Source organism: Mytilus galloprovincialis, chromosome 9 (genome assembly GCF_965363235.1).
Source record: "Mytilus galloprovincialis chromosome 9, xbMytGall1.hap1.1, whole genome shotgun sequence".
Taxonomy (NCBI): domain Eukaryota; kingdom Metazoa; phylum Mollusca; class Bivalvia; order Mytilida; family Mytilidae; genus Mytilus; species Mytilus galloprovincialis.
This window is the reverse complement of record NC_134846.1, coordinates 76709802-76781890: the sequence shown is the minus strand read 5'-3', so window position 1 is coordinate 76781890 and position 72089 is coordinate 76709802. Positions and strand designations below refer to the sequence as shown.

The following is a 72089-nucleotide window of genomic DNA, read 5'->3' as shown; positions in this document are numbered from 1 at the left end:
ATTGTCTTTAATAATCAAAATGTACTTCAATCAAACAACGCTATATGTATTTTTGCCTTAGTGTCTTTCTTCTCTTTTTTTTAATCAGAGTAAACTCAATGTACGCAAATAAATGATTGGAAAGTTAAGTATACACTCAACCGTTGACCAATCATAATGTGCTGGGTTTTTTTTACAGATTTTCATATAATCTTTCTTAAAAGTGTGCTTTTTTCAAATATCATTTATTTGTGTATTTATGAAGAGTATATAATATTAAGAAGTTATTGTATTTTATTACAGGTATAGCAGGTGGTGGGGCTTGGAAAGAAACAGGAGGTGGAACAAATTACTTATGTCTACCCCATGATCCAGATTTTGCTCCGTCAGATTTTCCAAATGCATTACAAATTCATGGTTATAAAGCACACGTTTGGGGTGCAGAATATCAATTTGCCTATGGAAATGTCAAAGTGGATGACGACGTTCCTTGTGCGGCTTGTTTGGATACAAATGCAGTCACCTCCGTGATGATTCCCGGAAAGAATTCGTGTCCTGCTACCTGGACAAAACAATATGGAGGTTTTCTTTGTGCAAATCATTATGGACATGCAGGTGCTTCCGAGTATTCATGTGTGGATGAAAATCCTCAATATTTTGAAGGAAGTCGGCAAAATTTAGACGGAAAATTGTTTTTTCCAGTCATTACCGTCTGTGGCTCATTGCCGTGTCCCCCTTATGAAAATTCGAAATATCTAAAATGCGTTGTTTGTTCAAGATGATGTTTGATTAAAATAAGATCATAGAAGATCTTAGAAACTAATATATCTTAGTTACAAGTATTTTTTTTTAACAAATATTTATTGTTAAATGGCAGCAGTTCATAAATGTGAATATAAAAGTAAATATTTTCCAAAAAAATAGTTGATGTGTTTTCGTCGGTTTTTGGTTTGGTACCCGGATTTGTTTTCCCTCAATCGATTTATGACTTTTTAAAACCAGCGCATCTATAAAATTTCAATCCTGGTATCTATGATTAGTTTATTTAACACCACTAGGTCGATGCCACTGCTGGTGGAGTTTTAATTCCCCAAGGGTATCACCAGCCCAGTAGTCAGCACTTCTGTGTTGACTTGAGTTATTATTGATATGTTCATTACTATAAATAACCTGTTCAAAAATAAAGGCAACAGTAGTATACCGCTGTTCGAAACTCATAAATCGATTGAGAAAAAAACAAATCCGGGTTACAAACTAAAACTGAGGGAAACGCTCACCTGGTTTTGTGGTATGACAACCCATCCGCTTTTATGGCAATGTTAAATATAACATTAAAAAAATGACAACATTTAATTTACATGACAGGACTACAATACAAATAAATGGGAGAACATATAGAACAGAGAAAACACACGAATATTAGCTAACAAAGGGTACCAGGTTGAAAATTTAATACGTCAGACGTGCGTTTTGTCCAAACAAGACCAACCAGTGACGCTCAGATGAAAAGTTCGAAAGCCAAAACAAGTAAAAAGTTGAAGAGCACTGAGGACCAAAAGTTCAAAAAAGTTGTGTCCAATATGGCTAGGGTTTTCTGCCTGGGATAAGAACATCCTTATTATTAAGAATAATTCATACTTTTGCTAACAGTAAATTTTATGAAATGACTATATAATAGATATACATGATAAACCCGAAGTGTTGACTAACTACAGAATAAAAACGGATACATTACATAAAACAACCTAATCCAGCACATCAAAATGCAAAGCCGAGTTAGCCAAAGCCTCAACGCAAAACTGACTTTGATTTTTGTTAAATACTATCGCTTTTCTACATCAGGAATAGATTACCTTAGCTGTATTTGGCAAAACGTTTAGAAATTTTTGGGCCTCAATGCACTTCAACTTCGTCTTTTTTTCTTTTTTTCTTTATTGCCTTTTTAATATTCTTTATTCGATCGTCACTGATGAGTCTTTTGTAGACAAAACGCGCGTCTGTTGCAAATATGAAATTTCAATCCTGGTATCTTTGATGAGTTTATTATTAACCTGTATTTATTCTTTCTGAAAAAAATCCGATCCAAATTGATGTATTTATGTAGAATTTAGATTTTTTTAAAGTTGGAAGTTTTGCTTTTTGCATCATAAATACTTTCACAAACATACGTAGAACTAAATAAAACAAAAATATTGATATCTATATTATGATCATAACTCAATATCCAAAGCTGACGTCGACTCGTGAGAGGTTTATTTCAGGGAAAGAAAAATACTGATAAAAAAACCTTCAAAGTCTACAACGATTGTTCTTTAATTGGGTTATTATATATACAGTAATCTTGGCTTCTATTGAACAAGTGACTAATATTTCTGAGACGTGTTCAAACAGATAGCATCGAATTTCTACTCTATAAATACACTTGGGGATTTTTTCATTAGAATTCACGCAACTTTCTCACCAAAAACAACCGTTTATCTACATTCATTAATTCTGCTGTCAGGATAAATAAAAGAAAGTGGTTATTTACATACTGTGGACTGTCATTTAAAAATCTATTTCACGAAAAATAAGATATCGAGGATGCTTTCTGTCTCAAACACGTCGCCTTTGCACGCAAAATATCCATTATTGACGGACATTTGACCACATGAAATGGTCAAATAAAACCAACTGTCTCGTGTGACCAATTACAAAGGGAAACTTTGTATGTTCCATTCGATGCTCTAATTTCAAAGCGGCTGTTATTGTATTCTTCTTTTCCGCAGATTCAATCACATTTCAATTACAAACTGAGAAATACGTAATGTGATAGCTTTATTCCCATGAAGGCATTCAAACTACTAATAACAGAGCATGTTGATTTGTTGAATAATGTTCGTTTATCAACCCAGGCTATGTCTTTTATTGTATATTGCATTTGCTTTCGGAAACTGAAAATCAGGCTAGATTTATGTAAATGTATAATAGAAATTGTAAGTAAATCTTAACAAATACGAAACACTGTCATTGGTAACAAAGCTGTAATTGTTACAAGGAGTCAGTAGATTTTGATATATTTATGAGTAATATGTATAAGACTGACCGATTTAAAATATTGGGAAAAACGGGCATAAAAACAATATATAGCACATAAAGTACTGAGGAAAGTAGATAGTCCAGAATTTCTCATTATACTGTAATAGACAAAAACAAAAACAGTAAGGTTTAAATCAAAACTAAAATTTTAGCCGCACTAAGTCTTGAAACTGCAACTGATTAAAACTTAAGTTTTCACAGTGTCATTTGTCAGCGACTTAATAGTAATTGGAAGCGTGGTATTCGTACTATATTATTGTAATAGAAAGAAATATAAATTAAGGCAACAGTAGTATAATGGTGTGTAAAAATCGATCGAGAGAACACAAATTCGGATCACAAACTAAAACCGAGGGAAACACATCAACTATAAGAGGAAAACAAAGGAACAAGAGGAACACTGAAGTGCAACAAAAGCGAACGCCAACACACATACAAACAAACTTGTAGATATCTACTGCCATATTCCTGACTTGGTATAGGACATATTGAGAAAAATTGAAGGTTGAACCCTGTTTAATGGCTAGCCAAACGTCCCGCTTTATGTATGACCATGTTAAAAGATATCACTAAAACACTACGTGACAAAAATACACCACAAACACACGCAAGAACATTTATAACAGAGAAACGAATAACAAATAATATAATATTCGACCAAAAATGCAAACCACAGAACATCAACAAACATATTCCATCAACGACAAACACAGGATATCAGAAAAAAAAATAAAACTATTTGGACTACAAACAATAAGACCTAACAGATTAGCCAAACGAAACATAACAGAAACATAAAAAAAATAAATACATGAATGTTAAATATTCAAAACACCGAGACACGCCGTACAGCAATGCAAATTGATACTTAGTTTAACAGTCATATTCAGAAATAGGACAATGATGGTTTTGAAAGACAATTTTATAATTATTTGGACAACAAATAATGACTAAGACCTACACTACACATAGTTAACTCCATACCTAAAGGTTGAATTGATTAAGACCAAGTACAGTATTCAGACTAACAACTGACATTCATTATCAATATCAACATCCGTCTTTAGGTTACACTTAATATTCACATCAACATTTTTTACTGAATAATACTTTTTTCACTGTCAATCTAGTGCACCTTAGAAACTAAAATGTTGATATGAATCATTCTCCTAAACTCGTGTTTTGATATGTAATATAATATTATGCATTATATAGGTTGTCATAAGGTACCATTTGATTGTGGTTAGAGGTCACTTGACAACATCTATATGTTCACAGTTAACCAGTTAATCAGTATAATTATAATGTCTCGTTTCAGACTCCAAAGATTAAATTCTTTATTTTATATCATCATGATAGAATTACAACGTCCTTAGATGGTAATCATTTGTTTAGTTTAAGCTATCACAACTGTTAATGTACTTTTAGAAATATTACAAAGACTAATTTAGATTCTGAGATGGTTTATTGGTCATTTCACAATCAGTATTATCATTATTTTGTAAAATTTTATGTTTAATTTTTCAAACGGTTACAATTGTTTGTTGCAGATACATTTGTGAATAATAATTGCTCTGCGCCATGCCAGTTACTAATTTGTATCTAATCAGTATATAGTAATGGCTCATGACATTATATTCACAAGTGTTTTTTTCTCGTTATGTTTTAGTATTAGATACTAAATAAAAACGACTTTGCAACATTATCTCTAAGGAAAGCAAGCTAAATTAGATAATCAACAAATTATTGGTATTTACGCTGGTTATGACCACAGGGATTTTCACCTCCGTCTTTTGCTGTTGTTGATGTAATACCTTGTAGAGTATTATAATACCGAGCTATTTTAAAAGACTATTCAATCAACTCATGGTATAGAACATTCTTATTCAATACAGATTAATGTTGTCGACTCAAACATAGTCTATATGCAAGAAATAACTGAATATGAAAAAAAGAAGATTTTGTGTAAATGTCAATCAGACAGCAACCCATCAATTAAAAAAACACACATTATTTAATCCAGTAGTTTTGATATGTTACCAGAAAAAAAATCAAAAAAGCTAAACTCTTTTTTTTTTTAGTTTCATATAATGATGGTGTACATATACGTTAATTCGTTCGTTACATTATACTGCGGTGGAGAAAACAGAACTTCGACATTTCAATGAATCATGCATTATTTGAGTTGGCAAAAATAATGCTTAAAAACTGAAGTGGTGTCATTAAAATTTACAGAATAGGGTATCCAAGGTTAATATTTGTGCATTTTTTTGTTGTATTTATTTTAAGGAAACAGACGATGAAATGAATGCTTTTCATTCTTTTATACCGAGGGATAAAAACAGAAATAGGAGTTATGTAGATGAGAAAGCTCTGGTGTTCTGTAGTATTATGTAGATGAGAAAGCTCTGGTGTTCTGTAGTATTATGTAGATGAGAAAGCTCTGGTGTTCTGTAGTATTATGTAGATGAGAAAGCTCTGGTGTTCTGTAGTATTATGTAGATGAGAAAGCTCTGGTGTTCTGTAGTATTATGTAGATGAGAAAGCTCTGGTGTTCTATAGTATTATGTAGATGAGAAAGCTCTGGTATTCTGTAGTATTATGCATGATATCAAGCTTGAGAATTTCAAATGAATACAAGTTGAGTGAACTTCTTATTATTCTCATATTAATGCAAGTAAGATGGCGGCTAAATTGTTATAAGTATTCTAAACTCGTAACCATTATCTTCCTAAAGACACACCAGGGAAATGGTCAATTCTCATTTTATTTCACAACGGACACACATTTGAATATCAGACGTGGCATTGCTGACTATTCGATGATCTTTAATGTGGATAGAAAACCAAATTATTGTATTGTCTCCATTACTTACCACAACAGCAGCCATGATATAGGCTATCAAATGTAACGTAAATTAGCCATTACCACAAGAAAACTGTTAAAGCCCTAGATAGTGATTTGATTAAAGTAGTAAAAGCTGACCAATATAAGACGTCTACTGCAGTACTGGACTCATTATGGTCTATAAACTATTGTAATACCTTTTATAATCAAATGTCCTTCGTTAGCCATTTTGTATATAACTCTTGATGCGAAAATAGATAAAGCAGATATGAAACCTAAAACCAACAAAACTTCTGTCTCGTCATTCGATGATTTACACAAGTTATGTATATTTTGTTGATTTTTCTTTTAATGTGTGAATATTGTTGAAAAATATTCCAAAATATTTATTTTCTCAGTTTTCATTATTAGTCGGCTGTCTAAGTTATCAACTGCTAAAACTAAACTAATTTGATGTAATTCTCTTGTGATATACGGTTGTGCTGTCTAATTCTTCTGTGGTTTAAGGTCGTGTTGTCTAATTATATTATGGTTAAATAATCTTTTACCATAAGGTGTGTTCAGCTCTGAAGACCATTTCAAATTTTATTTACAAATAGTCACGGTAGAATTCGATTATATCTTATGACTTATTTTGGTTTCTCATGCAATAGATATTACTGTAAAAGTAATAATTCAGGTTTGTCAATTAAGAAAAACAAATAGGTTATTAGGATTATATTCTAACTACTTTTTCGCATCTTTGTGGTTTAATTTCATTCTATGCTGCTTTGTCATGTATATATTTTTTTCCTTCCTGATTTGTAACGGTCTGACATTCCTTAGTAACATGATACCTGATTTAATCATTATCTTTAGATTTGTGATTATTTGGGGCTTTTTTTTTTTTTTTTTGCTTATTATATCGTTATTAATTCTAGTTAACGGAACATGACCTGGATATTAATAACGCCATCTAACATTTAAAATAGCTGCTTCTTAACTCTACTTTCCGCTATATAGATGATGTTCTTTCACTAAATAATTCAAAATTTGGTGACTATGTGGAACACAACTATCCCATCGAGCTAGAGATATAGGATTCTACAGATACAGTTAAGTCGGCCTCATATCTGTACTTACATCTAGAAATTGACAATGAGGGTCGGTTGAAAACAAAACTTTACGACAAAAGAGATGATTTCCGCTTTCCAATTGTGAACTTTCCATTTCTAAGTAGCAACATTCCAGGAGCACCTGCATACGGGGTATATATCTCCCAATTGATACGATATTCCCATGCTTGCATTTCCTATCATGATTTTCTTGATAGAGGGTTGTTGCTCACAAGGAAGCTATTAAACCAAGAGTTCTAAATGGTGAAGTTAAAATCATCCCTTCGTAAATTCTACTGACGCCATCACGAGTTGGTTGACCGTTACGAATAACCGTTTCACAAATGATATCGGATATGTTCCTTACGTCGTAACTACAATCCCCTTCCCTTTCATGAATGTGACCTACCGAATCGGACTATTTCCCGGATTTGTTATCACTTAAGCAACACGACGGGTGCCACATGTGGAGCAGGATCGGCTTACCCTTCCGGAGCACCTGAGATCACCCCAAGTTTTTTGGTGGGGTTCGTGTTGTTTATTCTTTAGTTTTCTATGTTGTGTGATGTGTGCTGTTGTTTGTTTGTCTTTTTCATTTTTAGCCATGGCGTTGTCAGTTTGTTTTAGATTTATGAGTTTGACTGTCCCTTTGGTATCTTTCGTCCCTCTTTTATTTACATTGTAAACAGTTTTCTTCTTGTTATCATTATTGCTGTTGATCTCAAATTATCTTTTTATTTATTTTGTCACAGTAATACGTATTGATATATATTTTTCAAAGGGCAAGTTTGGCCCTTCTGTGATAACACTGATCAATATTTAAGCCGATATCTGTCCTGTTTGGATATCTGGAAATTTCAAATATCTTCCAAGTACCCAAAGGTCATTATTGTATGTCTCTGGTCGTTTAGTAAGATGTAAATTATATATGTAATAAGGTTGTCAGGCAGGAGTGACCGGTGCAAATACAATTTGGATCAATACAGTTTTCATCCACGTCATGTATAGTGGCTCCACACTTTTTTCACCTTTGGTGACCAAATGTCATGCAGATTCATTTAAACTGTTGCTATCAAACAAAAAAATGTATATACTAAATATCCAAACAAGAAACATTTTACAATCAATTAAATAGTTTCTATTACATAAATCTAATGAAGGAAGGTTGTCTTTTCATTTTAGATTCTAACTATCTGCTACAGTTATCGATAATGCCAATGTTAGTGTCCCCTGGTACATCCGATTAAGTTATCGATGTGAAAATAAAAATATTGTATGATTGTAAATGAGACAACTATCAACCCGAGACCAAATGACGTAGAAAGATAAAACGGAGAAGACATATGTAAAACGAAATTATTGAAAATGAGATGGAGTTTAATTTTAAGTACAAACCCTTTGACTTTAAATGTCACATCACTCTTAGATTAGAAAGTTTCACGGTCACTCTAAAGCAAGGTTTTGTTTGCAACTGGTTTTTTTTATTCAGATATATTGTTTTCATTAATACTTATGTGTTAACTTTTTTACCAGATATCGGTTACAAAATATTTATGTAGCCACATAGCTTCGTTTAAATTAAATAAAACTTTAAAATACAATTTCTTTTAACATTAGTCTTTCATCGTAATAAAGAATACTGAATCACATTAAAACCATCATGGAAAGAAATCAAATCTCTATGGAAATAAATCCAGCTCATCTTTTACTGGTTTAATTTGATTGCAAAATACTTGATTGAGTGAACTTGGCCCTCATCAGCACTTTTGAGACTCACTCTAATTTAGATAAAACGTTTAAGTGAGAAACATTGCATAGAAACATATCTCTGTATGAATCGAACTTTCCGGGTTTGATTTCGATGATTTGAACGAAGTGTTTTTGATTGGACAGTTCTCCTCAAATTGGTTACAGATAATGTCTCTACTCTTGTATTTTGAAATTAGTAGCCAGTTTAATAGGTGTAAAACTTTAACTTGTATTTGTATTCTATATAGAGAAGAAAAGACTTCATCGAGTTATGCAAATTTGTTTCTCAAACAAGAGTCGCATGCATAAAAATTCCCAAGTAATAACCTTAATTCGTTAATAGAGTATGATTCACTTATTACTACTTAACCTTCATCGAACATTAATACATGCATAATCATTGAACAAGTTTACTAACAAAGAAACAGTAAGTAGGAAACATGTCAACGTACCCGGAAACTGTGTCTTGGTTTCGATTTCTTAATGACACAAACAGCAAATGCCAATTAAAATCTTTTCGGCTCGACTCGGTCGGGGATCGCCTATAGTTCTTTTAAAGTTCAGTCATGATCTGATGTGTAATTGCAGACAACACATTCTATAACAATGATATTGCGTTCGCTTTTTAACACAGATTAGTAGCTGCACTCTTGAAGGTGTCAATTGTGTTGCACACTTCGATAATGCTAGGAGGCTGTTCTATAGTCGTGCGTTGTGTCTCAATAGAACGAGTGCTGGTACATGTTAGTCTGCGTTATTGTAGTAACACGTTTATAAAGCTGTGTTCTCTAAAAGGTTGCTGTCGGATGAAAACGACAAGTTGGTGGTACCACAACCTTGGTTGAAGATGCAGTATCGTATCTCAAAGTTCATGTGGTGTTGACCACTGCAGCTGTTGTAGTAGGCTTGTGGCATAGATCATAAAGCGGCGTTTAGAAAATATACCGGTATCACTTTTATAACAAATCTTTGAATTGAAATGCAAATTATTCACAATTCTTTTCTTTTAATCAGCAAAGAAAGAATATATCAGATTGCGTTATGTTTAGTCAGGAAGGCATTAGGGCGCTCAACAAAATAAAAAAATAATTCATGTGTAAACGGTTCTGGTCAAATATCACCTTCACTTCTATTTACGTTTCCTGCAACTGACTATGGTGCACGTCAAAAGGAAGCCATTAAATGAGATTTTAACATGTCTATGTTTTCTTATCTTAAAAATAAATCTCAAATAGTGGGAGAAAAAACATCCGTCGGGCGTTATATCAAAAATGCTCGTAAATATGTTAAATGCAAAAAGGCTATTTTTTTAACCTTCATCTCAGTGGCACGTCAAAAATGGCTACCTAGTCTGTTGTTCACTCCTTTACACATATATCATAAAGCACAATAAAACAATGTATTATATAGCATTTTAGTGAGTATAGTCTCTTTTGATTGTCTAATGTTGTTTCTTTCCATCTTGTCACTGGCATTTGCCAGTGTATCTTTTAATTGATGCTTCATCACTACTGTTGACCCCAATTGTTCTTAGCTGTCATATACGTGTTAATATCAAGTTATTGACTATGGTAACAGCCGTTTTAATCAGCTAACTAGAAGTCACTTTGAGAGGGGTTAATCAGAAACAGCTGTTGTCTAGAACACAACTGGTCCAATTTTTCGTTTGTTATAGGTAAAAAATGGGTATGCTGCTTAAAGCCATTCAAATGCAACCATTTCATATGATTTCAAAAACGTTTTTTTTTAAATGTAAAGTATAATTTAAGAAATTTTAAAGGCAAGAACAATCCATGTATCATCCTTGTCACCTTTAACTATCTAAATTTCGATAATGTGCATTTTAGTACTACACTATTACCAATGATGATCAATGATACAGATTTGCAAATACTGTAAATTGAGAAATAATTGCAATATTTTTATTCTTGCAAAAAATGTAAGTGTTATAATCGCAATAATTTGAACAAACATTTTGAAATTTTTTATATGAACTGCAAAACGCAATATTGCAAAAATTTAAATCTCATTTTTGGCCAAAATGACAAATCTGCAATAAAAAATGCCGCAATAATTTCTGAATTTACAGTATACAAATTATTTGCACTATTTATACCTTATTTCCCTCCACATTAGTAAATATGTATCTTGATGTGCCTTGTGGTTGTTTAAATGTTTGTTTTGTTTCAATATCATACTGTGAAATTAGATTTCTTTGTTCATTGCAATCTGTAATTTGTTGATATTACTCTACATAAACATCTTGTAAAGAATTCCATCTACCTGAAGATAGTGACTTATGAAACTTAAAGGGATGTGTAAACTTTTGCCTCATGTTGAGGGCTTCACTCTAACCTTTAGGTGATTGATTGTTGGTTGCATTAAGTCCAATGGCAATTATTTCTTTGACTTTCAGATGAAGAACAGCAATAAAAGTGTTGTTCCTTTGCATTGAGTTTCATAAAACATGTATGGGTAGCTGAGTTGATTAATTATGCTATGTCTCTTTTTTCTATTGCATATGTCAAGCAAAATAAATGGGGAATGTGTCCATGTGACAAAGATGTTTCCCCTACTTGCATCAAACAGTATAAAGGGACATAACTCAAGAAAGTGACAGTACCAAAATTCATAAATGATCTGAGTTTTGTGCTTATATGCATTGTGTAAAAGTTTCATAATATTTGGCAGAGGCAAACTTAATTAAGGTAACACGATACCGAATGACGTTACGCCACGAGTTATCGTTCCTGACGTTATCGAATAACGTTCACACATATAAGCCAATGCAGCGGGTTTTGTGTGACATTTTTAACGGTAACTTTCCCTAGATGCAGAGTGCCGAGAGTTGTGATGCAATACGGTTATTTGACATAGATTGTTTTATCGTTTTCCGGCAATCATTCTGCTCATTGTTAATCTTTAAAAAGTATTACTTTACTTTTTAAATATTCTGTTTCTTTGATATTTAAGCATCTGCACGCTTTATCTATATATTTTCTTATGCATAACAGACACAGTTTCATCACTTTATTTTTATTCTTGGTATAGATATATGAAGATGTTGTGTGAGTGCCAATGAGACAACTCTCCATCCAAATAACAATTTATAAAAGTAAACCTTGGTTTATTTTTGCAATAAGCACTTAGAATGAAATTCAAAACAGTGTGGCTGTGGCCATTGATTGACACATTAAATTCATCCATTGACTGGGACAATTTACATGAACGTTTGTCTGTAACGACCACTGTTCAACACGTACCTACGATAGACATTTAAACTGTGGGGTCACCAAAGATTTCTTAACGCCTTTAATTATAAAATAATTCGAAAAAATAATCAGGAATAACCTTTATGTTTCGATTTATATAATTGATATAAATCAAAACATCGTGTTATTTCTGATTAATTTTTCGAATTACTTTATTAAGGTGTTGAGAACCTTTGGTGACCCCGTAGTTTAAGTGTCTTTAAAAAGTACATAGTGAGCAGTGGTCGTTACATACAAACGTTCACCTAAATTGTCCCAGTCAATGGATGGATTTAATGTGTCAATCAATGGCCAGAGCCACACTGTTTTGAATTTCATTCTATTCATGATTCACGCCGTATCCCTTGTTCTCGTTCTGAACATGCATGAAATATTTCCCACTGGACGTTAACCAACCAATAATCAAAGCAATTAATCCTAAAATTTACACCCGTCACTTGTAACTTTAGTTGTTAAAATTTAAATCATTGCCTCTAATTTTTTCAAAAAATTCAACAAAGTTTAAACGCAGACCGCGAGGAAGACCAAAATTGAACAGTTATGCAAAACTTAATATCTCCGTTACCGCTTGCTCATTATGGAAGTGGGGTAACATGAGACTTTATTTGTAAAAGTACAAGTACAAATAAAAAAAAATTGTGTACATGTACATGTTATTTGTACACGTTGGCTGATAGAATGATAAATGGAGATATATGATATGCAATTTATAAGATAGCTGGGCATTAATCAAACGACATCAACACCTTGAAGACATCAAGAAAATCGTGACTATAATGCTAATTGGAATAGTATCTTTACACTTCTTATTTGTAGTTTTAGTAAACGTTGGAAATTTTTTAGTATGTGTAGTATAATTGTCACAGTAACATTTCAGTCTCTTGGTAAATATTAGTTTAAGTCTTAAAACTTTTGCTCTTCTCTAGAAAATTCAAACTATAATGAAATATAAGGAGATGCGGTAAAATTTCCAATTAATCAACTTTCCACCAAAGACGAAATGAGGGAAATGCTAGCCTCCTTACATTGCTACTACATTTCAGATCTCCAAATTACCATTCCATTATATGAACTGCATATTCAAAAATATGCATTGTCACCAAATTACTTATAGAGCACGTATCATCATATTGTTTAACATTTGTCCGTTCGACCGTTAATCCCGCACTTCTTATATATAGAGTTAATTTGGCTAATTATTAAGAACTGCAATCGTTTTGCTTCAGCTTTAAAACTATGTACCTGGTGTTACTACTCATATTATGGTGCGCATATCGTCTGGATTTTCTTTTTTGTTTCATGACAGGTTGCTGGATTAGGCATTTTGATAAAATACAAAGGCACACAGAGTACAGACTCCGGCTTACATCTAATACAGGTTGAATTTCAAGCTGGAACTTTTAAATTTCGCAATTGTTTTACTTATATAGAATGCATATATGATCTCAAGATTTGTTATGTAAATATTTTTTCACAAATGACAGAATGTTGAAATTTGTGAAATTTTGCATACAGTTTGCTAACCCGAATAATTCAGTCCCTCCCCGTAATCGATCTCTTCTACTTACTTAGTAGTAAGCGATATATAACGACTGAAATATTCGGGTTAACAGTTTGCAAGGTTTGTCCGACTTGCTGAGCAAACAAGTAACACATTTGATACACCACGCAGAGTACACTATACTACATGTATTGCATGTACCAAGTCAATAATATGGCAGCTGTTTATCAATCTTTTGATGTTTTTCAGCTTTTGATTTCGTCATTTGATAAGGGATTTTTTCGTTTTGAATTTTTCTTGGAGTTTTGTTATTTTATTTTTTTGGAATGTGTATTTTATCAGGATCATTATTTTTCCTCATAATTTTCACAAATAACAGAATGTTTAATCTTTTTTGACTGATGCATCAAATGTTTCTTTTATAAACAACTGCTTTCAAAATTGTATTGTATCGTCCCGAACATGCATGAACTATTTGCCACTGAACGTTAAACAACCATCAAACCGAGCAATTTAAAAACTGTTAAATGAATCAATTTTTTTAAAATACTATATTTCTGCATCACGGGATGCAGTGATGATACCACCATTGTCTAATATGACGGAGTTAAAAATCTAAGTAAAAAAAAAAAGTAATTCGGATGAATCTCACGTGAAATGTTTCATTTAATTTTCACGTAAACTTAACAAATCTGATGGTATTTTTATGGTTTTAATCAAATTTTAGAACAAAGATATTATTTAAATAATATTATTTCAAATATTTACGCGAATTTAACGTGTACAAAATTCCGGTGATTTATGCATGAACTATTATCATAAGATTCACACGGAACCTGTTCACGCAAGTTTCAAGTATATGCTCGTTTGATGTGAAAATCAGACGATATTAATATTAATTCATTTTAGTGAAATTCCAGGACGAAATAAAATTATATCTGATTCAGTAGAATTGTATATTGCATTACTAGGAACTTTACGACCGTCGACAGGGGAAATGAAAATAAAATATACTCATTCAGATCCCGACACATATTTTTTTCTCCATTTCTCTGAGAAGGAATAACGTTATATTCCGTACACCATAACGTCACACGTTTTTGGTCAAATTCCAGGCCTATCGATCAACTTTGAAGCCATTTATTTCAAAAACAAGGATGGTGACATGTGAGTTTCTATACGTGTATGGATTCACTATGCAATCCTGGATATTATGTTAGTTTTTTGTTTTTCTCCGTATATAAGAAAAAGCCATCCATTCGAAAATTTAAAAAAGTAAGCCGAAAAAAAGGCATTTCCCCTATATACCTAAGTAAATTTGTCGCCAAAATTGACGTTTTCCTATGAAAATTACAAAAAAACAAAAATGGTGACCCCCATTTTTTATTACATATTCCGATGTAACTCGATTCAAAGTACACGTATGCCAAAAATTTTGGAAATCAGGAGATATGCCATTCGGTATCGTGTTACCTTAAGAGAACAGAAAAGAAAATTGATCAATTTTCCTCTTTTTGTGCAGGGTCATAACTCTAGAAAGCTAAAAATGAAGCTAGCCAAATTCAATTTGGATCTGTGTTTTGTGGTATAAAGCATTGTATATAAATTTCATAACACTAGGATGAAGGAAACTAAAGTTAGAGAATAAAACCAATGGATGGAAGTACAAATGGACAAGGGTAACACTTAAGTCCCATCTGCTATTGCAGGGCCATGAAATCATAAAGAACTAGTAGGAAAAACAGTTTTTTAATGACTTGGTTTTAATTTCAAATATCACAATAAAGAAAATAAATTTATTTGACTTTGGATTGATGAACATTATAATAGTGCATATTAAAGATATAAATAATGGAACTAATACATACAATAAAGACAACTGATGACATGATAAATAACATTAAATCTGCTTATTGTATTACCAAAAATAACACTAGCAGGAACTTAAATATATACCAGGGAACAAATAATTTAAAGAACATTTTCTTGTATTCATTTTTATAAGAAGAATGTGAACATAGTGATGGTTGTAAAAGAAAAAAAAACTTGTTTATTTTACTCTAACCTTAAAGCAAAACATTACCCAAGTTATTTAAAGTCATGAGGATTAACATGATCCTGAACTCTAGACCTAATACCTTAGCATAAAAAAATATGCAAAATTGCAAAATCTGACAGTAAATAAATGCAAGTGATTGTAACCAAACAGTAACACAAGCTTTCTGTACTTTAATGTTGAAGTATTCTTTATATGAATCAACATATTTCTTCAGAAAGGAACCCATCTTTTTATGTTCAAGTCAACCAATCATTGAATGTAGGTCAAATACACTGAAATGAGAACCCTCTGCAAATTATAATATGTTTGACCATTTTTGATGAAATAAAAAAGTCTTGCCATGAAACTGTCCATCCTCCTTCCATAATATCTTCTGCCATGTATTTTTAAAAGCAAAATGTTCAAGAAATAACATCTTTTTATCATCTTATCCTCCACAAAATTTAAGTTACATTTTATGTACAAAAATAAATACTGTTTGCTTCAAATACTGCATAACTGAGAAATGTTTCCACTTAAGTGATGTTATCATCTGCACTTTTATCTAATCATTAACCAGATAATGGCAGATATATACATTTCTAAAGAACATTTACTGTCAATGATAGCATGCTTAAAGCAAATATAAAGTTTCATGCTGAATAAGACACATTTAGTAAAATTGTATCTCAATGATACAATATAAAGAAAGAGAATAATGCCCCTTAATGCATACATACAATTACAGACATTCAATAGATTTATCAATTGACACCAAATTACTACAAAATCTGTGGCTAAATAGATAAATAATTGTAAACAACAAAAGATAACATCAAGTGCTATGTTTATTCTGTATGGATTCTGCTTATTTAATGTTAGGATAAGTTTGTTTTTGCTCATTTGTTGAAGGTCATTTGGTGACTTTTAGATGTTTACATGCATGTCATTTGGACAGTGTATAGTTGTCTCATTGGCAATTTAACATCATATGTTCTCTTTTATTTTATTTTGTCATGTTCACAACAAAATATAAATCAAGCCCATGCTGATACTTATAAACTTTTAAGAGCTATGAAAATAATGTAAATCTGAATGTTTGTGACACATGACCAAGACGCAGACAGAATCAGCTGTATATCTATTTTCCACTGTTAATAGTCACTCTCAAGACAAAGAAAGTGTTAAGTTTTCAGTTGAGTTGTAGAACATTATCATTTAGACAGTTACCATTAGACAGGAAATTGGATTCCAGTTTGAAAATTGAGAAATCAAAACACCACAATGATACTACCAATAATGTGAATTCACTGTCTGCCAAAAACATATTTAAATCTAGGACAGATTAAATTAGCATGAAGTAATAAAAATCAGATTAATACAAGTTGTTAATGGAGAATAGCTTTACTTCACTACTGAATTAATCCTTAAAGCAAAAAATAATACTTTTTTTGTATATATGATCTTAAAAACACCATTAACTCAATAAGTAAGTAATGTTTCATATCCCATACATAGTTAGAGTTAAAAATATCATTTGAGACATGTTTTAGGTGCATGTAAACTTTCAAAAATTATTGATTTAAAGATGCAAACATGATATGCATCTTTCATCAGTACAATTTTATATAATGAGAGAGAGTTTGAATCAAAATAAATAGATTAAATAATAACACTGAATAGACTATAAACACACAAAGCAGACAAAGCAGACAAGTGAAGATATATAGGATATATGCCAATCAGACAGCAACTCAACAACACAGTAATAACAAAGATATATATAGGTCAACATACAGTCTTCCATAAAAAATAAATGAAGAAGTTACTTAATAAAATATCTACTAGTGTTGACAGCTTGCTGGTACACTCGTATATTTATTGATTGTGGGTTGCTATTTATCTAATATATTTTATGAAAAAAAATCAGCATGGTCCATGTTACCTAACAAAAGAGATCATTGGAATGTTTTTTAAAGGACTGGAGGGGTTTAAAGTGAACAATATATTTGGAGAAATTTTATTGTAATTTTCCCTGAAAGCAATGGAATAAAAATGTTAAAGATTTTTGTGGTGCAGATCAAGAAATATCTAATTATTTTGGCAACTTAAATTGAAAGGTAAAATTTTATTTATTTCAGTCTGTTGCTGTATTGATTTCCTAGTTTTTTAAAGATAGGATTTATCTTAGTTCGCTTGCAGCCGGGGTAGATGGATTCTTAAAATTGGCAATAGTTCTGTCTAATCCAACAAGCACTGGAGTCAACGTGATGATCGTTACTGCAATTACAATCATCCCAATATGGCGGACACAAATTGAGGGAAATTTTAGAAGGTCGACTTCTCCAATTTAACAGCTTATTTACAGATTTGTTTTATATCAAGTAAAATCTTAATAAGCATTGTCATTGAATGTGTTTTTCCTAAATGATAGAAAAACAACTTGAAGAATGGAAATTGGGATTAAAAAAATCACGATGATGATCGTAACTGCTTCTATGGTTGATCGTAACTTGGACTTGTTTTAATAAAAAGATGATCATAACTCAAAATTTACGATGTGTTTTTTCCTTAAATTGAACATCCTATTTAGCAGTCACGAATTGCTGCAAGTTTTGGTTATTTGATTATTTGACATCGACTGTACATAAATCCATATTGATCAATCAATTTTTCCCAAATTAAGTTAAGAAGGAGGGGAGGGGGTTCAGCGACAAAATCAATGTGAATTAACTTTTTTTTCTTACATTGAACTTTTGATGTCGTCCCTTACGGTATATGATATGAACTATTGAAGTTAGTCAAAGAAGTTGTTTAAGCCAAAAACATCAATAAGGGGAGCTACCAATTGTTTTTATATTGAAAAAAGGGGGCGGGGATTTGGAAAAAAAAAAGCAGGACAGGAGTTTAGAGTAAACAAGAGGCTCTCAAGAGCCTGAATCGCTCACCTGGTAAACAATGCCTTCGGCCATGTTTTTTGACGAAATAGAAAATAAAACACAAACTTTATTTTATACACCCTACTGATCATTCAAATGAAGTTTGGTTGAATTTGATTGAGTAGTTTTAGAGGAGAAGATTTTTTAAAGTTAGCAAATATGATGAACAAATTGTGAAAAATTGTCATTAAAGGACAATAACTCCTTAAGGGGTCAATTGACAATTTTGGTCATATTAACTTATTTGTAGATCTTACTTTGCTGATCATTTTTTCTTTATCTATAATAATATTCAAGATAATGACCAACAAGAGGCTGTCACAACGACAGCAAACCGGATTTATTTACATTTATTTGTGTCCTGGTAATATCACAAGAACCATTACTGATGAATGGTGAAAGTGAAAATCATCAATATCAAATTTGACCTCCATTTTGACATCAGTATCAACATTTTGAAATAATAATATTTGAAAAGCTTAGATTGAATGGTTCATGAGTAAATGCAACAACGTGAATGGAAACGCCATTTTACGATCTTTCAAGAACCATAACTCCTGAACAGTAAAAGTCAAAATCGTCATTATGGAACTTGACCTCTATTTTGTCATCAGTAACAACATATTATAATTTCAAAAGCTTTGGTTGAATGGTTCATGAGAAAATGCACGGACACGACGGGAAACACCATTTTTCAATCTTTCAAGAACCATAACTCCTGAACGGTAAAAGTCAAAATCGTCATTATTGAACTTGACCTCCATTTTGTCATCAGTAACAGCATATTAAAATTTCGGAAGCTTTGGTAGAACAGTTCATGCATAAATGCACGGACACGACTGGAAACTCCATTTTTCAATCTTTCAAGAACCAAAACTCCTGAACGGTAAAAGTCAAAATCGTCATTATTGAACTTGACCTCCATTCTGTCATCAGTAACAACATATTAAAATTTGGGAAGCTTTGGTAGAACAGTTCATGAGTAAATGCACGGACACGACTGAAAACTCCATTTTTCAATCTTTCAAGAACCATAACTCCTGAACGGTAAAAGTCAAAATGACCATTATTGAACTTGACCTTCGTATAGTTGTCAGTAATAACATAATAAAATTTGAAAAGCTTTGGTTGAACGGTTCATGAGTTAATGCACGGACAACATTTGATTGCCGCCTTTCAAGAACCATAACTCCTGAACGGTAAAAGTCAAAATCGCCATTATTGAACTTGACCTTCGTATAGTTGTCAGTAATAACATATTAAAATTTTAAAAGCTTTGGTTGAACGGTTCATGAGTTAATGCACGGACAACATTTGATTGCCGCCCGCCCGCCCGACCGCCCGACGTACATCCCCAAATCAATAACCGACATTTTTGTCACAAAAATCCGGTTAAAAACTGCAAAATTTCCTTAAAATTACCAATTAAGTGGCAGCAACCCAACAATGGGTTGTTTGATTCATCTGAAAATTTCAGGGCTGATAAATCTTGACCTAATGAACATTTTTACCCCATGTCAGATTTGCTTTAAATGCTTCAGTTTTTGAGATATAAGCCAAAAACTGCATTTGACCCCTATGTTCTATTTTAAGTAACGGCGGCCATGTTTTTTGACGGATCAAAAATCGAAGCACAAACTTTGTGCAGGATAATCTAAGGAACAATCATGCTAAGTTTCATCCAAATCCATTCAGTAGTTTCAGAGGAGAAGATGTTTGAAAAATTGTTAACGACGACAGACGATGATGACGGACGCCAAGTGATGAGAAAAGCTCACATTTCCTTTTAGGAAAGGTGAGCTAAAAACTGCAAAATTTCCTTAAAATTACCAATTCAGGGGCAGCAACCTAGCAACGTGTCGTCCGATCCATCTGAATATTTCAGGGCAGATAGATTTTGACCTGATAAACAATTCAACCACAGTCAGATTTGATCTTAATGCTTTGGTTTTTGACATTTTACCTCTATGTTCTACTTTTAGCCGAGACAGCCATCTTGTTTGGATGGCCGGGTCACCTGACACATTTTTAAAACTAGATACCCAAAAGATGATTGTGGCCAAGTTTGGATTAATTTGGCCCAGTAGTTTCAGAGGAGAAGATTTTTGTAAAAGATTACTAAGATTTACGAAAAATGGTTAAAAATTGACAATAAAGCGCAATAACTCCTAAAGGGGTCAACTGACCATTTCGGTCATGTTGACTTATTTGTAAATCTAACTTTGCTGAACATTATTGCTGTTTACAGTTTATCTCTATCTATAATAATATTCAAGATAATAACCAAAACAGCAAAATTTCCTTAACATTACCAATTCAGGGGCAGCAACCCAACAATGGGTTGTCCAATTCATCTGAAAATTTCAGGGCAGATAGATCTTGACCTGATAAACAATTTAACCCCCATGTCAGATTTGCTCTAAATGCTTTGGTTTTTGAGTTATAAGCCAAAAACTGCATTTTACCCCTATGTTCTATTTTTAGCCATGGTGGCCATTTTGGTTGGTTGGCCAGGTCACCGGACACAATTTTCAAACTAGATACCCCAATGATGGTTGTGGCCAAGTTTAGTTCAATTTGGCCCAGTAGTTTCAGAGGAGAAGATTTTTGTAAAAGATAACAGATTTATGAAAAATGGTTAAAAATTGACTATAAAGGGCAATAACTCCTAAAGGGGTCAACTGACCATTTCAGTCATGTTGACTTATTTTTAGGTCTTACTTTGCTGAACATTTTTGCTGTTTACAGTTTATATCTACCTATAATAATATTCATGATAATAACCAAAAACAGCAAAATTTCCTTAAAATTTCTAATTCAGGGGCAGCAACCCAACAACGGGTTGTCCGATTCATCTGAAAATTTCAGGGCAGATAGATCTTGATCTGATAATCAATTTTACCCCATGTCAGATTTGCTCTAAATGCTTCGGTTTTTGAGTTATAAGCCAAAAACTGCATTTGACCCCTATGTTCTATTTTTAGCAATGGCTACCATGTTTGTTGATAGATCAAAACTTCGGATACAATTTATAAACTAGATACCCTAAGGAACATTCAGTTAAAGTTTGGAAGTATTTGGCCTAGTAGTTTCAGAGGAGAAGATTCTTGAAATAGTTTACGACGACGACAGACGACGACAGACGACTGACGACGACGGACGCCAAGTGATGGCATAAGCTCACTTTGGCCCTTCGGGCCACGTGAGCTAAAAAAGGATATATTTTTATTCAACCTCTCCTTTAAAAATCCTATATCTGTTTATAAAAAACTATAAAGTCTGCATTTCCCAAAAATAACAGGTTCTCGAAAGGTACTATTGTGCCTACTTGGTTTTTTTGTACAAAGTGTAGGGGAAATCTCCATTTTACCAAACTGGCCATTAATATGAAATGTCCAATACCTAATTTGTATAAAATATATGTAATCAATATAAAGTTGTTAATCCCAAATGCATTTTGAAATTGAATACGATAAATTAAAAACGAAATCTTGCCAAATCATTACCATTTGTGCACTCACCAATCATGAGGACGTTACCCTCCCCTCAGTGATCGTTCCAAATTATTATCACAATATAAGCTAATATTGTACACTTTTTCACATACCAAACAGCTATAATTATCAGAAAATGCTTCGTTGGAACATACAGTTACGATCATCGTTGATAAAAACAAATAAAAGTTACGATCATCATCGTGATTTTTTGTATCTCGATTTTCATTCTTCTTGTTGCTTTTTCAACATGAACGAAAAAGTAATTCAATGGCAATGCTTAAAAAGATGTTTCTTGACATAATACAAATCTGAAAATAAGCTGTCAAAGTGAATAATCAGCCTTATAACATTTCCCTATATTTGTGTCCGCCTTATTGGGATGATTGTAATTGCAGTTACGATCATCACGTTGACACCAGTGAACAAGGTGAACTAAAATATCATGATTAAAAAACATGTCTTTTAAATTTTTAATGATAACTCATAAAACACGAAAATAAACCATAAACTTTCTAAGGATTATTCATAAAACACAATTATAAACCATACATTTTGGCAGATGACAATAATGAGCAGAATACAAATATATTGTAAATGTTCTTTTTTAAAATTTACAAATATTTGGCATGAATTGAATTTTCTTTTTGAATTTCTGTCAACTAATATACTATTCAAAAAATGAATTACTCTCGCAAAATGTGTTGTATGAAAACAAGCAACCCGCCCACACTTTCACAAACATTCAGACAATCACAGTAAGGCTTGATTGTCCATATGCAAGTAAAAATATTGCAATGAGAAAACATGAATGGTTTACAAAATGAACTAATGCCAGTTTTGGTTTTATCTTTTAAAAAAACTTATTTACCTTTCATTTCACACATTTATACATAAAACAAGTTATTGATAATATCAACAAGTACTATTATGCACGATTTATCATGCTAATGGTCAAACAAATTGGCTATAAAGTGATACAGCGGTCAAGAACAGGATAACATTGATTTTCAATGGGAAAACTGGAGTGAACATGGCTACAAGGCAATGAAGATTTACTGAAAGTTTCAAGATAATCCTGTTAGTGGTTCAAGGAATGCAAATGGATGAACAAAATAACTTACAAGGGTTACATCAATTGATAATCTTTACTCAGTGTACAAAAACTTAGTTGAAGAAATTTGATGTAATTTGCCAATTTCCAAAACTGAAAACAGTTATACACTTTTTAACGTAGGAGGGGTTTTCAATTACAGTTCCCAGAAAGTAAACTTGTTATTAATCTTGGAAGACTCTTAATATACATGTAATACTAAATGATATGTAAAATAATCCACAATAAAGGTACTTCTGATTATACTTAATTAAAAGAATTCCTCCTTAGAGAGCAAATTATCTCAGAAAATCCCTTATCCACGATCATCTATTAAGGTAATCTATTAAATCATATATGACTAATGTGGGTATATCGTCTGATCATTTACAATTAATAAAATCATTCCAAACTCATATCAGATTCATTATTGCACAAACCTTCTAAATCTTTCACTCTATATTGATCAACAAATCAAGTGATTCTGGCAGGCGTAAATGTAGTCAATGATTGAGACTTTACAAATCTAATCATGAAAGGAAGGTGACCATTCCATCTAAATTGAACCTCTCTGATGTCTGATCACATTTAGATAGAATTTAATTAATATAATCTATATATCATAATTCATCATGCACTTCATATCTGACTTCAGAACTCGCAAGATCTTTTTCAATTATTATATTATTTTTACTTTCTAATACATTTTTTAATTTGTCTTTATCTAAGATCTTTTGAGAGCTTTTAAGAAATTTTAACAAAATAAAAGCATTTTTATACTGCTTGTCAATTTTCTTTAGTCTTATACTTAACACTTTGACACCTGATTTAAATCTAACTGAAGTCTGTCTGGTTTTATACTGTAGTTTAAGTTTTTCGATATGGTTTTGTAACAGTTGTCTTCTCTTTATGTTAAGGACGATAGCCTCCGATACTCTGCGTAGATTTTTCTCAATACATGACTTAGTACAGACATCAACTGCTGTGTCCATCCTCAAGTCGTGTGTTGTATGATGTAAAACAAACTTGATCAGGTTTGGTAAAGTCAGTGGTAATGTCTCAGGATACTTTACACTCTCTGCTTTCCTGAAAATCCCAAATAAATCTGATTAATTATCATGACAAAGAATGTATATACATTAGGGACGACGTCAAAAGTTCAATGAAGGATAAAAAACTTAATTCACATAGTTTTTTCACTGACCCCCACACCCCCCTCTTAACTTAATTTGGGAAAAATTGATTGACCAATAGGGATATATGTAAAATCGATTTAAGATTAACAAAACTTACAGCAATGATGACCCCCCACCCCCAAACTATTTGATTTAAGTTTTTTATCCTACATCGATCTTTTGATGTTGTCCCTTAATTCTATTTGTTCTACAGTTTACACATTTGTACTATAGAGAGTCATTAATACAAGTTCAATGTTTTGTGTAATTTCAACATCAGGAATCCTAAAAAATAAACAATAAGTGTTAAAATTCTATTAACTCAAGATAATTACAATCTTCAAATTTATTAACTATAAAAGCCAATCGTAAACATGAAAGTTAGGTAAAGGTAATTACAATCATATGAAATTCTTGAATACTTTAATCACAATTTTAAATACATGCATAGGAAAAATTAAAGGGATTGAAAATTTGAATTCATTGGTAGTAGTTAGAAGAATAAATCAACAGAATAGATTGATCATGACTGGCATAAACTCAAACTTAAAACTTTTACCAATAACTTCAAGGGTAAGTACTGTGTTAGACCAGGTTTTTGATGTTTTTTACTGGGTTTTATAAAAATTTGAGGCACTATCTAAGAATTCTACAAGTTTTGATGAGCAACAACAGCATTCTAATAGAATATTCTGACAATTCATAAGATTTAAAAGACTTAATGTACAACATACAAAACATTCTACATTTGTTTCATTCATTTCCCATGCCATATAAAAATTCTACTGAACAAGACACAAATCAACCCCCCCAAAAAATGACTTCTGTATTACAAATGTATCTCATTCTTTAATCAAATAATTGTACAAGATGAACTTTAATCCATAGCCAGCAAACATATATCTATGTATAATTTGACAATTGTTGGTGACAAACGGATGATTGAATCTCCAATCAGAACACATGTAATTAGCCAATAAAACCTAGTCGAGCAAATAACTGTTTTAGGTGACTGTTCATTTCCGATATTCCCGCAGTTAAGATTATGTTGTCGTAAGTCACATTGTATTGATCTGAATAATTTCCCTCTTTAACTACTGTATTAACAATAAATCTACTCTAAGATGATCCATCCAAGTATAAGAAAACTGATGATCACTATCTTGTGCATACGATCATTTCAGTTCATGGGAACAAATTTCAATTCTCTTCAACTCTGGTGGCTAGTATTACGCTGGGGAAAAGATGTCATTCAGATTGAAATAAATAAGATAATTAGTAAAACAGTATTGCTCTTAATTTTTAGTTGATTTATACTTTTTCCAAATTCTTGATTATCCTGGTTTTTTATATGATCAATGTGCAATTCAAGTTTTATATTGAATCAAACCCATTTGTAACATCAATTTTTGTTTGTTTTATTATTACATGGTTGTGATTCCACATAGTTATACAATGGAACTCACAGAAAGTACAATAAAACTATATAGAACAACTGAATTCAGACAGTACATGTACAATAAAACCACTAACACACAAAATGATAAATAAAACCACTGATCTCACAAAAATGTGCAATAAAACAACTGAATTCAGAAAATATACACAAAAACTACTGAACTCACAAAATGTGCAATAAAACTACTGAACTTACATGAGGTACAATCACTACAATGAAACCACTGAACTTACTGACATGAGGTACAATGAAACTAAAATGATCAATTTCAATCACAAGATTTGTTGGGTTAGAGCTAGGAACAAGGAGTTATCCTTTAATTTGTAATATTGCAGTCTCATTTGCATACTGGTCACACTGTCTTATAGTTACAGGTCTTAGTAAAGTCTAATATACCTCCTCTTTTGAACTTTGTGTACTGGATTCTAGAAAAGATGCAAAGGTCTTACAAACAGTTTTGCTATTTCAACTGAACACTTAACTAGGACACCAGATAAAATATGGCTTTTGGAAATCTTAGTATATGTTTAAATTGTTTATAGTTGTCTGGAAAAAGATCTTAAAATCCTATGAACTTGTCAGATTGTGTAAAACATAAATTTAGATATTTGTCTTTCAAAGCTAGACTTGTCATTAAAGCTTATTCATGTGTAACATAAATTACTGCTATTGTATTTTTGGTTATTATTTTTATGTCTGACTAGACATACCATTGAAAACTCATTCCTCAGACCTTTTTGTCCTACAATATTGCCAAGATTCATACCTCGTATGTAGTGCCAAGGATCATGGTATGATATATATAAATATAGTACTGCCTTAAAGTGGTTTTCGTAACAAGAAAATATAATTTTGTCTTTATTACAAATTCTGTGACAGATTATCAATACTTCCATCAGAAAGAAAGGATATATTTCACATAAGACAATCTATTCTCAAACCTCCAGTAACATGCCAAGTAAACACACATTAACGTTATCTATCTTCATCATATATTTGTTTTCTCCTCCGAGATTCTTATAGGTTAATGAAATTCTTATTTGTCTATAAGGTTTATGGGTATGATAGGTACTTATCAATTAATATAGACAAACAACTTTTTACCTCAAACCAAACACCAATTCTCTCGAGATACACTAACTCTATCATATCACTTTTTGTCGTGACATAAACAGGTTTTGCCATCATATAGCATGACTGCATTAAGCATCCAGGGAAAATCCATTAAAGCCTCCCATAAAGCATCATTTCAATCACATGAAAATTGAAAAGTTTTCAAGGAAACTAAAAGTCAGATTTTTTACAAGAACAAACAAGAAGTAACTTCATCACAAGTTAAATTGACAGCTTTTTGTTTGCAAATTTAAAAATTAATTTCCTGTTCTTTGTCATTTTGTCATAATTTCTAGCATCATTTTCTATTGATTAATCCCAATTTAATGTCATTTCTAAATTCAACAGCGAATTATCGATGAAATAATAAATTAATAATATAGACAATTTTCCACTCAGTGTCCATGACATTTAGGCAGAATAAAACAATTGATCATTAAAACATTGCTTTTAAGAGTCAAACCTTTCGGTTTTGTTATTTGAAATAGTGGTATATGAAACCGACAAGAATTCAAGACATTCTTATTTTATTTTTTTTATATATAGTCCTGATTTAACAAAACCAGATTGTGATAAAGAGATGTATGTTATAGAAGTGTAGAAATGAAAATCTGTTACTAAATAGCAATTATTTATCAAAACTAAATATACTTAGGTGGCTCTAACGAGCATGTGTCGCTCATCTAGGTCTATGTGCAACTTCATCAATGGACACTTCCTGTATATGACTTTTGTCAAATTTAAACAGAGTTTTGAATGTTTCTTAAACTGCCTAGAATTGAGAAATATTGTATTTTCAACAGCAGATTCGGTTGTGCAATCTGTTTCTGCCTTTCATTAGAGATTTGTAGTAATGAAATCAGAAGGACAAACAAAGAGAAACAAATTGTATAGCAAAAATGGAAAACATGTATCTGTGAAACTCTCATAGGGAGTATTACATATATAGAAGTCATTTATAAACAGGGTTCATTGCATGGAAAGAGAAAAGGACAAATGTATGGACTTGACAGAAACCAGATCTTTCTCACCAGGATGTGTTACCATAGAAATAGAATGAGTGATGCAACTGACAGATCTGAGAACAAGTCACATGTTTAGTGAAGATAAACAATTAAATAATAAAATTATAATCTTCAATATCAATATAAAGATTAATTGAAACTTTCACTTCTCTCATCAAGATCGTTAATAGAAATTGTAATGAACTTTAACAAAGTGTTCCCACTGGTAGGATACAAATTACAGGAGATGTGTATCACTACGGTTACACCAATCGTACAAATATATCAAAATCATCACTTGTCAAAATTTGGACAAAAATAGCAATATTAATTTTGTAAGATTTTTTTCTTTGTAAGATCATAGATTATCTTCCATCAGAGTATGACAACTCAATTAACACATTTTCATATCCTCTCCAGCAAGTCAATAAATGCTGGGTTATTCTGCTGATCAATACAATAGTCTTTAAACCAATACAATACTCTCTAAACCTATATATTTTAATAACAACATTTTGATTTCTCTAAATAATCACCATTATACCGAACAACTGATGGAGTACACGAAGCATCTGTAAAATAAGAATTATTTTCTAACTTAATGGTGCTCTCCCATAACATTATACATATAAATCATTGCCATTTCCATACCAAACTTACAAATGACTTCATATCCTATCTTTTACAAAATGATTTAAACACATATCACTGTACAATGGGTTTCCTTTGCATTGTGTAAATAATCAAGACATCAAAAGTTAAAACACTGAATATGTGATGACTGGAAAAAAGAAATAAATGACCAAATTCTATGATTAGAAATGATCCAAGTTAACTGTTGGTGAGACATTGTCTTTATGATTTATACTTTGTTATTCATTGTCGTCTTAGTAGATTTTTGCTTGTGGCTTATAGCATGCTGTTATCAATTTTTAGTCCTATTGCTCGTGTATAAATAAATGAAAAACAGAAACAATCTTTTCACTACATTATGAGTCATTTAAAAAAGCTTACGACTTTTGAGTTAGAAGTTTCCTAAATTAGGCATTTAAATTGCCTGTTAGACCTGACCAATTTTGTTTAAAAATCTTTACTGTTTTATCTAATGATTTTTGAGACGATGTCTGAAAATAAAGAGCATTGTATCTTAGTTTGTTGCATGTCAGTTTTTTGTTACTGTCAGTCAATGCATGTTTTTTTTTTCTTTTTGTAAGTAATGAATAATTATTTATCACTTTGCATGTTGTTAAAAATTATCTACCAAATAAAATTCTTTTTAGACAATATTCAAAAGAAAGAGAATTTCTAATGGTATTATATATCAGGATTTTTTTGGTGTTGGTGGTGTTATCTTGGTATTGTGTTTCGGTGTTATCTTATTATTATGTTGTGGTGCTATCTTATTATTGTGTTGTGATGTTATCTTATTATTGTGTTGTGATGTTATCTTATTATTGTGTTGTGGTGTTATCTTGTTATTGTGTTGTGGTGTTATCTTATTATTGTGTTGTGGTGTTATTATTGTGTTGGTGGTGTTATCTTGGTATTGTGTTGTGATGTTATCTTGGTATTGTGTTTCGGTGTTATCTTGGTATTGTGTTGGTGGTGTTATTTTGGTATTGTGTTGTGGTGTTATCTTATTATTGTGTTGTGGTGTTATATTGTTATTGTGTTGTGGTGTTTTCTTATTATTATGTTGTGATGTTACCTTATTATTGTGTTGTGGTGTTATCTTATTATTGTGTTGTGATGTTATCTTGGTATTGTGTTGTGGTGTTATATTGTTATTGTGTTGTGATGTTATCTTATTATTGTGTTGTGGTGTTATCTTATTATTGTGTTGTGATGTTATCTTATTATTGTGTTGTGGTGTTATCTTGTTATTGTGTTGTGGTGTTATATTGTTATTGTGTTGTGGTGTTATCTTATTATTGTGTTGTGGTGTTATCTTATTATTGTGTTGTGGTGTTATCTTATTATTGTGTTGTGATGTTATCTTATTATTGTGTTGTGGGGTTATCTTATTATTGTGTTGTGGTGTTATCTTATTATTGTGATGAGGTGTTATCTTGTTATTATGTTGTATAGCTTGCTGTAAAGTGTTTCTTCTTCCCACATTCTCTACTGTTCATTTGAAAATAAATTGCGTCGCCAAGCGCAGCTGGATACAACCGCAGAGGTCCAACCCAGAACCATTGGGGCAAAAATGGACACAATTTTCATGCTTGATACAGGTTTGAATTTAGATTGTAACTAAATATTTGACACATAATAGGTTTCAGACACAGAACAACTGTAGTCAATGAACTTAGAATTGGTAATATGCTCAATTTTTTGCTTTTGACTAATACACTATGTTGTTGCAAATTGCCCCCACCTCCTCCCAAAAATAAAAAAAAAAAGATTATCCCCCCATTTTTTATATAAATGCAATACATTATGCTGTTGCATATTTACCCCAACTCGAAAAAAAATAAATAGTATACCCCTTTCCCATTTTTATTTTACAATCCCCTCCCCACCCCCACCCCCCTCTAAATTATTTTTTCACCTCACCCACCCTATTTCCAAAAAAAAATTCTTTCTTTCAAATTATGGTCACAATTACAATTCAAAATTGATGGTAAAGGGCATTACTACCCTCATATATTACTGAATTAATTTTTACTCTAATTTTTAACTAAAAAACAACTACTTATCTTATTCTAAATGACATAGTTGACAAATATATCCCTATACAAAATTATTAACCAATACTTTAACCAGTAGACATATCTTTTGCACATATAATTATTATATGCTTAATATAGGGAAGATACTTAAAACAGATTACTGCAAATTTTGTTAACTACTTCGAGACAAACTTAAAAGATATGCCTACTTTCCTTTTATTTTTCAGAAGTAATTGGTTTAAGCAATTCCCTTAAAAAAATTCTCAACTGAGAATGTAAAAATTTTTGATGAGTTTTGTATTCATCAAAAATGATTTTCCCCTTAACAATCTGCATCAAATTATAAAATTGAGTACCTAATATTTCATAGAAATAAAATCAGTGACCTATAATTTTAAATAATATAAATCTGACACTCTTTCAATAAATGGTGAGAGTATATCTTAAATATCTCGTATTCTTACTTGATCTAATATTTCATTTGAACAATAACAAATCAAGAAGAACGAGTAAAAATCTCAGAGAAATACTTTTAAATTGATAAGTCAAGAGTGTTAAATAAGCAGATTTTAGAATACAAAACCAAAATATCAGAACAAGAGCAGTTAAAAATTAATACCAGTAAGATCATTTAGGCTGAACTATTTCTTTACTGGTACTGGAAAGAAAGACAACTCTAAAGTCTAAAGATTTTAAACCAGAACTTTACAGTATTCAAATCAACATGTCAATATCGAGAAAAAAGTACCCATATGCTGATGATATAAATATTTCACCTCACCCTTATCATTTGTATTCAAATAATTATGTAACACAATTATTTAATGATGACAAATTTATATGAAAGTTCTTCCATGTAATCAAAATTTCTTTCCCTTGGTACCAGAAGGCAAAAACAAAATTCCTTTCATAAAATCAGAGTTGCTTTTTGATTTATGTGGTTGGTTATTTAATCAAATAACAATGCAAGTTTCTATTTTTAAACAGCCATAATAAAGCAATTGTGTGTTTTTAAAAAACAATGATAAATCATTCTTGAGATAATTAAGGAAGATTTATTTGTGTTCATTCTGTAACAGTGCTTTTAACTTTCCTTTATGAATGCCACATAAAACTGCAATTTTTCTGGCATCAGATTGTTTGAAGGATAATTACACAAAGTCGATTCAGAGCAGAACAATTTGTGCCAATTATATTTTTTTTAAATATCAATTGCCCCACTGTCTAGTTTATTTTTGGTACAAATTGCACCAATAAATGGAATCTAATTGTGTCATATTTATGTATCATTTTACCGTATAGATGTAGCAAACTATTTTACCTTTTTACTTATAAGTATGTCTGATATTTTCTTCGAGATAATAGAATACCACAGTAGGAAACCTATCATCTCTTTGTAAAGATCACACAAATTATGTCAGACATTTATTAAGAAAATTGCAGAAACATAATGAAAATACACAGTGAAGTCTTCTGTGCAAGACTATTTACTGGGGAAATCTGTGCCATTAATTTGAAAGGTGAGTTAGACCATGGCATACCTATGTAACTTATATACAACCAGGTGCTCTGCAGGGTGCAGCTTTATACGACCATAGAAGTTGAACCTTGAACAGTTGGGGCAAGTATGGACACAACATTCAAGCTTGATACAGCTCTGAATTTGGGTTGCCATCAAATTTTTGACATGACATGAGTTTCCAACACAAAACAAATGTCAAGATCTTACAAATCTATTGCACAATATTGTGCAATTAAAGTCTTCTTTTCACTTTTTGAAAATTGGGAATTTGAGAAATTTGGAAAATAAATTGAAAGCAACTATCACCACCCCCTCCCCCTTTTTTTGTAATAAGTCCAAAACCTGACATTTCTTTATACATAATATAAAGTAGTGTAAAGGAGGTAAATCCGAACTTACCCAACATTGTATGTTAAATGTTTTAGAATTACCTCCCTTAGTCTGGTTTTTCATGTTTTAAATTGTCTTAATTGTCCATTGACCAGAAATACCTAGTTTTTCCCCTTTTTTTACCCTTATTCCAAAACATTTTGAGCCATAACCCCCAAAGTCAATACTAACCATCCCTTCATAGTATGGAAACTTGTGGTTTAATTTCAGAGAGATTCATACACTTAAACATAAGTTATTGTTTGAAAACTACAAAAATTATTATTTTGGGCCCCCATTTCTAAACTATAGGGACCATAACCCCAAAAATCAATCTGAACCTTCCTTTAGACTATTGAACCTTCTTGTAATCAAAGCACCAAAGGGTGCTATAGGCAGTTAATCAAAAACCCAAAGGCAAACTTGGCCAAGTTCAGATGAATAGTGTAAAGAATTAGTCAAAATATTTATCTCAGGCATTGTTCTCAGCTATTTCTAAAGTATCAAATAATGCTTGTACAGTAATGTTTATGTTATGCAATCGTACCACTTTCAAAAGTTATTTCCAATTTATATTTATAAAGATTCAATGTCTGAGATTATGCACATACACTGTCCCATGTTAGGGGAGAGTTTTATGCCATTTAAGATGTTTAAGCCGCCACATTCTGTATGTACCTGTCCATCCTGTTGCTGTATATCATATCTATTTTTCATAATTGTTTTGTACATTTTTTAAAATTTTAATTTCTTGTGTATACTTCTGATTTTAGTGTATGTCCAAGTTTATATTGTAAATGCTCTTTAGTTCTGACGTTGGAATGTTCCAGGCGGAAAGAACTCACTAGCCGAAAAGTTCCGGAGGAACTTTTAACTAGTTACTTTGTTCTTCCTCTGATTTACAAGTTCCACCGGAACAAAGTGACTAGTTGAAATAGTATACATTTTTGTTATTATGTTAAGGGGCCAGCAAAAGCAATCCTTTGGGTGTAGGAGTTTCTCCCTGCATTAAAGATCCATTGGTAACCTTCCACTGTTGTCAGCTCTTAGATCAGGTTATTGTCTATATGACACATTCCCCATTTTCATTCTCAATTTTATTAAGCACTGTCTACGGTTACATGGAAATGTTACAACAATAAAAATATTATTGTTACACTGGAGACTTATTGCCGGAATGCAAAGTTGGGCGAGGAACCGATTTATTACAAATGTAACAATAATAACTGAGGCTACGGTTACATTACGCTAATATTAAAAGTAATCTCAGCATTACGTTATTGTTACATGAAAAACAGCAATGTACGCTAGATTTATTAAACTTAAATCTTCTATAGTTGTATTGTTTAATTCTTCCATACATTTTGTATTTACTAAACAATACTTGTATAATACTCATAAAAAATGTGTCGGACTTTAAAAAACACTTATTTGATTTGTAGAAATTGTCATTGTAAATAAAAAATTACAGTAAATAAATTGTATGTAATAAATGTATGTATTGTAAATATAAAATAAATGTCTTCAACTTTCATTATTAGTACATATTTCTAGTCCCATCATACATTACTGTTTTTCATGTAACAATAACGCAATGTAACCGTAGCCTCAATAATTAGTGTTACATTCATAATTAAACAGGTCCTTACCCAACCATGCATTCCAGCATTTAGTCTCCAATGTAACAATAATATTTTTATTAGTTACATTTCCATGTAACCGTAGCCAGTGCCATTTTATTAACGTCTCAAATTATAACTGAATTAAAATATCTTTATAATGGTTTAACTGTCTTCCATTACTAATGTCATAATAAAATCAAAGAGCAGATTGCTCTGAGGAATACTATTGCCATTGTTTTCATTGACACATGTATACATGTAGCTGTATAATATTGTTTTCAAAACTAATTCAACTGCACATGTAAAATGTAATTTATGTAATCTGAATAGTTACAAAATAGCCAATCCCGGTTAAAAGTGTATGAACAATGTACTTAGGCCTATTGTGTTTTATTATTGTACTATCAATTCCAAGTTTACTTTCCACAGCAGTCACTGAGACTCAGAGTGAGAGAAGTCACTTCGTATCTTATCACCTATTTTCCTACGTTAATTCTAGGAGGAACCCCATTCCTAACTCTTTCAATATTTAATTTCCTTTGGGTCAGTGATCATGACTCCTTTCCGTACACATTCATCGGTTTAAATTGCGATCGTTTTTAATATAATACGACGTTTATCTACAGAATGAGATAATTTTTCTCAACGTATTGTTGAAGTGACTTCCGGAAGGGAGACAACTCGAAACGATAATAAGGAAGACTCCATTTTGCCTGAAGGGGTGTTGGAAGTAAACTATACGCATGCGCATAATTACATAAACAAACCCTGTAGTAAGAACGTATGTTCAACCTAAATGGTTCTCTATTTTTTTTATGGAAGTACAATATCAAAATCAGTTTAATAACGTGACATATAAGTAAAACCCCACTTCAGTTCTCATATGACAGAAATAGATTTATCGGAATTCAGAGAACTCTTGCATTTTTATCACAACTGGGGAATTCCCTCTGACGTGTTTCTAAATTTATAAAAACACTAAATATAAATACTGCTTGATTCTGATTTTCCGTGTTGTTAAAAACACGCATATAAGTCAAGGGAAATATCAAACATGAAGAGTATGAAAAGAACATTATAGGAAAGTTGTTAAGTTCAATCCTGTTGTTTGTTTTTACCTTTTAAACCAAGACAATCATAAGAATCTGAGATGGTCTTTAATGTTTAGAATAAAACGGTTGACTTGAGGGCATTGTCCGGAGCCACTGGTAAAAGTCTACAGATTGCTTGAAAGCAATCGTATCCCAAAAAAAACATTTATTTAAACTTTAAATAACTGTTATAGTAGTAATTAAGAACAACTTGTTTGTAACTTCAACTTGTTGAAAACATAAACATTTCTCAAGCCTCGTTCTATATAGTTGTTAACTTTTTATCGTATCATGCGAATTCTTTTCACATTATTTTCATTAGGAAATCCTTTACCAGCATAAAGTTGCTGAAGGAACCGCATAGAATTGATTCAAGAACACTTAACGAGTGTTTAAATGTGAAAAATTATAAAAAGAAACATATAACAAAAAAGTTGTAATTTTCTGTACCGGAAATCGAAAAGTCCTTGTAAATCAAAAACAATTACGGTGTGATACGCGTCACAGATTCGGACTTAATATTTTACAGAATATGCGACTTTGGAAGTTAAATAATGCCGTTCTTTAGCAAACAGTTGTTAAAGTTTTAATCTCAATATTTATTGAAGCACATTGAGCTAAATCAAAGCACGTGTAGCATTATGTTACATTGTAACACCAAAGCGAAACAATCTTAAAATGACCTTGACATCGACCAATCAGAAAACTTCAATAACAACAACTTTATTTGACAAGCATGAAGGAGGTCATTTACGAGATAACAAGAATATAAATGAGCATATATTTAAGATTACTGAATTAAGATGATTTAAATAATCTCACTCATTTCAGACAAAAACGAATAAAATGATTAATAATAGTACCTATGTACAGAATCCTCCCAATTTAAAAGGTACGTAAATTTCGTCTTCTATGAAATTTGAAATTGCCGCCAACTTATATCAGCTGATTAATAGACTACTGACGTATGTAATACGTATCGATGACAAACAATATTCCTAGGATTTTTGCCATTTGGGAAATGTAAACGACTCATCTTTATAGATTTTCGGCGATCAAATATTTCATACAATTGTTCTTTGACATCTTAGCCAACAGCACAGGGGATAATAAACTATAGAAAGATTTCTATCGAGCACTACTTCCTATGTGCAACTTCAAAACTTTTGGGAAAATCGACGACCATTTAACGTTTTTATGGTAATATTTTTTATATTCCAGAATAAAAAGTATGAAAAAAGTGTCCAATTAGTTATAAATAACATGATAGCCAGCCAGATACATATTTCAGCATTTATTGGGTAGAACATAAATCTAGGTTGCTCGCATAAAGCAGCTTAACTGCTTAAAAATTTATAGAGATCCATACACTTAAACACAAGTTATTGTCTGTAAACTAGAAAAATGCTTCTTTTTGGCCCTTTTTTGGCCCCTTATTCCTACATATTCAGGAAAATTAACCTCACACTGAATCCCAGCCTTTCCTCTGTTATATGGAAACTTGTGGTACAATGTCAGAGAGATCCATACAGTAACACACAACTTATTGTCTTGAAACTAAGAAATGCTTCTTTTTGGCTCCTTTTTGGCTCTTAATTTCTAGACTGTTTGCTCAATAACACCTTAAAATAAATCCCAACCTTCTACTTATGGTCTTAAACATTGTGGTACAATTTCAGAACAATTGAAATACTAATACAGAACTTTTTGTCCTGGAACTAGATAAATGCTGTTTTGGCCCCTTTGGGCCCCTAATTCCTAAACCTTTGGGACCATAACCCCCAAAATCAATCCCAAGCTTCCTTTTTTGGTTATAAACATTGTGTAAAAATTTCATTGATCTCTTTTTACTTATTCAAAAGTAATTATCTGGAAACGATTGGTCTTTGGACGACGCTGACGCCGACATGATACCAATATACGACCAAAATTTTTTTAATTTTTGCTGTCGTATAAAAACCAGAAAGACAGATTTTGAGAACATTATGGAATCAAAAAGTAGCAGAATATTTTATAAGAGAAACTGTCAAATAATTAATTGCAGGCTTTTTGAAAGTCTTTTATATAAAAGGAAAATATTATTTTAATATTGGCTTTAGTAAGTGTAAACTCTGAAAATTTTGAAAGGGATATTTAGAAAAATCTTGATTATTTTAATCAAATATATTTGTTTTTATATCTGCAGATATTATTTAAAATATGATTAAGAAATGGTTCAAGGTCTTTACTAATTTACCACAACCTCAATCAACAACATTATAAACCATCTACAATATCTGTCATTATCTGGGTCAGCGCATCACAGCATTCCTCAAATAAATACCAATTACTTGCCTTTCATATTAATTATACAAAATAAAACATTGTGGAACATTATTTTTGTATTTTTATTTTTTTATTTTACTAGTCAATATACACCATAGAACTAATGTCCCTTGAGACCCCTGAAAGGACAAACAAACTGATGAGCATATAATGATGTTCAGAGTCTAATTGGATTTGAAGTCCTTTAAGATTTAATAAACAAAAAGGACATCGTCAAAAAGATAAAGTATCAGATTGAGAAGCTTCAAAAGATGTTTGTTTATATTTTGATAGCAGACGTGGATCCAGGATTTTGAAAAAAAGGTTTGGGTCAAGGGTCTGCCCGCCCCCATTAATTTATCTCTACTGTCACTTTATTCAAAGTATTACCTGGAAACTAACTGTGGACTCATTTATTTTCATTGGTACCAATTTTCGTGGATTGATGAAAATTACATTCATGTATATTCAATTTAGTAGTTTTCCTAATGTCTGCATACCAGTTTATGGAATATTTGTCATTTGCTGAACATCTGATTTCGTGGTACACCTGTATCCACGAAAAAATCAACGAAAATTGGTATCTAACGAAAAATAATGAATCCAGTTTCCATAACAAATAAATATAAACAGTGATAAGTGTATGCCCAGGGTTCTCACTAGGAATTTTTCATGGTGAGTCCTGGGACTCATCACTTTTAGAAATGGTGAGTCCCAGCAGATTTTGATGAGTCCAGGATGCATGTAATTTTTTGTGTCTCAATATGAAGAAATATGAAGAAATAAAACTAGAACGATGCGTGTTAGATTGATAATTTTTATTATATCTGATAATAAATCATGTTATTGTATCTTGATATTGTTCACTACAACATGTATTACAGGCATTTAAAGGGCACTACAGTACATACACAATAAAGCATTTATTATAAAAGCACTATAGATCATTAATAAAACACAAAGCAGATATATAAAAGCACTACATTTTAGACTAAAGAAGCACTACATAGATAAAACATACAACAGTTAATATGTACATATATTTCACAATAACAGTTACACAATACAATAATTGAAACACTTTTGTTCATTTTGAAAGTCTATCACAATATCTTTATTTTCTTCTGTTTCTTTGGTCAAGGAACTTTGTCAGTGAGGATGATGGGTTGAAGTCATCTAGTGCTGGTCCATCTTGTTGAACTCTCATCAGTTTGGATACTGTCTCTGGTTGGAGTCTTGATCTTAGTTTTGTCTTTATTCTGTTCTGGCAGGAGAAACCTCTTGGTCTTTTACTTGGTACTGATGATTCAATGTCATCAGGTTTTCTTTTAAAGAAGGACTTTAACTTTGACTGGCTCATTTTGATACTGATATGATTTTGTTGGTCAAGCCAGTATTTATAAGAAATTTCGATTGTATGAACATAGTTCATATTAATTATTATTAATTAATTTTAATTAATTTAATCACTGAGTTAATAATCACTTTGATGTTTGAATCACGATAATTATCATTATATTTAATAAAAGCAAGCAACTATAAAGTGAACTCTGTTCAACATAATGAGCTTGGGTAAATAGTGATTATATTTTAATTATGTTTTATTCGGATTTTCCAAACAATTTTTACCTTTGTTTACGATCGTGATGTTCAACATGCACAATACAAGAAAATTGTTACATCATTCGAAGACCAGTAGAATTATTCTCATCCGTATTTTTTTTTAATCTACACTGTTTTATGACATATTTTATACACCAAGAATCATTAACGAAATATTTTATTATTTGCTTTCAAGTTCACATAAATATTTTACTTTCTATGTTTCAATCGATAAGTACGTGATGTTCAACACGTGGAAGTAGTCAAGCATTTCAAATACTCGTAAAATTACAAAATCGATAAAGTTATAGGTAACTTTATCATATTTATTGATCATTTTGAATAGAATTATGAAATTTTAGTATGAAATACGTTTAATTTTTAAAAAATCGTATCAGTCAACAAAAATATTGTTCCGCGCATATCATAAAAATGTCAACTTCCGGTATAGTTTCCTGTCAAAACAAAGTTGGAATCAAGAATCTTCTATGGAAAACGATGTGTCTGGGACTCAGGGGATAAAACGAGGACGTGTCCAAGGGACCGTGTTTCAAAAATGACGCGTCCAGCTTGATTTCCATGCGTCCAGGACGTGTATACGCGTCTTAGCGAGAACCCTGGTATGCCTTGTTTAATGGAACAGTTATAAGACTTACCTCTTAGGTAAAAAGAAGCACAATGAAGAATATTAATGAATGATATATATAGTAGTCTATAAATATGACATACCTGTGAGCTGGGAAGAACAGCAAAGTAGGATATCTATCTATTGTATACTGCCATGGTAAATCATTGTTGTCTCCATTTATTCTAAATAAATAAAAAGAAGATGTATCATTAATTGAACTTCTTGACTATGAAAATGTACTAATTACAAAATATATTTATTTGTCAACCAGATTTTGTACAAAATTATACTGAATAAATTATGATTCAAGTCCGTTTTAAAATTCCAACTAGTGTTAAAAAAATTAACTTCAAAAACTTCACTAGTTTTTAAGGAAAGACACCAAAAGAAATACTGTAAATTCAGAAATTATTGCGTGCATTTATTATTGCGATGTGCCGACCACAGGCAAAAATGCGAGGTTTAATTATTGCGACTTGCCGATTAAAAAAAAATTTTTTTTATGCTGAACATTATTGTAAATCACAGATGTTCACATGTCTTTTCGCAAAGTAAAGCTTTGTTCAAATCTATGCATTTAGTTACCTTCCGTATGTTTTCTGTGATTGAATACACAATTCTTAACTGATGTAACTTGTAAAGGGGATCTAGAAACTAAGATGCATTACTAGAACTTATGTGTTGTGCATGCCGACTTTGGGGATCTAGAAACTTAATTGAACATCGACCACGTGCAGAAGATTAGTGTAGAACGAGGCCCGGCTTGGGTAATTATAGGATATTTTTAACTTCAAAAGAAAATAAATTACAATATTAAAAGTTGATAATCGCAATCACCCGTAGTAAATTATGTTTGGCTTCTTAGTCCTTTTATGCATACAAGCGAAGTTGAGAAAAATAAAATTCATCATAAAGGCTTGGCTTGTGGTATATTGTTAAAAATAAATTTAATTACACATCTTATAAATTAGCTTTGATTAGCAAAGACTCATTTGGTTATAAATAGGAATGATATTTTTTTTACGCCATTAAGTAAAAAAATGTCAATGTGGAAGTTTGTCACAAAGAAACGCTCCCCTGATGATATCGTCTTGAGGTTGCCCAATCCTGATAACGCTACCAACAAAGATGCAGCTGATAAAATTAAAGCTGCTAACACTGAAATTGTCAACTCTCTTGCTACTGATGAGTCAACTACCAGCACAAAACGGGGGGTCAAGAGAAAAGCCAGCAACAACCACTACACACCAGAGACTCGTGCTAAAATAGCTAAATACGCCACTGAACATGGCAATGTTGCCGCTGCCCGCAAATTTAGCAAAGACCTCCAACTTGACATTAAAGAAAGTGCAGTAAGAGCCATGAAAAAGAAATATCTTGTACACTCAAAAGAATCCAACCACCAACCTGTCAATGCGTTGACACCAGAAAAACGTGGTAGACCGCTACTACTTGGTGATTTAGACAAAGATGTAGCAGCCCACATACGCAGCATCAGAGAAGCCGGTGGCATCGTAAACCAAGCTATCGTTATTGCAACAGCCCGTGGTCTAGTCAAACACAAAAACCCAACACTACTCAGTGAAGCTGGTGGGTCGATTCATATCACCAAGACATGGGCCGTATCCTTCCTAAAAAGACTCGGGTACGTCAAGCGAAAGGGTACCAAAGCAGCCAGAAAACTACCAGTTGACTTTGAGCACCAAAAAAGTGAATTTCATCGTATCATCAACGAGACCGTTACAAAGTACCAAGTGCCTCCACAACTTATCTTCAACTTTGACCAGACCGGGTTGAAGATCGTCCCTGTATCTAACTGGACATTAGAGATGGAGGGCTCAAAGCAAGTTGATATCATCGGTTTAGAAGATAAACGTGAGATAACAGGTTTGCTAGGTAGCACATCAGATGGTTGCCTCTTACCACCTCAGATTTTATACCAAGGTAAAACAGACCAGTGCCATGCTAAATATCCGTTTCCCTCCGACTGGGACGTTTTCCACACAGAGAGCCACTGGAGTAATGAACAGAGTATGGTACGATACATTGAGACTGTCCTTGTGCCGTATACCGACAAAGTTAAAGAAGAGTTAGACCTGCCGATACGACAGCAGTCAATTGCCATATTTGATGTTTTCCGTGCACACAGGTGTCAAGAAGTCCTAGATGCTTTGTCTAAAGCTCGAATTCAACATGTTTTCGTACCCGCGGGTTGTACTGGGGAACTTCAGCCAATGGATCTCAGCGTGAATGGTGAGCTCAAAGCTGCCATGAAAAACGAATTCACGAACTGGTACGCAGATATGGTTGCTGAAGATCTTAAAGATTCATCCACCATCAACAAGGTTGACTTAAGACTTTCTGTTCTCAAGCCGTTACATGCTAAGTGGTTGAGTAAAGTGTTCCACGACTTGAAGTCAAAGAAAGACATTATCTTGCTAGGTTGGAAAAAGTCTGGTATAAGTGACTGTATAAAGTGTTAAATTGTATTTTTAATGAACTACATGTAGTGTTGAACTTGTGCTCAATGAACAATAGTAGCTTGTGCTTTATGAACAATATTATCTTCTGATGATCTTTGTTATTTTGTTATTTATTATTTATTTATTGTAATAAATTGTATTATATAACTTGTTTTTATTTCTAAGTTTCAAAAGGTTTACTTATACTGAAAATACACATGCTCCACTGAACAATTACAAACAATATTAACAAAATAAAATAACATCGTAATTTGTCACTTTATATAATAATCGAACAGCATTCAAAAGTAATTACTAGTACTAGTATCCCATTCATAAAAGTTCCCGGCAATATTGTTCAATCATAAACATATTACAGACACATTACCAATTAAAAGTCGAAGTGTTATAAAAATGTCACCTGGCTTCACTGATTACACAGATTAGCGGAAATAAGTTGTAAAAACATATTACCCTTAAATGCCCCAGGTGAAAGGTTAAACACATCACACCACTGAACAAAGGGAGATAAATCAATCACAAATTGACATTGGAAAAATGAAAGTAAGAATGCGAGGTTTAATTATTGCGATCGTCCGACGCTCGCATTATTCGCATTAATAAAAACCTCGCAATAATTTCTGAATTTACAGTATATGATACTACAACATTTTTACTTGATGAGTGTTAAAAATATGTACACAGGGAAATTTCAATAGAGTGAATTTCACCTTAAAGGACTTAAACTTGAAACTCATGTAAATTGATTTCTCATGATATTCACTAGAATTTTCAAAATGAAGTAATTCTTATAAAATCTCAGTATTCAAATTTAATTAGAATCATGAACCAGATGCTCCACAGGGCGCAGCTTTATACGACCGCAGAGGTCGAACCCTGAACTGTTGGGGCAAGTATGGACACAACATTCAAGCTGGATAAAGCTCTGAATTTGGATTGTGATTAAATAGTTGACACAGCATAGGTTTCTGACACAGAACGAATGTGGTCTAATGAACTAATAAAAAAAAATTTGGCTTTTGAGCAATTTACTATGCTGTTAAATATTAATCCTCTCACAGAAAAAATATTTGAAGAAATTATCTCTTTAAAATCTGAAATGAGAAAAAAAAATTGATCCCCACCCCAATTTTTTTCTTCACTTCCCCCACTTAAACTGAGTTTAGAGGTAATAAGCATTATATACACATTTCATTAAATGTAGTTGAGACAAACAGAAACTAAAAAAAAATCTTCAATTTTTCCACTTGTAAAGGGGCATATCCTTAGAATGGTAATCAAAGTGCTTGTAATCACTGAATGGTAAAGATTGCTTTAATTTATCAGTTGGTAGTAAAGTGAATATTGCATTGTATATTGTATATAGCATTGATTTAAGTTAATTTAACTTCTATTCTGGACAAAGAAAGATAACTCCAATTTTAAAAGAAGATTATATAAAGCATTGGTTTTAGGTGATTCAACAACCATTCTGGACAAAGAAAGATAACTCCAATTTATTGACTTGAAACTACAAAAATGCTTGTTTTTGTCCCCTTTTTGGCCCTTTATTCCTAGACTGTTTGCCCCATAACCCTTAAAATATATCTCAACCTTTTATTTATGGTATTAAACATTGTGTGACAATTTCAGAACAATTGAAATACTTATACACAACTTATTGTTCTGACACTAGATAAATGCTATTTTTGGGCCCTTTGGGCCCCTAATTCCTAAACCTTAGGGACCATAACCCCCAAAATCAATCCAAAGCTTCCTTTTGTAGTTACAAACATTGTGTTAGATTTTTATTGATTCCTGTTTACTAAAGTTATTATCTGGAAACCATCCGTCTTCGGACCACGCTGATGACGAGGACGAGGACGAGGATGTGATACCAATATATGACCGCAAAATTTTTGCTGTCGTATGAAAACATTATTCTTTGTTCAAATTTTTGTAAAGTTCAAATGAATTTCAAGCAAAATTTACATGAAAATTTTGATGATATTCACTTATAACAGATGTAAAAAGATGTGATATGAGTGCCAATGAGACAACTCTCCATATAAGTCGTAATTTGAAAAAGTAAACCATTATTGATCAAAGAACGGTCTTCAACATGGATTCTTGGCTCACACCTCCAGTAAGCTAAAAAGGGCCCCAAAAAATGACTCATTTAAGGTGAATTTCACATGAAATATTTTATGTGAATTTTACTTCAGATTCATGTGAAATTCACATAAGCAAAATTTGCCTGTGTACATCAACATTAGTTATGGGCATTAAAATATTTTACTGGCAGACACTGCATTGCTGGCATTATATTTTCATTTTTGTGAACCATGAACTCTGGGTCAAAACTTCTGGGTCAAAACTACATAAGGAAATCAAGTTCATAATAAACATGTGTAATAAGTATCAAGTTGATGTGAATACAACGTCAAACCAACCCACATACTGTAAAACAATATTACCTACTATCATAAGCAGGCCATAGAAATGTACTTCAAATTACTTATTTTCAACAAATCCAGGGTTCACTATGCCATGTAAATAAAATCTGCTGTAACAAAAAGGTCGATTTCTTCTTATCCAAAATGCTCAAAACCACAACATATCATTTACTTTAAATACCTATTTTTTTTTTTATTCATTCGTATGATTTTTAAACATAATCCACAACAACCAGTGAATTGAAATGTAAGGCAACAAAAACTTACAGAATATCATTTAACGGATAACGTTTTTGTCTACATGTATATATAATTTATTTTGAATGTAATGCATCTTCTGATTGGCTGACGTCGTTTTGTTTATCATATCATAGACACAATTTTGTCATGTGACCATAACGTCATCAACATTTTTTCATGATTTACGCCGGTTTAAATGGAATTTTGAATTAAAATATAAGAAATAACTGTAATATTTTGTCAGTCTTTTCAAGATAACATAAAAAATGTGGTGCACACTGTTAAATAACCCGCTACGTGTGTTATTCAGTGTGCACCACATTTTTAATGTTATTTCTTCATAGACAGAAAAAATATTACAGTCATTCCTTAAATAAATTTAATTATTACCTTGAAAATATAATGTTTTTGGCTGCTTTAAAATATCTTGCTAGACTCAGGTAAATATGAGCAAAACTGGCACAAAATCCACACCATGGAGAATAAACAAGCATCATCACATCCTATAATAACAAAACATTGTATGTAGAGCAACTGTCTTCATCATAACTGACACTACAAATCAAACTGAATTTATATATCGTCCGATCCACAATTAAGTGGCACAACTTATACCTTAAATCTTCTTTGTCCTGTCCAAATGATGTAGCAGACATACTGAGTTCTTTCTGTTTTTGTTTTTATCATAAGACTTTACAATCTTATTAAAGCAGGTATCATTTGAAATCTGGTTTTTCAAATTATGAGATGCAATTTTATTTGAAACTGGTAAAATGATTCCAGGACACTCAGACTTTTCCACGCGAACAGCTTAATTCAAATAAAATATTTACAGTGTGTTCACCTGTCTCACTTTGTTAATACCCATGCATCAACAACTTATTTAAGCTTTTTCTATTCATTGTGTCTGAAACACTCGCATAAGAGGTGTCAAAAGCTTAGTCATCATTTGCACTTTAGGTATTAAGACAAAATGTATTAATTATCTAATTAGATTCAAGATGGTTGCAATTACACTATACAAGATGATGCCCATACATGTATATCAGCAAACATTAGATTTAGTGCAAAATATATTACAGTGTCGCTTGAAATGGTTTTGTGTGAATGACAAATTGGATGCCCTGATGTTAGTTATGAAATTTACAATTATCCAAGACAATTAATTGATGATGTCCCTTGCAAGCAATACATCAAAAACACTCACTATGCCTTGAAAACTGCAGGAAGTCTTAGCTAAACACACAATGTACTATGTATGTGGACATTGTCAAAAAAGGACAAAGGTAATCAGAAAAGTGGTCAGAATAACATTAGATATCAGCAACTGAACATTAGGCCAATACATGTAGCAATGATGACCATCAACCAATCCTAAATATATCTTATAATTTACAGCCATAGGACTTACTTTATCTTCATCCATAACAATACTATTGAATGTTGTTGATGTAGCATCAGACACACACACCTCACTCACACATGACCCACTGGTAACCTCTGACCTAAAGTGATGAGGAAGGTCACCTCTGGTAAAATTAATTACAAAATTGGCTGAAATAAAATAGACAAAAATTTTGTTAAAAATTACCTGAATTTTCCCCTAAGCATGTCTAAATTAACTCTGATCTTAATATGCAAACCAATGACACAAGGAACAACCTTTGTTTAATTTTCATTTTCAAATGGCAAATATTTCCATGAAGAATTTGACGTAATTTGGTTTTACTTTCTAGCAATTCACTGAATGTTACAAATTTTTAAACATGTAGTTTCTTTTTATCATTGTCATAAAATATAACATATTTTTTCGTGTATAATGTATTTAAATCTGTATATATGTATGAAAAATCTGATTAATCAAGCACTGTTTTCATATTCAATAAGTGGAAGATATTGTTTAGTTCTTGATATCCATAATTCAAATCATAGATATTGAAAATGACATCAAACCATATACATGATATAAAAGCCTTACCAATATTAAGCTTCGTAAATGGCTGCCTAAGAAAATGCTGGACTTCATTCTATAAAAAAAAACACACTTTGATTCAAAAGAGAATTTGAAATACAAGGAAATGTCATACAACCTAGAATACATGTCTATGGGAATGATGGGACACCATTCACTATTTTTACTATCATACATTGTATTTCCATTCACTTTGAATTGTGAAATTAAAAGCTTTAACCTGAAACTGAACTAACACTGTTAAATCTTATTTATAAATTATCACATAAAAGTCCACATAAAAAAGTGGGGTTTACTTTTCAAGACCATATTGCATCAATTATCCAATCAAATCTTATTATACTGTATATATGTAGACTGAAATTTATGCATATTCAGTCTTTATATGTCAATCTGTATTACAATTTGTGAACATGCATCATACATGTACAAAGTTTGCAAGCATATCAATCAAATTTGATTAACTTGTTATTAATAATTGTTCATTGGACATACTGTGGATTCATTATTATTCATTGGATACCAATTTTCGTGGGTACAAGTGAACCAAGAATTCATTTGTCAGCTAATCACAAATTTTCTATTCACTTTATATGCAGAGATTGTTGAAACCATGAATCCACGGAAATGCAAATTTTCCTCAATCCACAATAATTGATACCTACAAAAAATAAATAATTCCATAGTAACAGTAGAATGGGAAACTTAAATCCTACTTACTTGTTTATCAATGATCACAGATACTGAAATATTACTCTCCTTTGGTACATATGTACCTAGTCTGTCTAAAAATGCCTGATGCTTGTTTTTATCTAATAACACAACATTCACTGTTTTATTACTGCGACATTTAAAACCTGTAAATTCCTTATTCACTAGATCCTGGTCAATGTCAGAACTGTGGATCTTCTGCTCAGAATCCAGATTCACTGATTTTTGAAAAGACAGTCTTTTACATTTTGACCTTGAAAAATTATTGACAAGGTTATTTACATAACGATCAGAACTACGTCTGATGGTACAGGAATGACTAGATAAAGTATCACATTGTTTACATTTCAACGTCCGATACTCATTCACATTATAATGTTGATAAGAGTCCAAACACGATGGCGTTCTATAATTTTCAAATCCTCTTTTGGGAATGTCTTCTTCCGAAGGAGAAAATTGACAACTGTCTTTGACTTTATAATCAAATGTGCGTTTACAAAGTTCACAAATATGTTTTTGGCGGTGTAACGATACACAACATGACAGGTTGTTAACAAGAGGAGGAAGGCAGTCTTTTGGTAGCACCAATGAATTCATGGCATGTTCTCTCTTACGTCTCAGTAAACCCTCTAATAAAATGATAAATGTTCTGTTATGACAGTTCCTATACTGTAATACTAATTCTCTCAACTGAAAAAGCAATAACATTATCATTAGACATTGAACATTTACAAAAACTATTGTTTTTAATATGCTTTTTTGTTATGTTAACAACATTTTTTAAGAATTAACATAAAAAATTAGCTGGTTCTGAAGCTTAAATTTACAGTACCATTCAAGTGGACCAGCTCTCCCACGCCCTACACCAAGGAAAATGTCAGGAGTCACTCCGAAAAACTCAGATATTCCTCCCAAAATGTTAGGAGGAATTTAGGAGTAATCTCTCCCAAAATCGCGTATAGGTTTATTGTGATAGCGAGCTCACTCCCTACACTGAGGAATTAATTGCCCTTATCCTACTTTGATCTCTACCAGCACACGATATTTTTTTTGTTTGTAAAATTATTTCATAGATAATGGCATGGGACAAAAACGTATAAGATAATAATTATCTTATTCTAATTGATAATTTCACATCTTTATTTGTCAAAGGAAGGAAAACGTTTGTTAAAATTTTAATACCCCGTGATTTTAAAGCACACCTGTACAATCAAGATCGACTAAATGTACATAGGTAAATTATCTGGCTAATCCGATTATGTTGTCACACATTGTTAATTTTTAGTACATCCGATGGGCAATAAACCAATTACCAGCCACGTGGTGTTGGGAGAGAATCTTTGGAGGAATTTGGGAGTGAAATCCGTGGTACTCAGTGTGGCTCCGAAACACACGGAAATCAGAAAAAAAAAGTATCGAATCGATCCGTTTGAATGGTACTGTATATATCAATTTAATTGGAGCATTCTCATCAAATAGAAGAACCAACAAATTCAGCAATTACTGTATGAATAAATTATCTCAATCAAAGTGCTTGTAAGCACTGATTGGTAAAGATTGCTTCAATTTATCAGTGGGAAGGAAAATTAAATATTGCATTGGTTGTTGTTGATTTAATATCAATTCTAGACAAAGGAATATAACTTCAATTTTTTTAAAGATGACTTAAATAATGACATCATTTATATTCTTAGAAAAGGTTATTAGATTCATGCACCCTGCAAAAGTTATGTTATTATCTTGACAAGTGTAACATTATTTTGTGCGTAGAATATCTGAGCATATATTACAACGTTAAATTTCTGAAAATGTTAATGGATAGGATCTAGAATGTTATGATCAATGCACTATATTTTGTGTATCAAAAAGGTAGTGATAAGGCTTGGAAGATTTAGATATCAAGTCAGCTCCATAAGGTTTTGATTGCATTGCACGCAATCTGTACCAAAAAAGTGATATCTGATGAAGAAATATAAACATGAAATATTCACCAGCATTAATGTACAGTTATTATATGTATCAAAAGGCAAAAAAACATAATCTTTTTTTTAAAGAATTCAACTTTTTTGGTCACATCATTTTCAACAGTGATAACTTTTGATCCTCTGTTTGAACCTTATATCAGGAAGTTCATCAACATATTTTGTTTGTAATATATTTTTATTTTAATGAACATGTAATGAATCATGTTCTCATGAAAAAAATACTTGGTTAAGTGATGGTTTAACATTTTTGGCTGAAAACTTGTAAAATCTTTAGTCAAATCTTTAATAACTCACTATGAGATAATAGAAGTCCACTGTATGCAGCCTATTCACTGGAGCAAAGACCAATAAAACTGGTCCCCGGTTTAATAGTGTAGATAACTGTAGACTCTTGTGTCCTGGTACTGATATCCATTTCACTAAGTTCTGCAATTTATAAGCAAGTAAAATTTTTAAAAATCTAAACAGTTTTTACACTTTTACATATATACAAACAAGAAAACAGTATATAAATGTACAGCAATAAAAAAAGGATGTATCTAAACATTCAAATCCTATATGAATATTATCTTACTGGAGCAGACATACATTCTGCAACTTAAAGATGAAGGAAATGAGTGACTGGTGAGAAATAACGTTAATCCAATCCTTGAACCAATGCATGCAGCATACATCATAAACTTAGTTTTCTGTGAACGATTTATTCATTTTTTACTCATACATATCGTATAATGTCAAGAAAACATTTCATTCTGTCAGTGTTGTAATTAAAATGTGGCAGCTAATTAATGGTTGTGTTTTGAAACCGAAGATAACTGATTGTCACAATCAACAAAGAAGCAAAGAATCCTTTTGGGCCAGGTGAGTTGTGACTCCATACACAAAATAAGAGGTAACACAATTAACAAATTATTTATCTCTGATGTCATACAAGTCCCCTCAGACTCAAATATCTAAGCAATTTATCTGAACATTATATAAAAGTAACAATAAAACATAATTTTTATAAGAATAACAAAAAAAAAATACATAACCAAGTAAAACATATATTACATTCTCACCTCATACCTGTGTTCATTAATCCACTTGACAATACTGTCAGAAGTAAAATTATTTTGTGTTGGGTAAATCTGTTAAAAAAAAAATATTTTCCTGAATAATATCTGATATGACATAAAATCACAATAATCAATAATTTCTTTAGAGATGTTGACTATGTCAATGAGACAAACAAAAATAATATTTTATAGAATATTAATAACATTTGTTGGTTTTCCCGCTTGAATGGTTTTACACTAGTCATTTTGGGGGCCCTTTATAGCTTGCTGTTAGGTGTGAAGATTGTACTAAGACCTATAATGTTTTTATCTTTTACTAATTGTGACTTGGATGGAGAGTTGTCTCTTGGCACTCATACCACATCTTCTTATATCTAGTTGTCAAAATTTAGGCTTCACTTTACTTTTGCTATTTAACTTTTTTTTATCTATAATCAAGATAATTAAGAACAATTAGGCATAGCAGATAGAATACTCATTAGTAATCTGACCAAAAAAAGTTACATAAAAGGGCACTTGGAGAATGAACACTTTGTTTACAGAACTGCAACTATATATAATTTTCTAGTGTACACAATACTTACAAATGAACCATTTAAATTGAGTATAACAAACTGTTTTGTATCGTTCATTCCCAATAGCTGTGACAATAAAGGTTTATTGACTACACTAAATTTTACTGGTTGAAGATGATCTGAAATTAAAAAGAAGTATTATAAACAAATTGTCTAAGGCTATCTGAATGTTTAAAGACAAGTACAGAAGACAATTTTTGTCAAAAAGGATATCATTTATATTTTAAAACCTGCATTGATGTTGTGAAATGTATACCCCCAATTCTTATTGAACCTCGATAAAGACAATTAAGCAGCAATAGGACCCTTGCCCGTATGCTCTATAATATTTCCGGGTCAAAAACCTCATTTGACATATATATAAAAGTTAATTTAATAATAAATATTTATACTTAGTTAAAGTTATTGTGACCACAAACAATTATTTCTTACTTAACCAATACAGGTTGTCATTTAGACTAACCATTATAAAATATTCTAGTTATTAAGGCCAATTAAAATTAATTGATAGATTTTCATCCCCGCCCGCCCCTCTGAAATCGTCCCGCCCCGATTTTTTTTATTTTGCAAAATTTACGATTTCCGGATTTTGTTCATTTCCGTTACCGGTAACCGTCAATAATTTCGTTTCATTCGAACTTCCTGTTTATAAAATTTCGGTTTTCATATTTCTTGTTTCGAGTACTTTAAAACGATTATGTTGACAAAATCTGCTGCTCAATGATGACAGTATCATCTACGGAGAATATAGAAAGATTACCAGAAGGGCATGAAATATTCGGGTTACGAGTATTAAATACGCTGTGTCCAACGCAAATCGCGGTATGTCACAAATTGGAAATTTCTTTCATCAGAAAATTGTGGATTTATTTAATAATACATTGACTTTGTGTAAGCAAATTTGGGCTGTGAATGATTTCCAAAGTGCAAGAATCGTGGAACAAATTGATAGAAAAAAAAGAGTTCAAAAAGTCGGCAAACACACATTGTGTACTAGAAAACCCTTAGATTTACCTATGGCTATTGTTTTTGTTTAAAAACACAAAATACCATTTATAATGTAATTATATATGCGTCACTTCTTGCATAACTTGAGAATCTTAAAAGCGCCAACTTTACTATTCCTGGCAACACTTGTTTGAGTGTTCATTTCATTCATAATACTTGTGCCGCACACCATTGCATTTGCATAAGTTTATGGGGACTACAAACCATCGCTTAGAGAGCAAAATAAATTTGGAGTTGGTAGTCAAATGAATAGAGAATTTCTCCATGGTTTTACTGTTTGCTGAAAATATGTTTCTAAAGTAGAAATTGCATGTAGAACAGTCCGCGTTGCAAATCAGAGATGTTTATTCAAGAATTATGTACGATTCTTTATACATGTTTAAACATTTACATGGTATAAGCTAAATTTTGTAATTATAACACTTGCATATATATGAAGTTCACGCCACAAGAAGGTTTCAAATTGAATAAAATTTAAAAAATAAAATCCTCCCACCCGCCCCATTTTTTTTAAAACTTTGGATGAAAATCTACTAATTAATTTTAGTTGGCCTAAGTACTTACTCCACTCAATCATCTTCATAGCTGATATATAATAGGTTTTGTATCCAGGTGGTGTTGGGGTTGACAGATCAAAATTACCTATCACAACATTCTGAAAATAGAAACAGGAATAACAAATTAACACGTGAAAAAAATAACAAAAAGAAAGACAACTGTCTCACCTGATGCAATTATAAGACACACACCTCTGTAAACTGACATGGAAAGCTACTAAAAGCAAATGAAAAGTATAAACAACTGTATGTTTTCAACTTTTTCTCAACACCTACCTCAATGCATTCAAATTGGTTTACACAAGAAGTCATCTTCTGTTAAATTAGTAAAAGCTACAGTCACTACATTAACATTATACACAACACCTGTCTTTATGAATATTATATTATACACAAATAACATTATACATTGTAGTATATTTTCAGGTTAAAGGAAGACAACTCAAATTAACTTGAAACTAGTCCCCCATGTCTGGGTTTGCAATTTCCTTGTTATTATAAGGACTGCTCTCTGGTATCATCCCACCTGCCCATCAGATCCACTCCTGCATTGAGACATTAAATCAGTGTGTGAATATACTTGAATTATATAACAATGTACAAAAGTTTTACCATAGAAATGATGTTTATTCAAGTAATAATCTTAATTCAGACACTCACTTGATATGTCTTTCCCTTTGTTTGTTTGTTTTCTCAAAAATGTATACCAATTATTTTTTAGTCATGTCTTAAAACTGCAGCTTCTATCAAAACTCAAGAGTTATAAAAGTACAAAATAAATTAACTAAAATATACTTATATTGTCTTGTAACCCTTTCTTTGGCGTTTTACATCACTTACATCATGTAAAGCTGAAAAATTATTAATACTCTCGACAGAATGTAGTAAGGTGATTGGATATAAAATATCTTCTACAAATCTAACAAGTTCATCTGCTGTAGGAATACCTGAAACATATGAAATAAATTGGTGTTATTATTCATATTTTGTTTTCTAGTTTAATGCTCTAATTATTTTGGTTTGAGATCAACTAATTTATATTTAAATGTGATTAACAGCCTCAACAAAAAATATGTTGTTCTAACATTTGTCTAATGTCTTGTAGGAATATGTTGATTTTATTCCAACATCTTAAAGGGTACTACTGTTGTTTTAATTAATTTCAATCAACGATCATTTTGATAATATATGACATGAAAATTATAAAAGATCAAAATTAACATTTCTGTGATTATACCATAACCTTTCTATGTATAAATGTACATGTAGATACACTTTTCAGTTAAGGTTAAAATTAAAATTTCTGTGTATGAATGTAGGAACACCTTTTTGTAAAGGTTAAAAATAAATTTAACTACCATTAAATTTAAAGCCATCTAGATTGGTATGATAAACATATAATTCGGGATACTTGAGAAATTTATAAGTGTTCCGACAGCTTCCTTCTGGCCACCAACAGTTCACACCAACAAACTTTACCTTAAAAAATATATAACTATTTTTAAACATCAACTAATAGTTTTATGCTACATTGTACATGTGTCAAATGTAAACTTCATTGTTTGTTCATACAGGAAAAATAATAAGAGATGTTGTATTTATTTAGAAATTAAAACTGATTTGCATTTCATAAGGCATTACTAAATTACTAAATGTTTGAGTTTGTTTTCTATTAAGTGTTGCATTTAACAAAGAATATTAAACAAAGATGGTATTGTTCTGCATTGTGTTTCTTTGTCCTTTGAAATATTTCTTTGTTGTTTTTTTTTTACAAAAACTTTTATTAGTATTGCTGAGTTTTGGCTATAAATCATAATGATTAGTATATAACATAAAAAAAAATGGTACATATATACAACATACCTTATCAATCAAATATTTTGCTGCCTTTTGATATTCTTCTCTAACACTAACAGACTGTGCACACCACGGAGCATAATACATTACAAATAGTATCTCTTCTTTCTGTAGGAGGTCCACTATGGGATTCATGTTTCCATAAGGAAAGTCTATAACCGCTGATCCAGCTGGGAAAAATCGGCGAGGAGGTTTTGCTGGTGATGTTAAAGTAGCTTGCCTCAAACTGTACATAGAAAAATGGAAAGAAAGCATGTATTGATTTATCGATATAGGATGAGTTAGACAATGTTAGACATAAATAACAAATGCCAAAGTTCACATTGTTTCATATCTGTTTCACAGCTTCATAATGTATAATTAATTTAGACCATTATAGTACATCTCATGATCAGACTTAATTCATTACATGACTGTTGGACATTCGTTCAGACACACTGCAATGATTCATCTGATAGACCAAACATCAGTAGGAATAAATAAAATTGGGGGATAGTCTGTTACATGCATCAATAAAATCTGTAAAAAAAAAAAAAATCCATGAATTAAGATTTGTTTCTGACATTGATTAAGTTTCCTGAAACTTATAAATGTTTTCTCAAATTGAAGATCTAACCAAATAGGTATGACTGGAGTGAATCATTCTGGGGCTTTTTTTCTGGTTCAAGTACATGTAATAGGGCCAAATCTTATCCTTCTTCTTCTTCTTCCGAAAACGGGAGTAGACTCCTAGGTAGGAGTGTAAAACTTCCCGGAACTTGTGTGTTATGTACATATGGATTTAATTTAAAAATAATAGGACAAAGAAAAATAGCTCCCTGACAGGAGTCACACATATAGGGTTAACTTAAATAAAATCAACCAAAACTGCAGTTATATAGAATCCAAGTACAACAGGCAATGTTTTATGCAATGCACAGTTAATAAATAGCACAAACAGTAAAGTAATTAGATGGTTGATTTTCTAGACAGATTGATGATGATAGATGTCTACTTAAACATTCAGCTGCAAGTTTAATAGATTAACAATGTATATACAGTCAAACCTGAGTAAACCGGACCCTGAATAAACCGGAGTCCTGTCCATTCCGGTCGAAAATTAAAGTCCCAACTTTTTCCCTTCAGTCTTTGTTAAAATACCCTTTGTAAACCGGACCCTGTGTATTCCGAATTCCGGTCTTATTATACAGTCCTAATACTCTTAATTACATTAATTATTACCTGTCAAAACCGGTTTGTCTGATTAAGTTCAATGATCGATATGCAATCAAATTATATTTGTTTATACAATATGGCTTTTCAGGATAATCAATTAGTCAGGTGTTTAAATGTGAACTTACAATCGTACAGCAGTGAGCTGTATTATTTATTAAAACATTATAAACGCGCCAATTAAACGAAAAGACACACCGAATATATCTCAGATTAAACTTACGTTGTAACTTGGATAAACTTATTTAAATCGTATGATTTCAAAATCCTGGGTCCTGTTGTGAACACCTAAACCAATGACCCTGATAATGAAAAACACTCCGATGACAACAATCAATGTGTATTGTACACTGTACGACAATGTTTGGATAGTGATGAAATTACGTTTGATAATATTCTGGCCATTTCAACGTTTCAAATTAACGATCATGGAAGCAGATATATAATATTATATGTCTCTGATGGGAGTAAATCAAAACCCTCGACTCAGAATCCAAACAACGCGAGTATTATGATGCAAATGCAAACAATGAAAAACGAAGTGAAAGCATTTTAATTTATCAGATATGATTTACAATCAGAGAGAACTTTTACATGCAAAATATCGGACGTCACAAGTCAGTTACTTCCTATCAAAACGAAAACCTGAATAAACTGGCTCACTGTCCAAACTGGCCTTTTTTCATAGTCCCGTAGCTGACCGGTTTACACAGGTTTTACTATATTCAGACCAGAACATTTTTTTGTTATTTACAAGGTAACAGTACTGGTCCAATTTAGAAGGCAGGACACTTTACCCTAAAGTGATGACTAGTCATGTAGGACAAATAGGGATAAAATCTAAAGGTGTATACCAATTTTTAAGTCTTTAATTTGACCTGGCCAATGTTGGTGGGTACAAGGCAAGGCAGTTCCTTGACTTGTAGATTACCTAAATTGACTGTATGTGGCAAAGGTACATGTAGGCGTACCAGTGTCCAGTGTACAGGGGGTCTCATTGGCGGTTCTGATCCCAGATCCCGCTTACTGTTTTGTCAGATTCCTGTATCCCACTTATACTATGTATGTAAGCAATTCTAATTTTTTTGTAATTTCCCGTGTCCCGCTAGTAGTCTGAAATTATTCTGGACGTCTGAGATTATTCTGGACGGGCAAATATTCACTTTTTAATATGGGACGAGCTCTGACATCCCACGACCCCAGCTTGTCTGGCAAAACAGCCATTTGATGTCAGAGTAATCTCCGACTAGTGTCCTGCTTGACATCATTTCCTTTTTTCACAGCACAATAATTTGACTTTCACGCTTGACATCGTTTCCTGATTTCACTGCACAATAATTTGACTTTCACGTGTCATGCTTACAAAAAATTGGCAATCCCGCGTCACGCTAAGACCCCAATAAGACCCACTGTACATACATGTACATGCACCCTCAACACATTCGTTTTGAGCATAAACAGATAAAACTATAACAAGGTATCTTGTATGAGGTAGGGTTTAATTTATTATCATTAATTGGAAAATAACTAGCTATTCATGTATTTTCAAAAGAGAAACACACTGTGCGTTGGGCTTTACATGGTTTATATAAGAACGAATATGGCATATACCAGATTGCATTTTTGTTGATACATCAGATTCAAAACACATTTGCACCATCTAAACAAGTTTCACTTTGAACCTTGTAAATAATGACATTTCGTTACCTGGGGAGCAATGCAAGAAGGGACAAAATAAGCCCCATTGTACACACACATATTCTTGAATATCTAGCCATCCAACGCCCGAAACACTTTACTGCTTTGAGACCCCTTATCGGCCTCATGTGTTGTTTTCGCCATTGGTTTACATCCACGTCAGATCACGTTCAATACGAGATTTCAGTCCGTGGGGCAAAAACAAGAGGCCAACAGCTAACGGTCGGCGCACTCGAGTATTTACTGGGTTCGTAGTTTGACCGTTTCCGTTTGAATATGCTAATCAAATTCCGAATTGAAAAATTAAACTATGTCTTTATTTTACAAATAAGCCCCAGGCTTTACATAGCGGATCCAGGGGGGGGGGGGCTTGGAGGGCCCGGGCCCCCCTTTCATGGGAAAAATTTGGTTGATTATATAGGGAATCACTGAAGCATGACTGGAGTGGGCCCCTTAGGTCAGTCAGCGGGCCCCTCCTTATCAAAAGTTCTGGATCCGCCACTGCTTTAACTGAACTTCACTCGTATCTGTATCAGTTTACGGATGACTTAGGGATGAAACCCATTTGAGGATTCTTTTAAAAATCTTAAAAACTTCTTCTTCTTTTTTGCATTCTTCTTCTTCGCATTCTTCTTCTTCGCATGCCTGGTTTAACAATATTGTTTTTTTAATTTCATAATAATTTTTCAATTTTTATATATACAGATACATATGTACTAACTGAGACTACTATAACACATAGTAGTCTCAGGTACTAAGTAATATTTTTCAATTTTTATTTTCAATTTTTGGTATAAGATATAAACAAGATACATATTAAACATGTAGGTATTCAGTCAGTGGCGGATCCAGAAATTTTAATAAGTGGGGGCCCACTGACTGATCTAAGAGGAGGCCCGCTCCAGTCACGCTTAAGTGATTCCCTATATGAGCAACAAAATTTTTTCCCAAAAAGGGGGGGCCCGGGCCCCCTGCCCCCCCTAAATCCGCCTCTGTCAGTGTATATTTCAGGTAATTTGTTCCAGTCTTTTATAGTTTGGTAGAAAATTGAAAATTTGAAAATGTTTTTGCTCTTTCGAATTTGTCGGTATGTTTGTTCGTGGCTAGACCTTGTGTTTGATTTGCTGTAGTTGGTATGTCAGTATGTGGTATGGCAATTTTGTTGTTTGTAATTCTATGGAACATTTTTAATCGTGAAATCTTTTCTGACTGTCATGAACGTTGCACAAAAATATATACTTTGATGTGAACCTTTTGTGACTGAGTCACTGTCTTCTTGTATAAATTAACTCTCTGTTTTACTTGATATTCCCGATTTAGTAGACACATTTATGATATAATTGGTTTACGGCTTTTAAAAAAGTATTTCTTGACGATCCATGTCAAGTGTTTGAACTTTATTTGAAAAATACCGAGCGCGCAAAATTAGCATTTGAAAATCACGATGCACGTAAAATTAAATAAGCAGAACACGTCACGGTGAACTAGGCACCTGTCTTGCACGACTGAACGTCAAATAAAAAAGTAAAAACACGTTATAGTTACGTCAAATAAAAAACGGCGATCACGTTGCACGGAAATAACCCTTTACAACCCTCTTATCTCGCTGCACGTGTCGTCTTAGGACTTTTTCAATGGAGTTAATGTTCTCTGTTGTGTAAGGGTCCCAGACAGTGCAGCAGAATTCTAGTTTTGGTCTTATAAGGGCTTCGTTTGCTCGGTCTTTGATGGTCACTGAGTTTATTGAGTTTACTGAGTCGGAGTTCATTCAGACGCTTGTCAAAAACAAGAAGATCGTAGAAGCTATATCATTTAATTTCACATTTAGATATCTATATATATCCCCAGAATTAGAAATCATAGAAACAACAGACACGACTTCCTTCGCCTCATTTTTATACTTATACCTCGAATTTGGCATACGTGGTCATCTCAGTACCAGAATCTACAACAAACGAGACGATTTTAATTTTGAAATTATCAATTACCCCCAGCTTAGCAGCAATAAACCAACTTCACCTGCATATGTGATATACATTTCCCAACTTATTCGGTATTCAAGAGCTTGCAGCTGCTACCAGTGTCTGAGTAGAAAGTTAATTGATGAACCAGGAGTATTTCAAAAAACGTCTAGTCCTTTTCTAAAAAAAAGTTCATCGGAAGGTGCCAAAACCTTGTTGATAAATATTCCATATCAACGATAGTCCTCAAGTAAAGATTCGTGGAACTGACATTGTTTATCATCTTAATAACGTGTTCTAGTATTCTTTTATTTGTGTTTATGAATATTCTTTTACAATAAGAAAAAGGGGGAGGAAAGAAGATGTGGTATGATTGTCAATGAGACAACTATCCACAAGAGACCAAATGACACAGAAATTAACAACTAGGCCTATAGGTCACCGTACGGCCTCAACAATGAACAAAGCCCATACCGAATAGTCAGCTATAAAAGGCCCCGAAATAACATTGCAAAACAATTCAAACGAGAAAACTAACGGCCTAATTTATGTACAAAAAATGAAAGAAAAACAAATATATAACACATAAACAAATTTTTATATAAAAAAAGATGTGGTATGATTGCCAATGAGATAATTCTCACAAGAGACCAAATGACACAGAAATCAACAGCTATAGGTGATGAACAACAATGAACAAAGCCTATACCGCAAAGACAGCTATAATAGGTCCCGAAATCACAAATGCAAAACATGTACAATTGAAGTCTATTTTCAGTGATATCCATTTGACCAGGCTCTGCACTTATATATCCCGTCATTGTGTTATTGTGCTATGGTACTTTTTGTATTCTTGCCTTTCATTTTTGCTAATGTGCTTTATCTATATGCCTTTTTGTGTTTCTTTGTTACATATTTGATTGTTTTTATAGTGATTAAGATTATAACACAGTGTTGACTGCTGTACCCCAATTTTTTTACATTTTTACCTATTATGGCTGTTTGTTTTGTTTATACATCGTTGTCAATTATTGAGTTTTATGTGACTGTTATATACAAGTGAGAGGTTTGGCTAGCTATGAAACCAGGTTTAATCCAACATTTCCTACATAAGAAAATGCCTCTTTCAAGTCGGGAATAATTATGACAGTTGTTATCCATTCGTTTAGTGTGTTTTCAGGATCTTTTGATTTTGCCATATTGATCACGGACTTTCCGTATTGGATTACCATAGGAGTTTGGTATGCTTGTTATTTTACTTGTTATTATACTTACATTTGTAGAATCAAAGAGCACAATGTTGATTGGCTGGTTTTATTATAATTGCTTGCAAGCAAATTCTTATAAATTCCAAGCAATAACGTACTGTTGATCTTGACATATTGTACCGGAAACCACGTGTCTACAGATGTAGATGTATTTTGGTCTTTGTGAAGGTGTTTGGTTTCTTTTTCATAGTCGTGAACCCAACATCTCTCAAGACTTGCTCATATCACGATTAGAAAAAAGTTTATTGAATTATTTAAGCAAATCTGGAAGGCACTGGAAGTATATCCTTGCCATACGCCAACATTTGAATATGTTATTCTTATATTTTTTGCAATAACAGTTTTATAATTTCATAAAATCTGCTAGTTTTCAATTTGATTTTTCATTAAGATATGCGATTTCACATATTTGTAAGCTATATCACAATGCTAATAATTATATTATATTGCAGCTGGTAGACAATTCTTTATTATCTGACGGGGTATTCAGGCTTTCTGGAAATTTAAAGAAATGAACTATTGGACGAAGAGATCATATATGTATAACTTATAAACTAGTAAATAAAAAAGCATAACAATATGTATGAGAGAAATTTATTTTAACTAGACACATTTGTAACGATGTGTCTCGGTTGCATTCATGGTCAGTTTCATGTTCAGTTGGACAGTTTCTCGACTCGGGACATTAAGACACGAATGGAATGCGTTGATTTTATTTCTGTTAAGTTGATGCTTGTCCATTTTTCTCTTTTATGTTACAAATACTTTCCATAAAATTTCTGGAAATACTCAGTTTGTTCTCTACTTTTCAAGATGACATTGACCACACCATTACAATCTTATAGTATCAGCACCTGCTATATGTTACTACCTTTGTAAGCTTTATACTACTACTCCTAGCCGCTTCCTACTACGTATATATTACTTTTATTCATTCTTATTATCTGGAGCCATAGTTTCACCCACATGCTTACTGGTAGGTCGTTTCGTTTACCGCTACAATCATCGCATACAAAACGCGCGTCTGGCGCCAATACAAAATTTCAATCCTGGTATCTATGTCGATTTTAAATACAGCTTTATTATTCTATATGTTCACAATTACTACCACTGTTCCTTAGCTATACTACGGCTTATAACTTAATAATTAGTTAATAAAATATAAAAACACCGACATTTGAGAAAAGCAACCAACACACTTCTGAACATATATTATTTTCTCTATTTCTATATCTTCCTCGTTTTAAACTTAGCGGTTTTCAGTCTTACAGAGACATTTTGTTGATTATTGACCGACCTAAATCACACGATCAATACAACATTGCTGCTGGTATAGCTTGCTCCTAATCATTAAATGGATCCAGGCGGTTTAAAATTTTGATGGAAATGGAACCTCGTAAATTGCCCAATGCTGACACCATTTGGAGAGTCTGTATGCAATAGGTAAGTTATTATGCACACATTCTGTCCAAACTTCTAACTATATTAATCATGGCTGTTCTGCCTTTTGTAAAACTAATCATCACAATACAGTTTATAAAATCTATAATAAGAACTGTTAATATTGATGTTTGTTCTGAGTAACACACTTCCTTTATAAAGAGTGTTGTGTGCTGACAATACTAAATCCATCTAATTCAAATCAACACAATACCACAATTGACCAATCATTAGACAGACGACCATTTTTTTTAGATTTACCGGTGCACTTAAACAATTTTTTAATACGCCTAATGCCAAATGCCTTCTCAAATTATTTAAAATATTTAAATGAGATGAGACCAAATAAAATAAGAGAATTTTCTGTTTACGTAAAGTATTTGCTTCAAAAAGCGACTTAGATAACAAGGGGACAATACAAAAAATATCAGAAGAACGAGACAACATTATGGCCACTAAGAGAGAGAAAAAATAACAGGTGAACAAAGTGCTACACAGGAAACTTGTTTGGGACCACGCCCCCAAAAAACTGAGGATGAAAACATGTACTCCGGTAGGGTAAAATAGTTATCAAAGGTACCAGGATTAAAATTTAATAAACCAGACGCGCGTTTCGTCTACATAAGTCTCATGATTGACGCTCATATCAAAACAGTTTAAAAGCCAAACAAGTACAAAGTTGAAGAGCATTGAGGATCCAAAATTCCAAAAAGTTGTGCCAAATACGGCTAAGGTAATCTACTCCTGCTATAAGAAAATTCAAAGTTTTGTAAACAGGAAATTTATAAAAAATGACCATATACATGTAATTGATATTCATGTCAACACCGAAGTGCTGACTACTGAGCTGGTAATACCCTCGTAAGCAGATCCTGATCCACTAGTGTTAAACGTTGTGTTGCTCATTGCAAGTAAACATACTGTTATATTCGGCATCCGGCGATACATTAGTGTAGAGGGAAGTGTAGTTTAGCTTTGTTAAAATATCATAAAAAACAACATGTTTTTGCTAAAAGAGGATAAAGCATCCACAACCTCGGGCACTTTGAAAGAGTTAAAACCCCGTTTACTATTGGTACATCATGTTTTTTTAAAGATCTTCTGAAGAGCCTTCTATTCGGATACACTATTCATGTTATGTTCATTTGACTCATGCTTATCTGATTTTTTAGCATTTTTCTCATAAACGAGGAAGGGAAACGGGCATGTTGTCATGACAAGAGAAACACAAATACATGACCTTTGTCTTTATCAATTGCTCTGACAAATTTTACAATGATTTTGTTATATGTAGTCGACTCGTTTGTTTCCCCGCAATCACATAGAAGCTTGATCAAAGAAAGTAAATAAAAAAATAGATGTCGTATTTTAGATATGACTTTTTCAAGGTAAAATTACGTTTTTTTCTTTCTTTGCTAGGTATGCATACAAGTACACAGACACAGACTGTAATTACTTGGAGGAATATACCAGCCACGGCTAGATACATTCAGTACGAGAACCCCTGTCTTCTCTTAATTGGTAACGCATTATGTTACATAATTTCTGGACTTGCCTTACTGGTGTTTGGCGTCATTGTAACCTCGGTTACTTTCCAGAATTTAGAGAGACATACAGAGGGTAATACAGAAAGATATGTTGGTCCTGTTCTGATCGTTGTAGGAGCCTTACTTTTAGCTAGAGGGACATTCAATCAATTTCATTTTGTAGAGACTAGGACGAGAGAGAGAATACTGATAAGGGACTGTCAACCTACCCTGTACTCTTCTAGACAAATAACTGAGGTAAGATTCATGAATTTACCCCTATTTTTGACATTTTTACCTATTATTTCTGGTTTTTTTTTCACCATTGTCAATATAATGTTTTTTTTAGACTGTCATTCAGATGAGAGGTGTAGCTAGCTATAAACCAGGTTTAAATCACCATTTTCTACATACAAAAATGCCTATACCAAGTCAGGAATTTGACAGTTGTTAAATAATAAATGACAGTAGTATACCAGTGTTCAAAAGTCATAAATCGATCAAGAGAAAATAAATCCGGGTTAATACAAACCAAAACCGAGGAAAACATATCAACTAAAAGAGGAAAACACAGGAACAACAGTACCACTGAAGTACAACAAAAACAAACCATTCGTTTTATGTGTTTGAGCTTTAGATTTTGCTATTTGATGATTTTAATAAGTAAAATTCAGCAAGAAAGATTTTGACAGTACTTTTTGTATCCATGTTAGAGGTAACTTAGTGACTATACTATAAACTGTTTTGGAATTTTGGGTCCTCAATGCTCTTCAACTTTGTACTTTTTTGGCTTTTATAGCTATTTTGATTCGAGCGTCACTAATGAGTCTTACGTAGACGAAAAGCGCGTCTGGCGTTTTAGATTATAATACTGGTACCTTTGAAAACTAATTAAACATGATAATTTTGTATTCAGGTTTGATAAACATACTTCTATAATTGTTTACCTTTTACAAATTGTGACTTGGATGGAGAAATGTCTCATTGGCACTCATACCACATATTCTTATATATATATATATATTCTGTAAACGATTCAAATGTATTGAAGTTGGAAATTCATTTGCTTCCAGCACTACTCTTTAATTTCCGTTATTAGTTTGAAAATTCTGTTTCAGTGTAGTAGCACGACAGCAACAATGTGTAGTGTTTCAGTAAATGAAGAGAACAATCAAAATGGGCAAGTATTGTTATAAGCCATGGCGTTGTCGGTTTATTTTCGCTCTATGAGTTTGACTGTCCCTCTGGTGTCTTTTTTATATATAAAAGGCAATATTACAAGACTCTATCTGATATCTGAGAAACAAATGGGCGCCATTGACCAATTATAGGAAGACACAAGAATCAAATCCTTACCATCGTATATAATTGCGTGCTTAAATTTAATAACAGTCAAATTGAAATTACAGTAAACAAAAATAAACACGAATCCTTCCTGTAATTACACGAAATGACGGAAGATGTAATATGTTTAAGTTTTGATAATATCATCAATGAAACATTAACGCAATTGGAACACCAATTAAAGCAAACGACTACGGTTTACAAGAAAACAGCAAACCACTCATTGAAATGCATCACTTTTAATGATGTTCAATATTTTTTAGACGATTACCGACAAATGAAGACCCACCACCATACGAGGTTGTCATAGCAGATCAATGTTTACCTGACTCTCCTGATACGTTCGACATTGTTCGAATAACACATAGATGGCAGGATGAATTGGTAACAACAAGTGAAGGGTCTGTGGCATCTCCTAGTAATGGTTCTGAGCCACCGTCATACGAGGAATACATGAAGAGAGTGTCTGAAGCCCAGAATGATACTTGATCAGAGCTTTTTGATTGTTCACTCCTGGGCACTTTTGCACAGTAATAGAATGTTTGGAGTCTTTGTTCGTACATTGTTTTGATTGAGTTCGTGCAGAATATTGTTCTCAAATGTAGTACTGCGGGAATCGATGAACCTATATTGATGGCTTTGTGTGTGAAAAAACGTAGAGATGTATGAAGGCTCAAGCCGGCTTCGACCGTGTTGGTATTTTTTTACCTGCTTTTGTACTTTTGTAGATCTAATTCTAAATGCTTTGAATAGTTTGCTTTTTGGATAACATATCATTAAAATCTTATAAATGTCTTATACATTTTTATTTCAGTCATACAACAGCTCATTATTTTCATAACCATTAATTATATGCCGGTAATTAACTAAAACTGCCTATGACACATAAAGGCAACAGTAGAATACCACTATTTAAGAGTCATATATCGATCGAAAGAAAACAAATCCGGGTTACAAACTAAAACCGAGGGAAACACACCAATTATAAGAAGAAAAACAAAGAAACAACAGGAATACTGAAATGCAACACCAACATACATAGAAACGAACTATTTGATAACAACTACCATATTCCTGACTATTTCCAAAACGTTAATGCTTGGAACATGACAAAAGCAGCAGCAATGTCAGGTTGGTACGTTTGATGTATTATAGGGCTAGAAATTGAAATATAATGAAACGGGACACTAAGTCAGCAAACAATAGTGGTAATGATAGTTACATTAAGTTGTGTTTCCCGTCCTCCCGCATGAAGCTACATTCAAAGTAAATGTAGGCTTTTTGATAGTCCCCCTATCTCCCTCTCTTTTTCAAAATGATGGATTCACATTTGTGCGTCTGTACTCAACTGCATGATATCTTCCTTTACTTCAAGTAATGCATTTGTCAATTATAACATCTGGAAAACTGTCCTTTTGTAATAACCTATCAAATCTCCAGTTACTTTTAGGTAGCACGGTGGATTTTCTATTCCCCGAAGGTATCATCAGCCAAGTAGTCAGCACTTCTGTGCTGACAAGAATTATCATTGATATGGTCATATTTATAAATTAATTCTTTATAAAACTTTGAAATTTTGAAATACTAATGCTTTTCTACCTCAGGAATAGATTACCTTAGATGTATTTGGCAACACTTTTAGGAATTTTTGTCCTCAATGCTCTTCAACCTCATACTTTATTTGATCTTTTTTACTTTTTTGATTCGAGCGTCACGGATGAGTCTTTTGTAGACGGAACGCGCGTGTGGCGTAAAACAAAATTTAAATCCTGGTATCTATGATGAGTTTATTTACAACCACTAGGACGATACCACTGCTGGTGGAATGTTTATTCCCCGAGGGTATCACCAACCCAGTAGTCAGCACTTCTGTGCTGATGGTAATATTTATAAATTAACTGTTTACAAAACTTTGAATTTTTGAAATACTAAGGCTTTTCTACCTCAGGAATAGATTACCTTAGAGGAATTTTGGTCCTCAGTGCTCTTCAACTTCGTACTTTATTTGGCCTTTTTTACTTTTTTGATTCGAGCGTCACTGATGAGTCTTTTGTAGACGAAATGCGCGTTTGGCGTAAAAACAAAATTTAAATCCTGGTATCTATGATGAATTTATTTACAACCACTGGGTCGATGCCACTGTTGGTGAAGTGTTTATTGCCCATCATCAGCCCGATTTCAGCCCAGTAGTCAGCCCTTCTGTGCTGATGGTCATATTAATAAGTTAACTGTTTACAAAACTTTGAATTTTTGAAATACTAAGGCTTTCTACCTCAGGAATAGATTACCTTAGATGTATTTGGCAAAACATTTAGGAATTTTGGTCCTTAATGCTCTTCAACGTCGTACCTTATTTTGCCTTTTTTACTTTTTTGATTCGGGCGTCTTTTGTAGATGAAACGCGCGTGTGCCTTAAAAACAAAATTTAAATCCTGGTATCTATTATGAGTTTATTTAGATAAATAAAACATTGTGCAATACACGCCTGCAGCTGTAAAACTGGTATCGAAAATGAAAAACTATTGATTTCAAACATTTGTTTCGGTGTAGACACAGTTGAGAATTTCACACTTGTATTGGGTTTGTCTAATTGAAAATATTTCCCCTATTTGTTTTTCAATTCACAGGTATATATGCAGCATTCTCAAACTGGATGAATAGTTGTTTTCTGTGCAGCATTAGATTTAATATTAACATATTTTATACATTGACAGATGGACAGTTCTTAAAATTGTAATAAAACGGTTAAACATAACGCCATTATTCTATTGTATATAGTGTTATTTAAAACAAAAGATATGGTTTCTGCAAACAACTTTAACCAGAAATAGTCATAAAACAATTTTGTTATTTACTTATAGAAAACGTTGGCTCCTGTCCTTATTTTGCATTGTTTAATTTATCCACAATTTGTATTCGTACAGTTTAAGTCACCATTTAAGCTACACTTTATAAAGCGTCTAGTCGGTCAGTCATGATTGCAAATTTGTGATAATTCAAAAAGGTTGAATTGAATCACAACAAAATATTATGACTGTTTGAAAACTAAGAGTTTTAATTCTAGTGGAAGACAATGAACGAGAAAGACAGAGGAATAATACAACTTATTTGTGGAATACCCATTATTTTGGCAAATGGAATAGTTCTTCACATACTATGGAAATACATCAACGTAAGTGTACCTGGAAATATTTTAATGTTAAATTTATCGTCTGCGGATATTTTGGTGGGCATCATCTTAATCTGGCAGGCCATTTTTAATCTCGTTGGTTATTTGAGAGATTTACCAGGTGTATGTATATTTCGATTTTCGTCGATGGTTTTCGTATCATTTGCATCTTTATTCGCGGTATTACTGACAGCGTTCGAAAGACTATTGTGTGTTTGTTACCATGGAAAATATACAACTGTCACAAGAAAGAAAACAGTTGCATTTGTTTTTGGAACTTGGGTATATTGCGCACTTTTAACAATGTGGCCAGTAGTAACAAAACAATTCGAAATGACTGAAAATAATACCGGATGCATGCCACCTCGAGAATATACCATTTTCATTCCAGTGCAGTACTTCGTCATATTATTTTCAATGTGTGCGATGTACGTAATGATGTGCAAAGCTGCTGTCACTAAAAGACGCCAGATTGTGTCGATTGAATCAAATCTAGTTTTAAACTCTCGTTTGATGAAATTCCGACATGAACTTAGAGCAGCAAAATTTATGGCAGTTATTTTGGTAATATTTATGTTCTGCTGGACACCGTTTGCCATAAGTTTAGTTTATCAAGCATCAACAACAAAACTAAACGAACTCATGATACACATTTCTGAGATATCTGCTTTTTTCGGAGTTCTGAATTCATTTGCCAACCCGATTGTATATCCACTGCAAAACAGGCGATTCAGAAATGCTACCTTTCAAATATTTGGTCGTATCAAAAGGAGATTTGCAAAACCCCAACAAGATACATTCTGTACTGTTATATGAATGTTTTAACAATAAGGTGGTCAGCAGCAAACAAATGTTGGTCAATAAATCTTCTATCCTGTGATTCATGTTCCATGTATTGTGTGTATACTAACAGGAACATAGTAATTCAAAACTCAAGAATAGACATGAAGCTATTATTTTTTTATTACATATGCTTATTTGATTGTTAAAAGTTCATCATATGCGTTTATTTTTTTTTTGTGCTGCCAGTATTTTTTGTAATAAAAATTTACACCCAACATTGTAATGACCGTAAATAAAATGTCCGGTACAAAAAACAATCATACCAAGGTAAAGATAACTTATTTGTTGCAGTTCTATTTATATCAATGCTGTATGTCATTATTCTTTTCTATCGATAGTTCTATAGAATCTAATAGACTTCATAATATCCATATGTTTTTGGCATTTATTCCCCATATTATTTAAATATTCCAGTGGCATTAAGTTTTTCCTTTAACTGTTCTTTTAGTTCCTGACTTAAATTGCTGAGTGACAGTCGTACGGGTCCAGCATTTAGCCCAGAGACTATATTAAATATTGCCTTCACTACATTAATGCCTGTACCTGGAATGGCCGCACCTGAAGTATAATAGAAATGAAGTTAACTTATAAAGAAATTTAAGAAAGAGAAATACAAACTTTAATTACAGTAGTTGTAAATAATAGGTATTTAGATAAACGCGTTGATTTCATTTGACAGTAATGGCAATAAAATGATATAATAGAACAAATTTAAAAACAATGAAAACAGATATTGACAGCCACATTTATAGTGGGAGGAAGAACAATTATTTTTAATTTTTATTGTTACGCATTTCTTTGCAGTATTATATTTGTAATGGTGACTAATAATTGATCATGACATATTTTAATTCTTATATATTTACTTATATTCTTATATATATACAATATATATATATACAATATATATATATATATTCTTATATATATACAATATATATATATTCTTATATATATACAACAACCAGTTGTTGGCATGACACGGGTTATGTTCTTCTCATATATGTTATGATGGTATGATACTAAACCCCTAACGGGAAGGATTGTGCCTGATGTTCATATGATGAAATCATAATCTTTCAGTCAGTTTAAATGAAGTCTGGAGCTGGCATGTCAGTTAACTGCTAGTAGTCTGTTGTTATTTATGTATTATTGTCATTTTGTTTATTTTCTTTGGTTACATCTTCTGACATCAGACTCGGACTTCTCTTGAACTGAATTTTAATGTGCGTATTGTTATGCGTTTACTTTTCTACATTGGCTGGAGGTATAGGGGGAGGGTTAAGATCTCATAAACATGTTTAACCCCGCCGCATTTTTGCGCCTGTCCCAAGTCAGGAGCCTCTGGCCTTTGTTAGTCTTGTATTATTTTAATTTTAGTTTCTTGTGTACAATTTGGAAATTAGTATGGCGTTCATTATCACTGAACTAGTATATATTTGTTTAGGGGCCAGCTGAAGGACGCCACCTGGTGCGGGAATTTCTCGCTACATTGAAGACCTGTTGGTGACCTTCTGCTGTTGTTTTTTTCTATGGTCGGGTTGGTGTCTCTTTGGCACATTCCCCATTTCCATTCTCAATTTTATTGTAATACTTATCATATTTATTTTGTCATTTTCGATAGCAAGTATATAAACTCGTAATTGATTCCCTTACCGAATCAATGCTTTTTTTTCTAATAAACATTTCATTTCGTCTTTGAAACATTATTCATATGGGTTATTCCTTACTTCTATAACAAGACATGACAAATCGGTATTGCCAAAAATCTTATCACTTATTATTACATATACAAGTTCTGTTTTAGTAAAATGACATATGGTATTCCTCTTGTTATATTCATTTGACTTTTTATGTTTCTTTTGGTCATAGAGCTTTTCGCATGTTTATGTTGTCTACATCATTGCAATATCCGGGGTTGAGCGTTCCTGCTGAAGGTAAATACAGGAAAGCTATTCGGGTGCACGATATCAATAAAGCGTTACTTAAAAAAAATATACTTGACGCTAATGAAAACAAATAACGGATAGTCTCTTAATAAATGGCAAAATCAAACGCTCAAAAACATCAATCAAATGGATAACAATTTACAGGTTTTTTTTACAGCAAGTGAAAAGAAAATGGCAAAAATATTGAACTCTTATAAAAAATTCAAAATCCAAAGCACATCAAACGAATCGAAAACAACTATCATGTTCCTGACATTTGAGTGAGTTTACCAAAAGTCTGCATACCATGCTTATACATGTATATACGTACACGTATATATTAATTTAACCTGTTGATACTATTTGTAATGCTTTTTTGTTATTTAATGTTTACTTATTCAAGGTTATATCTCGTCTATATATCAGCTTTGATAAGAGTTTGGTATTACAATAAAGTTTAACTTCTTCGTACTATGAACAAAAATATATTTCCATTCTCGATTATACTGTATGCCTTGCCACACAATCATTTTCATTTACCTGTGCATATAATTATATATGGCGGCTTTTTATTCAGGGTTAATGTTTTTTTTTTTAATTGTTTAACATCTCACAGCAGTAGACTACTGCTTCCTTTATTTATCATCCCTTATTTTATTGACTTTGTATTTACATTGTATCAAATGTCAAATTTATTCGTTCATTGTATGTTAACTAGTGTTGATATGTCGTTTGATTGAGTAAAGCCATTTCAATTGATATTTTATAGTGTGCCTCTATCATGTCTATGTTGTGATGTTACACTATTGTTTCAGATAAGGATACAGGTTTATTAAAACGTTTAAACCCGTTGCATTTGTTTGTATCTGGCCAAAGTAAGGAATCTGATGATCAGTAGTTGTCGTTTGTTGAAGTGGTTCATACGTGTTTCTCGTTTCTCGTTTTTTATATAGATTATACCGTTAGTTTTCCCGTTTTTAAGATTTTACACTAGTAATTTTTGGGACTCTTTATATAGCTTGCTGTTCAGTGTGAGCCAAGGCTCCGTGTTGAAGACCTTGCTTTGACCTATAATGGTTAACTTTTACAAATTGTAACTTGGATGGAGAGTTGTCTCATTGGCACTCATACCACATCATCTTATATCTATATACGTACCAATGTCTGATCGTAT

At 32.3% G+C, this 72089-nt stretch overlaps 2 protein-coding genes and 1 long non-coding RNA gene across 3 annotated transcripts in view; 2 read left to right on the top strand and 1 right to left on the bottom strand.

Annotated features, from left to right (window-relative positions):
• The window catches only part of LOC143047052 (uncharacterized), a 1681-nt gene extending 879 nt beyond the window's left edge, over positions 1-802 (top strand). The window contains exon 2 of the long non-coding RNA XR_012969382.1: positions 283-802. This is a non-coding gene — a long non-coding RNA (uncharacterized LOC143047052). The remainder of the gene's footprint in view (positions 1-282) is intronic.
• Positions 803-17644: 16842 nt separating this feature from the next.
• Positions 17645-57612, bottom strand: LOC143045989 (thioredoxin domain-containing protein 11-like). Its single transcript, XM_076218898.1, has 14 exons — positions 57446-57612; positions 54533-54752; positions 54028-54148; positions 53510-53616; positions 52677-52767; positions 51114-51223; positions 50533-50601; positions 49766-49897; positions 47496-48176; positions 46782-46830; positions 46215-46357; positions 45194-45306; positions 39747-39827; positions 17645-24170 (listed from the first exon to the last, which is right to left on the bottom strand). The coding sequence occupies exons 1-14, from the start codon at positions 57562-57564 to the stop codon at positions 23705-23707; spliced, it is 2502 nt and encodes an 833-aa protein (XP_076075013.1). The 5' UTR covers positions 57565-57612; the 3' UTR covers positions 17645-23704.
• A 4364-nt stretch (positions 57613-61976) lies between these two features.
• LOC143047051 (uncharacterized) lies at positions 61977-65770 on the top strand. Its single transcript, XM_076220035.1, has 4 exons — positions 61977-62108; positions 63525-63889; positions 64750-64811; positions 65239-65770. Exons 2-4 carry the CDS (start codon positions 63527-63529, stop codon positions 65462-65464), a joined length of 651 nt encoding a protein of 216 aa, XP_076076150.1. The 5' UTR covers positions 61977-62108; positions 63525-63526; the 3' UTR covers positions 65465-65770.
• The last annotated feature ends 6319 nt before the right edge of the window (positions 65771-72089 follow it).

What these genes read in the sequence shown, in the direction of transcription:
- LOC143045989 (XM_076218898.1), bottom strand. Translation starts at nt 57,564, where the DNA reads ATGAGGCCGATAAGGGGTCTCAAAGCAGTAAAGTGTTTCGGGCGTTGG. An exon ending in CTTCTTGCATTGCTCCCCAG is followed by an intron (nt 54,753 to 57,445) that starts GTAACGAAATGT and finishes TTCTATGTACAG; the next exon opens with TTTGAGGCAAGCTACTTTAA. An exon ending in CTGTTCTTCCCAGCTCACAG is followed by an intron (nt 24,171 to 39,746) that starts GTATGTCATATT and finishes TGGGATTTTCAG; the next exon opens with GAAAGCAGAGAGTGTAAAGT.
- LOC143047051 (XM_076220035.1), top strand. Translation starts at nt 63,527, where the DNA reads ATGCATACAAGTACACAGACACAGACTGTAATTACTTGGAGGAATATA. An exon ending in CTTCTAGACAAATAACTGAG is followed by an intron (nt 63,890 to 64,749) that starts GTAAGATTCATG and finishes ATTCTGTTTCAG; the next exon opens with TGTAGTAGCACGACAGCAAC. An exon ending in GAAGAGAACAATCAAAATGG is followed by an intron (nt 64,812 to 65,238) that starts GCAAGTATTGTT and finishes AATATTTTTTAG; the next exon opens with ACGATTACCGACAAATGAAG.